Genomic DNA, 61626 nt, shown 5'->3' on the forward strand with positions numbered 1-61626 from the left:
TTTGTGTTCGAACTGCAGCTCTCGACTCGCTCAATTCCCTCGAGCAAGAAAATCAATGTTACTTCACTTCCATACCTTTCCTAAACAAAACTGCTCCTTTTATAAACTGTCGACGTCTCAGAAGCGCCGACCCACACTGCTGAGCTTGCACCGGTACCCACGCATTAAAACCAGAATTTCAGAGTCAGTCGAGTTGGGCACAGCAGGGTTTAATGTTTTCCCAAATGTAACACACACATCAGCTAATTTGCCGAATCTAGAGCGAATTGAATCAGGTGCGTCTGTGTGAGGAAAACACTCAACTCTGCAGATCTGGGGGTCCTCCAGGAACTGAGGTTGACATTTCGGCCCTTAATTTGCAGAAGGGATGTTTAGGAAACGTAAATACCCTCCCACGTCTCGGCCCTTTCATCTCACTTGTGTATATGCTTTCCTGTGCAATTCCAATAGAGAGGCTTTATTAAAAGACTGAATATTTCAGACTGATGCTGCGCTGTGAGATTTTCTTTGACCCTAGTGACATGATTAAGCAATTAAATTAAATATTAAAAAAAACATCACTTGTGGTTGCAGAAGAGCTACGGCACTCTCAACGTCGGTGGGAAAGATGCGCTATAGGTTACGCCTACACTTTTGGCTGATGCTTTCATCCAGTCAGGCAGAATTCAAGTATCTAGTTCTTCAAAAATCTCAACAGTGATACAAAGGGTACAGAACTAAATACTGACCATCTGTTACAGCCATGACACACAATAATAAGAACAAGAATAATAAGAAAAAAACAGAAAATGGCTGAGTGTATACTCTTCTTGTTGGTGCCCTTCGAATGCTTCCCAATTAGGGTCACCTTAGAGGATCATCTGATCCACATATTGGACCCTTTACACCAGATGACCTTCCTACCTTTCCAACCCTCCCTTTTTATTAGGGCTTGGGATCGGCACTGACAGTTCAATTCAATTTATTTGTATAGCAGCTTTACAAAGGCATAGAAACATAGAAAGAATTATAAAGTTTAAAGTTAAGTTACTAATTACCCCTAACATTTATCCCTAATGAACAAGCCCGAGGTGACAGTGGCAAGGAAAAACTCCTGGAGATGATACACTATATTGCCAGTTTTGGGACACCACTCCAAATCGTTGAAATCATCACAGTCTCCTCTCTAATTCATCCCAAAGGTGTTGAGGTCAGGATTCTGCACAGGACAGTCAAGTTCCTCCACACCGAACTCGCTTATCCATGTCTTTATGGACCTTGCTTTGTACACTGGTGCACAGTCATGTTGGAACAGGAAGGGGTCATCCCCAAACTGTTCCCAAACAATTTGGGAGTATGAAATTGTCCAAAATGTCTTGGTATGTGGAAGAATTAATAGTTCCTTTCACTAGAACTAAAAAACTCTGAAAACCAACACATGAATTTAATGATTTGGAGGGGTGTCCCAAAACTTTTGACAGTGTAGTGTATTTTACCCCTCAGTGGGTGGGTTGGTTCCTTGCTTGGGAGTCGAACCTGAGCCACGGCATTGGGAGTGTGGGATCCTGCACCTGGACCACCAGGGACACCGATATGCCCTAAATATAGATAAATAATATGGACCAAGTCAGTTAGGTCGCGGCTAGGACGTTGACCCGGCATGCTGTGTTAATTAATTTATTTATTAATTAATTTTTTTAAAAACTACTTGAGGGTAAAAATAACTAGATGACTGTTACAAAGAAAATACAAGATCATTTTAATTAGAGTATTACAGTAGAGTTAATCAGGAGAAGAGAAGAGAAGAGAAGAGAAGAGAAGAGAAGAGAAGAGAAGAGAAGAGAAGAGAAGAGAAGAGGAGAGAAGAGAAAAGAAGTGTTTCAACATTCAGTGCAGTAATCAGGATACAACACGAGCCCTGATGATTCCCTCTGTGTAGGTGAGCAACGCTTCATTGGCTACTCTATAGTCAAGCTACAGAGCGCCAGTGGAATGAGATGAAAAGATGCCTGTGGTGTGTGTGAGAGAGAGAGAGAGAGAGAGAGAAGATTGATTGAAAACCAGATACAACCCAGAAGAGAGAAGGAGACAAGCATAAGAGGAGAAGGAGAAGAGGTGAAGTATGTAAAGAAGAAGAAGAAGAAGAAGAAGAAAAAGAGGTCAGAAGGTAAGGGAAGGGAAGAGAAAAAGGACAGTGAAGGAAAAATGGAAAAAAAATGAAGAGGAAAGGAAAATGAGGTGTGGAGAGATGAGAAAAAATGTACAGATGAAAAAAGAGAGAGAAGATAAGACATACACACAAGTGACAAGAAAATAGAAAGAATAAAAAAGAGGGGGGGAAACAGAAGATGATAGAGACGAAAAGAGATTAAAAAGAAGACATAAGTGATCAATAAAAGAAGAGAAAAGAGAAGGATTTGACAGATGAGAAATAGGAAAAGAGAAATCAAGAGACGGTAAGTAAGAAAAGGGAGAAATTTAAATAGATCAAGAAGAGAAATGAAAGGAAGAGAATATGAGAAACGAATGGAGAAAGGAAGAGAAGTGATAAATAGAAGAAGAGAAGAAATATATAGGAAGAGAAGAGAAGAGAAGAGAAGAGAAGAGAAGAGAAGAGAAGAGAAGAGAAGAGAAGAAAGAAGAGAAGAGAAGAGAAGAGAAGAGAAGAGAAGAGAAGAGAAGAGAAGAGAAGAGAAGAGAAGAGGAGAGATAAAAAGAAGAGAAGAGAAGAAAGATAATAATAAGAAGAGACGAGACAAAAAGAGAAGAGACGAGACAAAAAGAGAAAAGAAGAGAAGAGAAGAGAAGAGAAGAGAAGAGAAGAGAAGAGAAGAGAAGAAAGATAAGAAGAGAAGAGAAGAGAAGAGAAGAGAAGAGAAAAGAAGAGAAGAGGAGAGATAAAAAGAAGAGAAGAGAAGAAAGATAATAAGAAGAAGAGAAGAGAAGAGAAGAGAAGAGAAGAGAAGAGAAGAGAAGAGAAGAGAAGAGAAGAGAAGAGAAGAGAAGATGTGTTCTGTCACATAGTTGTGGTAGTGTGACTGGATGGATGCAGGCAGGATGTGGATGGATGATTATTTCTTCTCTACAGCAGATTTCACATTTAATAGAGCACATCAAAGTAGCTCACATATGGTTAGTGCTGCACAGTTAGTAGATAGTGTGAGTAATTAACAGAAAGCACAAGCATTTTCCCACAGCTTGATCCTGGACTGTCTGGGCACTGGGTTTATTCTTGGCTTCTTTACCAGCGTTCATGGCTGCCGATGTCAGAGGAGCGCCATCTGTTGATTTTCAGGAGGGGAGGGTGGAGAAGTCCTGGACGTTTACAGCAGATGTGCTGTTGCTTCCACGAGGGCCGACGCTGCTGATTTTTTTAAAAAGCAGAGCTCTCCCGTGAATCTCATCAAACACGGGTCTGTTTTCAGCTCGCTCGCTCATTCACAGTTCTTGTCCACAGTCTAGGTGGCTGTAACGCCTTCGAAAGATGATCAGAGAGAAGAGATGAGACAGGAGAAGAAAAAAAGCAGGGGAAAAGAAAAGCTTAAGAAAAGAGAAGATAAGCCAATAAGATATATCAGAGATCAGAGATATATACAAAGAGAAGCAGGTTATTATTTATCATTTCATTTAGCCTCTAAACAAATTAGTCTGATAACCAGGGATGGAAGTGTGATTGGTGGAATTGGGATATATATATACACACACTATATTGCCAAAAGTATTCGCTCACCCATCCAAATAATCAGAATCAGGTGTTCCAATCACTTCCATGGCCACAGGTGTATAAAATCAAGCACCTAGGCATGCAGACTGTTTTTACAAACATTTGTGAAAGAATGGGTCGCTCTCAGGAGCTCAGTGAATTCCAGCGTGGAACTGTGATAGGATGCCACCTGTGCAACAAATCCAGTCGTGAAATTTCCTCACTCCTAAATATTCCACAGTCAACTGTCAGCTGTATTATAAGAACATGGAAGTGTTTGGGAATGACAGCAACTCAGCCATGGGTTTCCATGGCCGAGCAGCTGCATCCAAGCCATACATCACCAAGTGCAATGCAAAGTGTCGGATGCAGTGGTGTAAAGCACGCCGCCACTGGACTCTAGAGCAGTGGAGACGCGTTCTCTGGAGTGACGAATCGCGCTTCTCCATCTGGCAATCTGATGGACGAGTCTGGGTTTGGCGGTTGCCAGGAGAACGGTACTTGTCTGACTTCATTGTGCCAAGTGTAAAGTTTGGTGGAGGGGGGATTATGGTGTGGGGTTGTTTTTCAGGATCTGGGCTTGGCCCCTTAGTTCCAGTGAAAGGAACTCTTAATGCTTCAGCATACCAAGACATTTTGGAAAATTCCATGCTCCCAACTTTGTGGGAACAGTTTGGAGCTGGCCCCTTCCTCTTCCAACATGACTGTGCACCAGTGACCAAAGCAAGGTCCATAAAGACATGGATGACAGAGTCTGGTGTGGATGAACTTGACTGGCCTGCACAGAGTCCTGACCTCAACCCGATAGAACACCTTTGGGATGAATTAGAGCGGAGACTGAGAGCCAGACCTTCTCGTCCAACATCAGTGTGTGACCTCACAAATGCGCTTCTGGAAGAATGGTCAAAAATTCCCATAAACACACTCCTAAACCTTGTGGACAGCCTTCCCAGAAGAGTTAAAGCTGTTATAGCTGCAAAGGGTGGACCGACGTCATATTGAACCCTATGGATTAGGAATGGGATGTCACTTAAGTTCATATGCGAGTCAAGGCAGGTGAGCGAATACTTTTGTTTTGGCAATATAGTGTATATATATATATATATATATATATATATATATATATATATATGGAATTAAAGGATGGAATTAAAGTGGCAATGGAAGTGAGAGGGACAAAAGCAGGAGAGGTGGTTGTGAGATACAGAATGGGAGACAGAAGTGGGATGGCTGGATGGAAGTAGGATGGAAGTGGAAAGGGTGGAAGTAGGATGGAACTGGAAAGGATGGAAGTAGAATGGAAATGGAAAGAGTGGAAGCAGAATGGAAGTGGAAAGGATGGAAGTAGGATGGACGTAGGAAGGGTGGAAGTGGAAAGGATGGAATTAGGATGGAAGTGGAAAGGGTGGAAGTAGGGTGAATGTGGAAAGAGTGGAAGTGGAGAAGATGGAAGTAGGATGGAAGTGTAAAGTATGGAAGGAAGAGGGAGGGACAGATGTGGCATAAAGGGTAGAGGGAGGGAAGGAAGTGGAAAAGAGAGAAGTGGGATTAACAGAAGAGGGAGGGACGGATATGGGATGAACAGAAGAGGGAGGGATGAATGGAGGAGGGACAGCACCGTGTGTTTAATAGTGAGTTAATTATAAACTGAGTGTCCGTGCTGAAAAGGTACAAGCTGCAGGGATCCATGGGGACGGGACTTCCACACACACACACACCCACACACACACACACACACAACATCCTGCTCTTCTTTTAGAGAAATAAATGTGCTGTAATCAGCGGTTTGGGGCTTAGTCATGCTTCCCCAGCTCTGCCTGGCACCTTGCTTTATCCTGGCAGCACGGCCTGCATACAAACACACGCAGGCGCAGATGTGTCACAGCCTGCACTGACCTACACACTGTCGGCAAAGACAATGCAGTGTTCAAGAGCCGTGCAACAAAACACTTACACTATTTAATGACATTAATGGACTAGATTGTGCTGGGGATTGCAGTTTCTAGCCTGGCTTTCTTCAGGCACAGAGTGAAAGCTCATGCCACTTCCTACTACCATGGCTTATAAACTCATCGATACCACATCAGATGGGAAATTATTACTAAATTCCTCATTTTTAAACTGGGACTATGGAGAGGAGGCTATGGAGAAGAAAATAAACCATAAAACACTGGTCTCATTGTAATATCCGTGCTTTCCTGTTTTTTGGTTACACATGAACACAGGAAAAAGGCATGCGAAATACCTGTAAAGATTTTGTCACAAGTTCTCAAAACTAAAAGCGTGTTCAAAAAGCAATAATTGTAATAAAACTAGTCCATAATGGTCGTGTTTCACAAACATGAACACCTACACAATGGACTTTTTGTACAGTGTGTATCTTGTGTTATTTAAACCTGTGTATCAGTTGTTAAGGATTAAGTGTAACTGAAGACACACAAGTAATAAAAACAAGCAGGAAGCCGCGGGCAGGTTTGCTAGAAACACACACTAATAATTCCTCAGCCACACATTTAGAGCTGCTTTAATGTCCCAGAATGGTATGAAGTGTAAACATGTAGAATAACAAAAGCAGAAAATGAACAATGTCGAGGGTTTGTGCTCATCCATCACCTCAAAGGCCACGTTTGGGACCGCGGTGTTCCTCCAATCTGTGTGCCGGATCTTGCCCTTTAAACACGATAACCGAGTTTCTTGTTTGGCCGCGACGCCGCCGCCGTGTGCCTCTCCGACTTGATATGCATCAAAGCCAATTACACGGATAGACGCCTCCTTTTAATGAGGGTTGATCAATGTCAGCGAGGAGGATTCGATAATTAAATCAATTTAACAATCAGCCTACTAAAATGAGTGTCGTGACATTAAAATTAATCTCGGATGATTGTGGAGCGGAGCGGGTCTGAATATTCAGCGCTCCACATCCAGGGCCAAATGAGATATTAACACTGTTGAAATTGATTTTTAAAGCGCAATGGTGTTCATCTGTGTAATATCTAATGTAGATGTATCAGTGTTTTATTAATCAGTGACAGGAAATTGTGTGTTAGTATTTGTGCATTGATTTCATGTCCAGTGGGCCGTAAGTTTTAAAAGAAAACACAATAAAAACAAAAACGCAGCACCAGATCAGAAAACACAACCTAAAACATGGCAACAAGTCAGGAAACACAACAGCTAATATTTACATTTACATTATTTACTGTTCAGCGTCACTTAAATGAGGATGAGGTTCCCTTCTGAGTCTGGTTCCTCTCAAGGTTTCTTCCTCAGGGAGTTTTTCCTCATCACCGTCACCTCAGGCTTCTCAATAGCTACTTTAAACTTTATAATTTTTTTTCTCTATGTTTTCTATACTTCTGTAAACCTGCTTAGAGACAATGTCCATTGTTAAAAGCGCTATACAAATAAACTGAATTGAATTGAATTATTAAGTGTAAATACAGAAAGACTACTGCAAAATTGAAAGAAAAAAAATTAAATCTCAAAACCAAAAAAATTTCAGAAAACAAAACATCAAACCCCAAAACACAGGAAAACACAACAAAAAATAAAAACACAAGAGCAAATCAGAAACCACAACTGCAATACCAAACACATGACAGGAAATATAACAGTAAAATCAGAAATAAATAAATAAATAAATAAAAACAAAAGAAAATGCAACAACAAATCCAGAAAGGTGACGGCAAACCTGAACAAAATAGTACAAGATCTGAAACTTCTGAGCAGCAAATCATGTGAACAAACAAACACCAAAACAGAACCAAAAACATGACAGCAAATTCTAAGAACACGACAAAAACTCAGAAACTGAAATGTACAATTAAAAACACAACGTTAAGTTTTAAAAAAAAGCAAATTCTGTGACATGACCACAAAAGTGAAAACACAGAGACAGATGAGGGCAAAATCAACACGCTGAGAACAAATTTGGAAACACAACAGCAAATCAGCAATAAGCAAAACCACCAGCACCACCAGTAGCACCACCAGCACCACTAGCACCAGCAGCACCACTAGCACCAGCAGCACCACCAGCACCACTAGCACCACCAGCACCACCAGCGCCATTAGCACCACCAACACCACCAGCACTACCAGCACCACCAGCGCCATTAGCACCACCAGCACCACTAGCACCAACAGCACCACTAGCACCACTAACACCAGCACCACTAACACCAGCACCACCAGCACCAGCACCACTAGCACCAGCACCACTAGCACCAGCACCACCAGCACCAGCACCACTAACACCAGCACCACCAGCACCAGCACCACCAGCACCAGCACCACTAACACCAGCACCACTAGCACCAGCACCACCAGCACCACTAGCACCAGCACCACCAGCACCAGCAGCATCACTAGCACCACCAGCACCAGCACCACTAGCACCAGCACCACCAGCACCACTAGCACCAGCACCACCAGCACCAGCAGCATCACTAGCACCACCAGCACCAGCACCACCACCATCATGTACTTGTTGCTGATGTCCAACCATCACGAGTAAGAGACATGAATCAGACTTTGTCCACCAAAACTTCATGTCATTTGGGGTCTGGAAACTGGAGGTCAGATATATCTGGGGTTTTATAGAGTCAGGGTTTATATGTTTATTCTTATTAAATACTTTACAAAACATCTAATTCTCAGAAGTTCATTTTGCATCTTAATGTAAATGACAGAGCTGGTACATTTATTATTTTGTGTGTATTATATTCACATATCCATCTATCCATCCATTCATCCATTCATCTTCTGTAGCATTTATCCTACACAGGGTCACAGGAAACTGGAGACTCTGGGAACAAGGCAGATGACACCCTGGAAGACGTACCGATCTATCACAGGGCACACACACACACACACTACACACACTGTTACACAACTCCAACTGACTGTATATGAATGTAGAAAGGACATTATTTATAATCACACTTTCTGGTGTTTATGGTAATTCACACTCTTCAGTGTCACCCAGATGAGGATGAGGTTCCTTTTTGAGTCTGGTTTCTGTTTTTTTGTTCTATATTTCTTATATTCTGTAAAGCTGCTTTGAGACAATGTCCCTTGTTAAAAGCGTTATATAAATAAAATTGAATTGAATTGAACAAGTCAGAGATTCCAATCAACCTCCAACATTGATGGAAGGAGGTTGGAGTACATGCAAACTCCACACACAGGGCTGCGAGGCTACAACTAAGCCACCATGACACCTATTTTCACATATAAAAGACAAAATTGTTCATTTTCTGCATTTTCTGATTAGCCGTTATGGTATATTTGTTTTCTTTCTACTGTCATTGTAAATGAAATATTTCCTCACGATGAGTTCCTGTGTCTAAATTGTGTCCTTAAGCATGAAGAATTGAGTGCAAACGACAAAAAATAGTGCAAGAACTTTTGTCTAGCACCACACACACTGATTTAGCATTAAAGATTGTTTCTCTAAGGTGTGCTTGGGCTTGTGTGTGTGTGTGAGTGTGTGAGAGAGAGAGAGAGAGAGAGAGAGAGAGACGGATGAGTCCAGGTGAGGAATGTGGCTGTGGTGCAGAGGCTAATTGCAAAGCCAAGCAATGTGCTGCCGTAGCTATAGCTCAGATCCTGTGGGACGAGAACATCGCCGGCTTATCTCATCTTTCCCCTCTGTCCTTTTCCTTTCTTTCTTTTTTTTTACCCTCTCCTCCAGCGAGCAATGAACTGATGACTACCTCTTCTACCTTTTCACAGCACACACACACACACACATAGAGGTGACTCACTTCTAAACGTGCGGCGGTGAGTCAATAGAAAAATCACACTCGCCTAGTAAACGTGTCACTAAACAACAGCAACGTGTGAAAATCTTTACAGACGAGCAGAGGGAGAGATCACCAGCAAGAACTCGGGGATCGGAAAGATTTAAGGCCGTCTCGGCTGCAAACCGTCCCTTCGCTCCCGTTTCAAAAGAGCATCCACAAATACCGTGCTTGTTGACTATTGACAAACGACGAGGCTTCAAAGCCGCCCTTCTCCAGAGAGATGGAGATTAGCTGCCATATTGATGGCTACACATTAAACTTTTATGATTTTTTTTTGCAGCAGTTGCCTGTACTGAAAGATGCCCTGCTTTTGTGTCAATAACAGTGGTTTGTGTGTTGGTTTATTTACTAAAATATTCACTGATTCTCTCTATACACACAAATAATTTATATCAGCGGTGCAACTAGCATTTAAAAAAAGGTCAGTTATATAAAATTCCTTATTTCCGATAAATTAGCTAAATATGACTGAATGAGTAACAGCTACCTTCTAATTAAACGTTAAAGGTTTAAATGAAACGTTCATGTTTCATTTATAATGCTTACGTTTCATGTTTCCGGCCTCGCGCGGTGACTTAGTGGTTAGCACTGTTGCCTCACAGCAAGACGGTCCTGGGTTTGAATCCTGGGTTCGAACAGGTAGGGGTGGAGTTTGCGTGTTTTCCCCGTGCTGTGTGGGTTTACTCCGGGTACTCCGGTTTCCTCCCACAGTCCAAAAACATGTTCATTAGGTTGATTTGGTAATTCTAAATTGCCCATAGGAGTGAGTGTGAGTGTGTGTGGTTGTCTGTCTGTATGATGAACTGGTGACCTTTCACCCAGTGTGTACTGGAATAAGGCTCCAGCAGATCCCCGTGACCCTAATTAGGAATAAAGTGGGTATAGACAATGGATGGATGTTTAATTCGTTATCATTTTGTAAAGCAGAGACAATATACTAGGGTTTTGACGCAGCATCACTTTGTGTATCAGTATAAAGCAGCAATTCCTATCTGTATCGAGAAGTGGGTGTGGCCTAAATAGTAGGAGGGTTTTTTGTTTTGTTTTATTTTTGTGAATTAAACATAAACCCGTGCCCTAAAAACACCCAGAAATGCCAGCACTGTCAACATTTCCAGTGAATTATGGCAGAAAAAAAAAAATATCACTTTGTTCAATTTTTTTTTAACACTGCGTACTTTCTAATTTTGTTTGCACTTGCCTGTGACATTCTCTAACGAATAAAAAATAATAAAAAAGTGATCTAATTTAGCCCCCAGAACCCTAACAAAGTAGTTACTAAGGAGCATGGTACGGTCATACTGAACTAGGACACTGTATACTCTGCATAGTCTGCATTTTCCTTACACACACACACACACACACACACACAGTCTGCAGTACAGAGGGGAAAAAATTCACACACTGTACACATTATATAATATATATAAATCATACACTGTAAATCATGATAGAATTTAAGTTTTGTTAACTTTATTTTTTCTCCAATTTCTTGTCATGGCAAATTTTCAATATTGGACTCAACTCGATAAAATAAAGTTTTAAAAAGAAAGTTGAAAAAGTAATCCACTGTCTTGGCTACTTGTCTCAGTTTATCTTGAAATATGCCTTACAGTGTGAACATTCTATAACATTTTTATTACATCACTCTGTATACTTTATTACACATTTTCACACAGATTATACTGTGCTGTAATGTATATGTGACAAATAAAAAGCCTTTTCTTCTTCTTTCCACTTTTGTATCTATCTATCTATCTATCTATCTATCTATCTATCTATCTATCTATCTATCTATCTATCTATCTATCTATCTATCTATCTATCTATCTATCTATCTATCTATCTATCTATCTATCTATCTATCTATCTATCTCATTTTTATTATGCCTGATAAAAATGTAGGTATGTTCGTTGTTGCACTGTAGGATGAGTAACTATAGAAAACCATTCCACTACATTACATCACATGTATGTAATATTTACACTACTGCTCAAAGGTTTGGGATCGCTCAGAAATTGTATTGTTTTCCAAGGAAACACACAAACAAAATGAGTCTGAATAGAAACTATAGCAAAAGAACAGGACATGCTGACATGTCAGAGTTAGAAATAATGATTTTGATGGAAATGAATGTTTTCTTCAAAAAAAATACAAAACTTTTGCAGCAATTACAGCCTGGACGTTCTAGCGGTCAATTTTTCAAGATAATTTGATGAGATTTCACCCCATGCTTCCTGGAGCATCTCCTACAAGATGATGGAGTCTTCCTCCGTAGCTGAAATCAAGCTGAATCACAAAGTTTGTGATCCCAAACTTTTGAGCGGTAGTGTATGTATCTGGTAAATAAACAACCTGAAACCTTAAATCTACTACTGAACATGAGCTTTCCTATCCTTCATTAGTTAAAAAAAAAAACTAACAGTGCACTTCTTTTATGTGTGTGTGTGTTTATATCCGTTCATAATGTGTTGTGTGTGATGTACAGTAATATCTCACACATCCGCGAGGTTATGTTCCAGGATTGCGAATGACGAGGTTCGATGGAGTCACTAAAAATGGTAATACTGTACTCTAAATGCTTATTTTTGAAGTTTAAACCCTAAATATGACCCCAGTCATGCTCCCAAAACACTTTAATTTCATTTAAAAGTTAGCTTAATACATCACCCTTAAAAAAGAAATAAATGTTTGATGTAAAAATAGAGTACAGTATCGCCTGTATAAAAACCAACGAAAAATCACTGAGATGAATTATTCACAGAATATACACGCGTGTTGAACCGAGCACAAGGGGCGGGGAGACAAATCGCGACATCACGCATACAAAGCATCGTAGCTACCATCTAATCAGCAGCTAGGTAAAACTGTTAATGCTCTGTGATTGGCTACTTCCAACCCTCCCAGCCAGTAGCGTGTCGTAATGTACATATGTGATATCGGCGACGTTCGATATCATTAAAATAACATTTATATTTTATTTATATTGATATTTTGTTGATTTTACTTTTATAATTATATTACTTAATTAATAAACTAAACTTTTCTTAATTATTTAAAAAAAAAACATGAAAATGTATAAATTGCCACGGAATTAGCCGTAAACAGTTTTGCAGGATTTCGTGGGTCTGCGAAAAATTCGCAGATGCAAATTAGTTAGTTTCCAAAGAAAATTTCACGGATCAGTGAAGCCGCGAATCGTGAGACACGGATCTGCAAGGTCTTACTGTATTTGTATTCGGTTACAAGCCAAGAAAACCAAAAATCTACGGTGACTGAGAAGTGCAAAACAAAATAATAAACCTGAAAACACAACAACAATTCAGGCAAACCAGAAAAAGGTACAGATAGCGTGTCATGGAATAAAGATTAGTTTGCGATGTCTAAAAACACACCTGAAGGACGCAGGTATGCTTCGAAGACAAAACTATTCTAGATTAAAGGACGTGCTATAAAAGCAGAGCTGTGTTCATACACACACCAATCCACTTTCTATTCCTGAATGACAGATGTCTCGTCCAGTCAGAGAACAGAATTCCATTCGCAAACTATACCTAGCTTTTCCGGTTTGTCTGAAAATCTGTATTAATTCACTAAACATTCTTTAAGCATTCTGTTTCTGTCATTTTTTTTAACCTTTCTTTTGCAATTACGCTGCCATTCAAATCTGCCAGCGGAATGAAAATCGTCTTATGGGACTTTTTCAATCAGTATAAACAAATGAATTGTTTTATCGCTGTAAGTCTGATATAAAATGAGTCGGGACTGAGAGTGTGAGACGTGTGTTTCTCCCTCTGTTGGATAAGCTTACACAGAGTTTTAGTGGTTGAGGATAAACACCTTCAAATTTTAGATTCTTATGAACAAAAACGTGGGGCATCTCAGAGAGCAGAAATGGGTTTTATATCAACATTTACTTTGGAGACAGAAACATTTGTGTAGAAAAAAAGTGACCATTTTTTGTGCTGGGGAATGCATATATATATATATATATGTACACTATATTGCCAAAAGTATTCGCTCACCTGCCTTGACTCGCATATGAACTTAAGTGACATCCCATTCCTAATCCATAGGGTTCAATATGACGTCGGTCCACCCTTTGCAGCTATAACAGCTTCAACTCTTCTGAGAAGGCTGTCCACAAGGTTTAGGAGTGTGTTTATGGGAATTTTTGACCATTCTTCCAGAAGCGCATTTGTGAGGTCACACACTGATGTTGGACGAGAAGGCCTGGCTCTCAGTCTCCGCTCTAATTCATCCCAAAGGTGTTCTATCGGGTTGAGGTCAGGACTCTGTGCAGGCCAGTCAAGTTCATCCACACCAGACTCTGTCATCCATGTCTTTATGGACCTTGCTTTGGTCACTGGTGCACAGTCATGTTGGAAGAGGAAGGGGCCAGCTCCAAACTGTTCCCACAAAGTTGGGAGCATGGAATTGTCCAAAATGTCTTGGTATGCTGAAGCATTCAGAGTTCCTTTCACTGGAGCTAAGGGGCCAAGCCCAGCTCCTGAAAAACAACCCCACACCATAATCCCCCCTCCACCAAACTTTACACTTGGCACAATGCAGTCAGACAAGTACCGTTCTCCTGGCAACCGCCAAACCCAGACTCGTCCATCAGATTGCCAGATGGAGAAGCGCGATTCGTCACTCCAGAGAACACGTCTCCACTGCTCTAGAGTCCAGTGGCGGCGTGCTTTACACCACTGCATCCGATGCTTTGCATTGCACTTGGTGATGTATGGCTTGGATGCAGCTGCTCGGCCATGGAAACCCCTTCCATGAAGCTCTCTGCGCACTGTTCTTGAGTTAATCTGAAGGCCACATGAAGTTTGGAGGTCTGTAGCGATTGACTCTGCAGAAAGTTGGCGACCTCTTCGCACTATGCGCCTCAGCATCCGCTGACCCCGCTCCATCAGTTTACGTGGCCTACCACTTCATGGCTGAGTTGCTGTCATTCCCAAACACTTCCACGTTCTTATAATACAGCTGACAGTTGACTGTGGAATATTTAGGAGCGAGGAAATTTCACGACTGGATTTGTTGCACAGGTGGCATCCTATCACAGTTCCACGCTGGAATTCACTGAGCTCCTGAGAGCGACCCATTCTTTCACAAATGTTTGTAAAAACAGTCTGCATGCCTAGGTGCTTGATTTTATACACCTGTGACCATGGAAGTGATTGGAACACCTGATTCTGATTATTTGGATGGGTGAGCGAATACTTTTGGCAATATAGTGTATATATATATATATATAAACAAAAAGCTTCATATTAAGCACCACTGTGGAGTGAGACATGACAAAGACATTCAATGCTGGACACATGGACATGACCAAAGCATGAGCAAATTCCTTTAAATAAGCATAAGCAATGTTGTTTATGAATGCATCTCCCTGTTTAGTTAGTCATATATAAATTTACATAAATGTATGGACTGGCAACCTGTCCAGGGTGTACCCCTGCCTTTTGCCCTATGTGCACTGGGATAGGCTCCAGCAGACCCCCGTGACCCTAATTAGGAGTAAGTGGGTATAGACAATGAATGGATGGATGGATGGATGCGATAATGCATTTTAATTAACCACATCTGCTACAGATTTAGAAAACCAGTGTCACTGAACTACAGAGACCCCAAATTCTGAGTAAACCTGATGTTTGAAAGCTAAAATTCAGTCTTCTTAGCACAGATCACAGCAAGAGTGCATAAAAGTGAAGGTTCTCTTGTACTGGAACTGTTGACTAATCAGGCAGGAATGAGCCGATTGTTCTCCTGCCCACAATTCAGGAGAGTTGGATTTACGAGATGTAATCCTAGCCTACGTTTGGCCTTTTGCAGTAAGACTCTGGTGCAGTATATTTCAAGAAAAAAATAAATAAATTAATAAATAAATAAAACTGCCTCACATGAAAAAAAGGGCTCTGATTTCAGTCTCATATGGCCCTTTAGACAGGATGACATGTTGGCCTGTCGGTGAGTGCGTGCTTCCATTTTAAAGTGGGCGAGAGTGGATCGAGCGCGCGGTAAACAGCTCGCACCGAGTCATCGCTCACTAACTAAAACCCGCTCGTGACGACGGCTCGGTGAGGGAGCGCTGCTCGGCGGCTCGTGCATCTCAGAAGACGTGCGTGGGCTAACGTTTGCCGACTTCTCATATTTTAACTGAAGGACGTGACAGTCGAGGTCTCACTTTATCTGCAAAAAAAACACACAGCATGTATCTTATACACCATACTAATCAAAAGTTTGGAACACCTGGAGGTGATATCTTATTAGTTTAATGACTATTATTACCGCAGACCAACCAAAATGATACAGGATAGCAATTAAATAAGGAAAGCTTATTAACAGCTCGCTCTCAGATCCTAATGCAAGTCTAAACGAGTGCTTTTATTAAAGGCAGCCACGTTTGGAGAAGAAACCTTTTAAGCCTATAGAAAACAACAACAACAAACCAGAAAAGTGCTAGTGTTTACTAGAAAACATAAATACGGTAGGTGTGCCTGGAGGTTTTATGTAATTTTGGATGAATTTTTTTTCAAGCAAAGGTTGCTGAGAGTTGAGACGCGGTGCAAAAACTTTTTAAGGAGGAGCAATCTGACACAAAGGGGATGAAAAACCCTGGAGTAAAATATAGATGGATGGATGGATGGATGGATGGATGGATGGATGGATGGATGGATGGATGGATGGATGGATGGATGGATAGATAGATAGATAGATAGATAGATAGATAGATAGATAGATAGATAGATAGATAGATAGATAGATAGATAATTGGTTACTCCTGATTATGCTTTTGTGTCTCTGGTGTAAGCTCAAGCCTGGATGTTCTGCCTGTGGTGAGTCTCACGATTGGCACTAGTTGGCCTTTTTCAGTTTAGTAAATAAGCTCAAGCAAAGGAAAGAAAAGTGAGTAAAGCCAGCAAATGACACTCTCAAGAGAGCACACAGAGAGTACCTCATTTTTCAGGCTTCTCCTCATTATTTCTCAGCTTCTGTATAGACCGCAGCCTCTTACTGCTATGGTTAGATATTTCCCTTTCTCTCAGTCCATGCAGGTGTAACAGGTATGGAAAAGTATATTTAGCACATGCAGTTTTATTATATATATATATATATATATACAGTATATAGAATGACACAAATTGTTAATTATATCTGATGTTTTTTTGGTATATGTCATTATGTGTTTCCCCTTTAGTTCTGTAGTCAGTGTGCTTTCTGCTTGGGCCCGCGTTATGTTCTGGCAGAGAAGTGATTCATTTGCTTTAAAATTATTTTTATGTATTTTTTTTATTAGAATCATCTTCATATCAGGTTATTATTTGCATATATCAGTCTGACCTGATTTAAGTATTTTGGTTTCTGTCAGTTGGATAAACTGCTAAAACAGCCCTGAAAAACAGCCACATCGAGGCATGGACTCCACTAGATCCCTGAAGGTGTGCTGTGCCACCAAGATGTTAGCAGCAGATCCTTTAAGTTCTGTAAGTTGCGAGGTGGGGCCTCCATGGATCAGACTTGTTTGTCCGGCACATCCCACAGGTACTCGATTGGATTGAGATCTGGGGAATTTGGAGGCCAAGTTAACACCTCAAACTCGTTGTTGTGTTCATCAAACCATTCCTGAACCGTTTTTGCTTTGTGGCACGGTGCATTATCCTGCTGAAAGAGGCCACAGCCATCAGGGAATACTGTTTCTATGAAAGGGTCTACATGGACTGCAACAATGCTTAAGTAGGTGGTATGTGTCATCCGCATGTATGGCAGGACCCTAGGTTTCCCAGCAGAACATTGCCCAAAACATGACACTGCCTCTGGCGGCCCACCATCTTCCCATAGTGCATCCTGGTGCCATGTCTTCCCCTGGCAAGTGACGCACACGCACCCGGCCATTCACATGATGTAAGGAAAACGCAATTCATCAGACCAGGCCACCTTCTTCCATTGCTCCGTGGTCCAGTTCTGATGCTCATGTGCCCATTGCTGTCACATTCGGTGGTGCACAGGGGTCAGCATGGGCACCCTGACTGGTCTGTGGCTATGCAGCCCCATACGCAACAGACTATGATGCACTGTGTATTCTGACACCTTTCTATCAAAACCAGCATTAACTTCTTCAGCAATTTGAGCAACAGTAGCTCGTCCGTTGGATCGGACTGCACGTGCCAGCCTTTACCATTGTTCCTTGGACCACTTTTGATAGATACTGACCACTGCAGACTGGGAAGACCCCACAAGAGCAGCAGTTTTGGAGATGCTCTGATCCAGTCGTCTAGCCATCACAATTTGGCCCTTCATCAATCTCACTCAAATCCTTACGCTTGCCCATTTTTCCTGCTTCTAACACATCAACTTTGAGGACAAAATGTTCACTTCCTGCATCTAATATATCCCACCCACTAACAGGTGCCATGATGAGGAGATAATCAGTCTTATTCACTTCACCTCTCACTGCTCATAATGTTATGTGTGATCGGTGTATAGGCAAACAGTTTCAAAGACACTTCCTCTTATTTTCATTTCGTATGTTTCTTTGTTTTTGTTGTTACATCTTGGTTAAATTTGCCTTTTCCTGACGTGGATCTGTATAGGAAAAACATCACAAGGGCAAAATCAGAATAAATGGCAAGTCGACCCAATTACAGAGGTTGAGACTCTCACTATTAAATTGCACAAAATACACAACACAGAGATGAAACCGGTTACACGTGTGTCAAATATCAGCTGGTGTCTTTGTGGCACGGGTATAACTAATCTTGGATTCGTTTGGAAGGTGTCTTCACTGCTGCTTGATAAACCCAAGACCATAATAATTTATAATAAAGTGCCACATGTTGCTCCAGATGTTTTCCAAAAAATATCACTTTATCTTTCATCAGTTAGTTTCCCAGTGGTTTCATCAGTAGTTCTCTACAATTAAACATAATGTAAGTACATTGTTTAATATCTCAATAATAATAAATGTATTTAAACTAATAAAGAATGACGTTCATAAAAAGTAATTGTATGAATGACAGGATGTGTGTTTATAATGAATTCTTTGAACAAGTCAACACTTCAACTGTAGTGAAGTGCACTTAAACCTCTGCCAGTGATTAAGACCATTGTATTTAATGATCTGTTATTTAATTAAGTCTAATTAAGCAGGTACTACTGTATAGACATATTATTAATATTAGTAGAATTTTTCATCAGCAGATAAATGAATTAGGAGACTAGCAGTGAGTTGCATCAATAATTTCTCCACAGCAGAGACAGGATGTGATGTTTAGGATGTTACCACTTGCAACAATGATGGATCCAGTCAGCGACACTGTCTACAGTTCCTCACATTCTCTGCACTGCCACTGACATCAATCTGGATGTTGCAACATCACAGCCCATGAAGAGTGTTTCTCTATTTATGCTGCTTAATTACCATTCCAGCGCTCATCTGTGCTGGGTCTGAAGTGCTATAATGAGATGAGTCTGTTTGTTTTTTTGTTTTTTTCCCCCCATCTCTCTCTCACACTACAAAGTGTGCACTGAATTTGGCACTCGACTTCAAATCAGCTGCTCCCCGTCTCTGCCTGTTCAGGCTGTCAACAGAGAACGCTGAATCTAATTCTGTTTGTGAGCGAGATTTCTTTTGTGGTATCTGTCTTGTTGGGCAGCATTTTATTAAGGAATCTTGACAAGTACCGCATTCGTCTGCTATCAGGGAGTACACTGTAGGCCTGTTTACTCAGATTTGCTCACTAATAGCTTAGTTCGAACTCCAGCTAACTAGCAATAAAACTAAGATAATGTAAGGTTTTCTCTCAAGGTTTCTTCCTCATATCGTCTCAGGGAGTTTTTCCTTGCCGTCATTGCTCACTGGGGATAAATATAAATTTAATTTTAAACATTGTCAATTTTACGCTGCATTTTTATATTTCTGTAAAGCTGCTTTGAGACAATGTACATTGTTAAAAGCACTATACAAATAAAGTTGAATTGAAACACACACACACAATAAAAAAACACACACACACAGTACTTAAGGGCATTTTAGCAATACTTAGCATGTTTTTGTTAAGTGGGAGGAAACATGGGTTCTTCCCATAGGAGAACCCAGAAGAATCCCATGTATACATAATAATGGAAATAATGGAAATAATGGAAATGCAAATCCGTTCCAGCCCCTCAAAATAGTAGCAATATGACCAATAGGAAGCCTATGTAAACTGTATGGCTGCTTACAATGAACTGACCCAAGCCAAGCATTCCATGTCAAGGCTCCTCACAGGAAGTCGTGCCACCAAGCTTGGGCTAAAAATAGAACAGACCACCCACGCCACCAATCTGTCAATAGAAAAACACCCAAAAAATCACGTATATGAACGCCACAAACAGCGTTGGCATCGTGGGTTGACTCTTTCGCTGACTGAAAAAACAATTGGTAAAATTCATAAACTTGATTCAGTTGGCTTCGCTTGGCTTTCCACTTTGTAAAGTTTCACTAAACTTTTGAACAGCTCCTGAACGTACACACAACTGAGCTGACATTCAGTTCGGTTTGTTCATATGCCAAAAATACTTTGTATGCCAATGCAAATTTCTTGAAAAATTTCAATTCTTAAGGCAAAAATTCGTAAGGGAGGGCATTCGCATGCCGAAGTTCCACTGAATATCTATGGATCAGTTTATCAGTTTATCCCTTTTCCCGGCATCACAAAATACAGAAACTTCAAGTAAGCCTCCACAACCCTGCCACAGTTTAACCAAACACAAAACCAGGGATCAATCTCTGGACCAGGCACAAGAACCTACTTCTAGATCACTCGTTAGCTGGAGTTCTAACCTTTTGACTTTAAAAGACTTTAGTAAGCAAATCTGAGTAAACACTCCACACTGTACCACACTCTTGCCAATCATCTAGTACTGCTCAACTGATCCTACCATCTCTCAGAGTACAGTACACATCAAGACTCTTCTGTTTTGGCCCTTGGGTGGTAGAATGAACTTCCACTAGAGTGACTGGCTGTCTTTTTTTAAATTGTCCATACATTTCTTGCTATATTTCCTCCCACTAGACTGCTGGTATTCTTAGTCCTTGACCTCATGAACCAGCATCGATGTATTCATTGATAGAAACTTCAAAGCACTTCTGTAAGTCACTCTGGATAAGCGCATCTGCCAAATGCTGTAAAATGTAAATGTAGAACAGCTTTCACACTTTACCAGTCATGCTAAACCTGAGGCTCAAACACCTCGAGTCTGGAAAAAAAACCTGCAAGTGTGATAACAACCTAAAAAGAAGCATGCTTTATAATGAAATGGGAGTGACCTGAGACGCCTGCCCGAGACGTCTGTCACAGTCCAGGAGGTAAACAGTTATTTTCAAATCACCGGTAGACTCCTGACATAACACAATGTTGTGAAGACAAAACATAAATGACAAACAAAATCAAGAGTTAGTCCGTTAGACACAACAACCTTTAGAACAGGACTTTAATGGCAACTGATGTCTGGAAACCTCAATCATGATCAGTAAAGTCATGCAGAGAATGTTTTAGGATTGTAAAAGAATTCTCAAGGCATGGAAGTAGCTAGCGTTTGTTCCTGTGTTGGCCATTTCATCAGACATGTATGGGACTCTTTTCAGCTAAACAGAAGGATTGTGTGCTTTCAAATCTGGGGAACAAAAAAGGCTTTTACCAGACAGATGTCTGTTTTCTGCTTTCATAATAGAACAGCCTTTATATTTTTTTAGTGTCCAAAACATGTATTACCTCACAGCTATCCAGGTAGCGTTGTTTCTGTTCAAGAGGCTGCATGGCTTTTTCATGTCTCCTGTGCTTTGGACTTCCAGAATGGATGAAGGAAAGAAATCGGATGTGGAACATTCAAGAGTAAGGATGCTACACACTATTTTGTGGGTTTTGGTTTTTTTCTGGAGCTGTTTTATGCTGATATATCACAATGTTTCCACTGTAACCATGACAACACCAGTCCTGTTCCCAGTTACCAGTCTTATTATAGCAAATGTTTGGTCAATTAATAATAATAAGAAGAAGAAGAAGAAGAAGAAGAGGAAGAAGAAGAAGAAGAGTAGGAGGAGGAGAAGAAGATTTATTATTATCAGTAATAAGGATGAAATAAAGCGTGATTTAACTCTAGTGATGAGGAAATTGCCATGAGCTGTGCAACATCACATGATGAATAAAAAGTTCAGAAATAAGTTTACATACGAGTTCCAAACATAGGCGTGTTGTTTATCGTTACATTGCTAGCTGGGAATTTTCATGTTTTTTATTTCACGTTTCCATGAATTCACTCACTAAGAAGTGTTTGTTATTCTCATTATGTCCCCATCTTTAGAGGTAAAAAAAAGCACTTGACATCACTTGGTGGCTTTCTAAAAAAGCTTAATTATTTGACTAGAAAAATGCCAGCAGCAGCACTTAAAAAGCAGACTATAAAAGCGGCCACTTGGGCGTAAAATGTAAAATGTGGTGGTCATTAAGAGGGGAAAAGTGTGAAAACACCGTTACTGTGAAAATATTACTTTCATGAACCTTCTTGGACAATCCTCACATTACATGTTTATTTAAAGACGCTTGGTTTATAGTGGAGATTTGCATATGAAAGGTGGTGTCTTGTGGATTTTTTTTAAAAACTATAAGGCCTAATGAGTGCAGTAAGGAATTTCATCACACATTATGGTGGAATTCGTCATACATATTCACAATATTAACATTTCACATCAAATACATTCCCTGCATAAATATCCAATCTGCATGAGTAATTATTTAGCATGCTGGGAAGGAGAGGAAGTCGGCCAGATTCCAACCCAAACCCAACTGTATTTACCCTACAGCTCCAAACAGCTCTTGATTTTGCATGAGACATTTAACACGTCCACGGTAAGCATACTGATCTAATGAGAGCAGGAAAAGTGTCTGTAGAACGTGAAAGGAGATAAAGTCGAGCTGTTTCACGGCACCCGTGTAGGTCCTCAGCAGGTTTATGAGAGTTGGCTAATTAACATGACAGAGTCTTCCTTCTTCCTCATTGATTTCTCCTTCTTCTCCTCTTCATTGCAGGGGATTACAGCTCTCTTTCACAAAGCCATTATTCAGCCTGTGCTAGATAATCATTTTCCAGCACAACTATTTCTCCTACTGGATTCTTGCTTCGTAAGAAAAGTCAAGAGAGTAAAATTGGAAAGTCAAGAACATGACATGGTCAATAAAGATCAAATAAACTATGATTATATATCATATATCATCTTATGGTCATCCATATTTCCAGCTATAGACAAAGGGAATCCAGAGGAGGAAATACACACTGAATGAGACACCAGTCAGTATTTTCTACCCCATTTTTACAATGTTTAAAGATGGTGGTATAAATTCTGTTGAAAAACCATTGGAAAGTTCTACTTTAGTAAAATCTGCCAGCCTTAAAAGCATGGTCTACATTACTGTCTTAGTGATTTTTTTTTATTTACAAACAAGTATATAAAGTTTCAGACATTTCAACCTGAGGTTAAAATGCAACCTGCATGCATGTTTCAAACAAATAAATCTCGAAACACACTCTTCCCTTCATCCTCTGCTTAAAACTGATGAAAGGTTATAAAAGATTTACACCAGTCTCACAACATTTACTGATCTCTGTTACCTGTGAAATATTTAGAAATATTCGGAGTCACATATTTAACAGGAAGCTGCATCATCCGAATTTCCTGAAGATCATGAGAAGTTCATTTTCTTCTACATGCAGATTATTAAAATTATCGGTGTATACTGGATATCCCTGACAATCCAGTTAAGAAAGGGCTTAACCAATCTCTGAATACGTATAACTTTCTCATGAGTAATTATTGACATACCTCTGGACTCTGAATACACTCCAGCGTGTGCTTGTGTGTGCACTCATGCACGTCTGTCTTCCTTTAGAAGCGAGCCACAAGCACCTGACATCTATTCCTACAAACTCCTGACATGATGTGACAAGGCTAGTAAGGGTCGGTCATTCCGGTGGCTGAAACTCTGCTGAGACAGGCAGTTTAAACCCCAGAAATCTCATCTAATCCTTGCAATTACGGTGTTTATGCCTACGCAGACTTCTTATGCTGAAAACAATATCCTCTACATCCACTTTTTTTTTTTTTTTTCCTGCAAAAGGAACTCTTACCAGCTCAGCAAGGGAATACACAGAGGTCCACAAACCCCAGCAAGCTGTTTTCACTGAGACAGATTGAACATAGGGCTTGGACTGAAAAAGGATTCAGAATCGGAGGAAGGTCATCAGTCACACTGTAATTTAGTTCAAGGTAGTCCTCGTCTATAAGCCCAGCCCCAAATATTTTCCATATGTCAGGGAAAGATAAAAATATATGCTGTTCATGATGTTATGCAAGTCTTTCTAGAACATTCTGTCCAGTGAAAACAGGTGCAACTTACTGATTTCTCTGCATTTTTTTTTTTTTTTTTGGAGCCTTGAAGATGCTTTGAGGAGGGAATCTGTGATAAATACGGCTCATTTGAGAGGCTCGGTAATGATGACGTCCTGCAGTTCGCAGCAAGTTTCAAACACCTTCTACACATATGGACATAATCAGCATGAACAACACATGACACATCAGTCTCTCTTTTGTTACCTATTCAGTTCCCTCCATCACACTGAAAATATATATGTTACTGAAGGATGACTTTTAATGAGAGGTGTGGTGACTTTTACATCAACCTACATGCATGTTTCAAACAAACATGAATAGAAATAGCTGGTTTTAGCCTGTCCACACCCACTATAAACACACTGTACCTGGGATTATAATAATTGAAATACTTTTCCCGTCATTTTATGCTTGAAAAATCCTTTTTTAACGGGTCATCATATAAAGGCTATGAAAAATCAGTCCCACAACATAAGTCCAAAAAAGGGGGTAGAGCGTTTTCGTATTTAGCTCCAAAACTTTGGAATAGTCTTCCTGACAGTGTTCGGGGTTCAGACACAGTCTCCCAGTTTAAATGTAGACTAAAGACTTATCTTTTCAGCCTGGCATACATTTAACACATCCCATAATCTTGTGCTCCAGTACATCTGATTAAATGCACATTCATCTAGTACTGCTAATATTATGAACAGCAGCTACGCTAATGCTGTTCCATTGTTTCCCTTCTTCTACCCATCCCGAGGCATACAGAGACTGTGCCGGCTCCAGTGGCATCCGGAGATGGACCAGCTCCAGCCGGGTTCTGCTTGTGAGGATTGGGATATTCAAGCAGCGCCATGGACAACAACCTCCTTATTGATTTACATAACACTATACACATGCTGTATCTACATCACACAATTGTCACCCAAATGAGGATGGGTTCCCTCTTGAGTCTGGTTCCTCTCAAGGTTTCTTAATACATACAACCTATGGAATATTTGAAATTTAACAGGAAACTTCCTGAAGATCATGAGAAAAAGAAACATATTCTTTTTTCCTATATTATGATACTGCTTGACAGGCACAGCCTTGTTACTCAAATTATAGACAAAAGAAAATTATGAAAATTATTAAAAATAAACATTAAAAATGTCTACATGCCATTAAAATGGAGGCCAGTCAAACACAGTTTGTGTATTTGCTAATCATTGCTTAAAAACATAGATTTTAAAATAATAATAATAAAAGAGTGAAATGCATCTTAAAGTAAAAATTAGAGGGATATTGAAGGTCAGGATGTTTTAGCACAGTTATATGCATGTTGTCAAAGGTTTTAAGTTTTAGATTTTTTTACTTTAAAACACCAGAGCTGTACAGCACAGAACCACTGTTTACACTTAAATAGAGCAAGAAATAAATAAATAAAAGTAAATAAACCTTTGCGCACCAATACACAAATACATCTGAGGCATTATTACTGACCAGTTCTGCTAGAATGTTTGGTGGTTGCAGAGCCAGATATTGTCAATCACGCATGTAATTGAGGTCTTCTCGCTAGGCCGTGAGGTTAATAGGGGTGGGAATCACGACCTAAAACTATTACATTCATTTATCAGGGCATGGGCTGCTGCATGGAGAAGCAACACAGTGAAGGGTTCAAGTTCTGTTCACATTCAACACAAAAGTGGGAAACTATTTGTGCTACCAACCTTTACTCTGATCCCACTGCTTAGTTTCACCATCTGAGGAAGTTACAAAAAAAACAAGCATAATCCCTGAAGTGCAAAACTAGCAGTTGCTAGCATCATCACTAGAAGAAAACACAGACTAGTTACTGCCAATATATTTACCATAAACTTCTATATATCTACTGAATTAATAATATGTAATATCTAAAATTACCTTGACACACTTTGGGCTGAATCTGAAATGTTGAGAATTAAGCAAGAGGGCACTAGATAGTGCCAGTGTTGCCAGATTGGGCGGGTTCCCACCCAATTGGGCTCCTTTTGGTCATATCTAACTGGGAAAAATGCATTGGGCAGGTTGATATAATTTTTTTGATGCAACTGACAGGTTTTTATTTTTGACGAACATGATATTTTATTAATTTCCCATTCAAACGAACTTTACAATAAAGTATAATATGTAATGTTGACGTTTTAATAATATGGTTCGGTTCAGTTCAGCCAATAAGGATCAGGAGAGTCCTGTCCAATCAGATTTCAATCTTGATTGGCGGGTTGTTGTAATCGTTGTACTCGTTATACCAATATCACAAAGTTATAAGCAAAGCTGTAAGTGTTTTTATCTTCATCATCATGCCAAAGTGGGGTAAATCTAGAAAGTCCTCCTGAAAAGAATGGGAGAGCGACCCATTCTATAATATTTCAAGAGATGTTCTCATCAGTTCTGCGAAGATTCTCTGCATTAAGTCCCTATAAAAAGGGATTATTCTGCTATAAAATTCTGATGTCGTGTTTGATAATTAAATAAAAGGTATACAGGTAGCTAACAGTGTGTGTGTGTTTCTAAATACTGCCCTTTGCACTAACCCATTTGTTTTGGGTTTGTTATTGTATTAGTTATCACAGTATGCATTTTGGGCTGTTTTTTTTTTTTTTAGGCAGGTTTTCTAGTTGTAGTTGGGCTAGAAATCTTCAGTCCAATCTGGCAACACTGGATAGTGCTATTCAGCTTTATTCTGTTGTACACTATGTAGGGTGCAAAGCAAAATTTAAAGATTTCCCCTTACCAAAAGACATTACTCAAATCATGTGGAAGAAAGTCCAAGTTTGTCCAGTGAGATAAGAAAACATTAATGTGGGCAAACAAATTCAAATAAAATTCAGCATGGGGACTTGATTATGTACAGATTGCTTGGTGGCGGAAAACAGCAACAACCCGATGGAGAACCATGGGTAAATTCCCAAATTATCTGATGGAAAAGTACTAGTATATTACTATTTCATGTTGTAGCCAGATATCAGATTATTAAACCTCTTTTGCTAATTCTAAGCTTTCACTGGTAGAACTTTAAGCATTAATGATGTCTAAAAAGAAGCAAATTTATCTGCCAACAGGATCAGACCATTTTAAAGCTTGAAAGTAGGTTACAAAAGTGTATAAATAGTTTTAACACTCATATATTTGGTTTCTTGTCTAATCTAATAATAGGAAATACTAGATTCATTTAACTACATTCAAGATGTTTTCACTCCAAGGTTTTTTTTTTTTAATGAATCTTAAAAACACAGATGTAAAACCTGATGCATCACAGCAGTACAGCAGTGTCAAGCCTGATGTTCAGGCAGTGAGAACGTTCCATGTGTATATTTTAAAATGCAAGTCATAATACCGCACACACTCGTGCACAGAAAGAAAGTCTAAATGTGTTTAGTCTCTCACTCGCTTTCAGTGTCAGAACATGGAAACATACAGCACCTGTAACGAAGCACACCATCATAAATTCTGATCTACTTAGGCATAAAGTAATCTCCAGCATTAGCTGTGGTGTGCGGCAGTCTGACTGTTTTCACGAACGTGTCCAGGCAGGAAACCTTCAGCTCATCATTCACTGTCTGATTTTTGGGTCGTGACTGAGCTAGAATTTGTTTTAATGTGTTTCTTTTCTGCGCATCCAAAGAGAAGGACACCATGTTTGGCCATTGCTACAAGTCCAGGCAGCAAAAAGGCCTTGGTGTTCCTTAGTGCAATTTCCAGAAAAGTATTTTACTGAGACAGTCAGTGAGTTAGTCAAATAAAGTCAAATAAAAAGTCTTCACAATCAGGGAAAGTTGTTGTTTTTTTTTCCAAGATATATTGCATTTTGCGGAGACACACAACTCACCACTGACGTCCACTGAGCAGCTATATCTGATCCAGATGTCAATATAGAATGACGTCTGGACTTGTCAGGTGTTTAAAACAAACTCATCTGAAACACTAGGAAGAGTTTACAATTCTCACCCAGCAACCTTCAGAATGTCAATGTTGACTGTTCCAGCTTACTGTAACACAGAGAAAGTGTAATAAACTACACAGGTATCTGTGGACTCGTCTTCTGTTGAAGGTCAGTGCATTAGACCTCTCAGTGTGTCTCAGAGACGCTGTTGTTAACTCATTACAGAGGATGTCTGTCTGTGTCTGCTTCGGGGGCCAGACTGGAAGAAAATAATGTGATTATTACTTCGACATAAACGCGTTAGTGTCACATCAAACTGGGCGGCGAGCTTCCAGGAAGCTGCCGCAGAGTCAGTTATTGGAATGCGCGTGAGGGATTAGATGTGGTAGGGGTTTCTGACAGGCCGCTTTCATGAGGCTGACTTACAGTTCGAGCACCATTTTTAGATGAAGTGAGAAGGGAGAGTGAGTGAACGAGAGAGAGAGGGGAGGGAAAGGGGGTGTGTTTTCCGACGAGAAGAGAGACAAACAGACGCTGATCTGAGTCATCCTCACAACTCCACTGTTTGGCACCCTTTTCTCCTTCTCTCCTCTATTTCTCTCTCTTTTTATCTGCCTCTCACCCACTTGTCAAAGGAAGCATCTGCCACCGATCTGTCTTACAAAATAAGGAAAGAAACACAGAAGAGTAGTCAGAGTATTGCAAGTAAACATTCACCTAAGGGGGCAGACATCCTAGTAATAAGAGTCATCAACTGGAAGGTTGTTATTTGAAATCTTAAAACTATTACTAGTTGGTTATGTTTTTTGCAGCAAAGGAGGAAAGAAACCAATGGTACTTGACGACAAAGTCTTCTGGTACGTTTTGTCAGTGAACATGTTCAAGAAGAAAGGTCTTTTCTGGAGCCTTAGCAAACACATGAGAATATCTCATTTGGTGGTAGCTCAGTAGTTAGGCATGTGGGCTACAGAGCAGAAAGTTGGGTGTTCACATACCAACACCGCCAAGATGTTACCCCTTGGTCCTTGAGCAAGGCCCTCAACTGCTCAGTAGGATATGGGCATCTGATGAATGCTCTAAATGTAAACATAGATAGGATTCCTTCCTCTTTGGTAAACATTTTATTCTGGTCAAGGGCAGAGCCCATTCCAGCAACACTGGCAGAGCCCATTCCAGCAACACATTCCACAACTCAGGTGAGGGTATACCCTCAATGGGAAGTGTATTCCAGGGCACCAATTCACCTACTGCCAGTAAAGTAGTGTTCATTTGAGGTTCCATTGGCACCTCTGAATACCTCAATAATGACGCAGAAAATAAACAACCATCCCAAGGATTACTGGCTCAAAAGGCCAGTGGTCACTCTGCTTATAGTTCCAGCACACTGTGTACCCAAGCCTTAGACATCACAAATGCTCATCTTTCAAGATGATGTCTCAGAAGGAGCAGCTGTTCATGCAATGCTGTCTACAGCTGGACATTTCAGAATAGAGAAAGAAAAAAGTCATGGAAACTGAGATAAAGATAGTTAGAGCAAGGGGTGAAGGTGTGATTTCTCTAAGCTAATTCCAGTGGCATGGTTCAGTGATGCATAATGCATTGTAAATTCACCAGACAGAGCCTATTACAGTCAAAGCTAATGAAACCATGCTGATTAGTGATCTCTTGATGCTGATCCACCATATGGCAGTTGAGTCTCATTCCCTGCTACTAAGACACACACACACACACACAGAAACACCTCACTTGCACAGAAGTAAGGCAGCATGCTTGTAAAGAATGGCATGTTTGTTAAATGAAATGGGGGCAGAAAGGACTGTAGTAAGTGGGCATCCTGATACTACTTTACCAGCAACCTTACAACTTACTCCCCCTGTTGCAATGATCCATCTAGACCAGGATAGAAACCTTAATTCTCACCACTCAAACCATCATATTCTTTTACAACAATATCCTTTTTACCAAAATCTGGTCAAGTGACTTTCCTAAAAGTGCCTTCTTGCTCTCTGTAGGGGTGTAGGCTCCAAGCTGCCAGCTGCTTGTCAGTGATCTGGCAGGCTCAGATCCTTCTAAATACCCCATCCATTCATCTCTCTCTCTTTCTTCATGATACAGAGTGAGAGTGACAGTCTCCTGGCCATCCTTCCTTGGACCTTGGTGCACAATTTAGCGCTGTCCGCATCATTGGACTGCCTCCCTGCTCTCTTGTTCACCTCTGATCTCCCCAACTCTCTCACCCCCATCACCCTGCCAGCTGTGAACACATGTCCAGCAGTACCACTTGCCCTTTGGTGCCTATGTCCCTACATCATTTCCACCTGGTGATTCAGTGTGACCCAGCTAGAAACATCCTGCCCACGCTTGCTGGAATGCCAGAGAGAGATTTGACTTCTGCCCAGATATCACGTAGCAGGCAGCACCCTGGAACTCAGCAGAGAGGAAAGATTTAGCACAAGGAGAGATAATGATGGGGCCTGATTATTAGTCAATTACGGCCACTCTATGGGGCACTGCTTCAGGAACGAGAGGGCGGGGGATAATCCCATTATCTGAGATGTCTGGATAATGGATTTTGTGTATGAGGCTTTTTTTAACACATTGCATCGAGTGTTGAGAATATCATCTTCGCAAAACCTGTAATGATATCCGTGAGCCGTGCGAGAGGGAAACTCATTTCGAAGCTACCGACTCTGAACAAGCACTATCATTTCCTCCTCTAGAATTCAGTACATGCTGTCTTCTGCCACGCTCAGCTTCTTTCTCCCCCCACCTCACTCTCTTGTTCTTTGTCCCTTGCTCTCACTCTCTCATCCCAGGCCTCTCCATCTGCTGATGGCTCCGTCACAATCGTTGTTATTGTCGCTTCTGCACACTTTTTGCCCATGTGAATTGCATGGTTTGGCTTGGCGGTGCAAATTACCAAATTATTACCTACAGTACAGGTGACCTTTATTTAAGATACGATGTCTTTTCCTTACACAGATTCCACGAACGGAGGTTTAAGGAGGTGTTATTTCTGTGCACACCTAAGCCTGTTAAATGAGTATTCCATTTCCATTGCTTTTAGGTCAATCTATTAAGGCCATATTGCACAATATATTGACCGAAGCCATTACAGAAAACGATCTGTAAACAAAAACGCTTTCCTCTCTGACTTGCTGGGGTTTGCTCTTTTAGTCGCTCCTCCCAAACTTAAAGATTCAGTCTGGCTTATAATTGATGAGATCTTTAATGATCAAGTACAGCAACGAGCAACAGTGTGCAGTGAAAGCTAATCAAAGTACTAGCAGAACTAGTCAGCCTCTTTTTCTGGAACTTTACAAAAAAAAAAAGGAACAGTAAAAAGAATAAAAATCTTGTAATGTGGTACAGTGGTTTGGGGTCTTCTAAAGAGGATTTCTAAGGAGGTTGATCTTTGTAAGCCTCTCTAATAAAGAAATCCTCCAGAGTACAGTCCTACATAGAACCTTTAAGCATTTTCCAGGAGGGATAATCCAAAGAATGGAATGTATGGAAAGTATGCACTTGGCTAGGTTATGGTCTTAAAATACAAAATCATTATCTGGCAGGATAATTTTCATCTAAACCTTCCAACGTTATCAAGGTCCCAAGGGGTGTTTGCCCAAGCACAGGGTGATCACAAGTATGAGTCCTGTGAATGTTACAGCCATAACTGGTAGTCCAAGCAAAATCGGTCCAGCTCTCTGGGTATCACTGTGAACAAGGGATGGTATTACGCTCCTTCATCGTTTAGAGCAACAATGGGTTTGTCTGAGCTCATCTATAAGTAAGATGGCAGTTAGCATCCCCACTGACTGCTTCCACTGCCCGGTATCATAGCATGAGTAGCAAAAATATGCCTTGGATGTATTATCCCTTGCTCTGTTGGTAGCTCTTGTGCAATAGAGAACTAGATAATAGGTGGGTATTGGCTGCATGCCACAGTAATAACCAAATTGGAGGTAAACAAGGTAAAGAAACCAGGAGAAGCAAATCCTGGCACAACTCAGACAAAGGACCTGTAGTGCATGCTCAACTTTAATGGCCTCCTCCTTCCTTGGAGGTCATGGTCTCAGTAAGAAGCGTCGTTACATGTCTGCTCTTCCATGTCACTGCATCTGTGCAGCAGTTTATGACTTGTTTTATGGCTCTTTCATACATAAATGCATGTAGAAGAAAATGGGACACCTTCAAATCATTTGCCTCCTGGTCTCAGATGCCTGTATGTACTGCTATGTTCCAGGGGTATTACTTAGATTACAAATGACTTGCATCATATCATGAACTTATGTGCCATGCACATACATAAAAGATATGGTTATCGCTGTCAAAACAAACGTGTGGCATAAGTGTTATGAAATTAGAATATCCTTGTGTTGATTTGCCTAAGAAATTAATATTGTAATAATAACAACATGTAATATTCATTAGTGTCTAGTGTTTTACAATCCAAGACAAAAGATCAGTCCAAGCTATAGATACATTTCAGAGACCTGCATTATTCCAGCATCACAATGCCCCGTCCACACCCCCTTCGCAGACATGCATTCACCCCTATATTTGTCTTAAGATTGTTTTTGTTTTCTGCAGAAATTTATTTTTCCTAATAAAATCTTTTATTTAAGGAAAATTAAGATTTTTAATATTAGTTAAACAGAGTGACCTGTGCTCTCACTAACCAGTCATATAATGGCAACAGGAAAAAAAAATCTACCACATTTGAACCAGTTAGCTAGATATCTACACCTTTTAATAGCTATGACAGTCATCTTACCTGATAACTAAAAAGCTTGCAGATCTTGAGCTTTTAGAACTTTCCCCTCAGTATGCCCTGGGTGTGCCAAGTTTCAATCTGGCTACACAATACAACTTGGTTACCTTTGTTAACCTCCAATTCTTACATGGATACTTCACTGGTTTTCCCACAGGAAGGACTGGGGTCAACGATAAACAAGGTACACCTTGTGCAAGGGAACCAGCATGGTAGACAAGTGGCTTCACATGTATATAAAAATGACGTGTTAAGCTTTCTAGGCCTCTAATTATTTATACCTATTAGTACTAAGAGGCCTAACGGTGGTGTATAGCCTGAATAAATCCAGAAGTCTAACTGAGCCGGATTATTTATGTTTCCTAAGAAAGTTTTCTGAAAATCTTGTTAAAGCTTCTACTCATCCACCTTGAGTAGTGTGTGAAAGTGCATCACCAGCCAAAGAGAGGATTGGCCATATGACAGCGCGAGCCGAAAGCTCATTACAGACACTACAGAGCTCAGGGGCCTAATTAACAGCAGCTCATTTTCTACCTGCACAAGGAAACACTCTCCCATCATTTTTCATTATTAATACTTTAACAGCTGCTGACCAAAGCGTGGGCCTAGATGAGGAACTTTCAGATCCATCAATTAACCCGGCCACAGGCAGCTTGGAGGACTGAAGGCCTGTGAGGACCTGCTGATACGGCTACAGATCGCATGCATGAATATTAAGCTTTCACCTTTGTCATTCTGGGACAGTTTCATGGCCCCATGCGGAACAGAGCAACAGGACCTCGACTCTGGGGGTGAACAGGAGGGCTCCCTTCAGAAATGATCTTTCACCTCTGACCCCTGAATTACACTTCTAGCAATGATTCGCAAGACTTCTTTTTTTTTGGAAGATCTCCAAGATCCAGGCTTGGTGTATTTATAAAGCATTTTTTAAAGAATTTCTTATTTCAGATCTGCTTTAAGGCTTGAAATGTACCTGAGCTCAGAACAGTCCTCTGCCTTTATGAACCCCAGCCAAGTTTTTCAGACATTAGCGATGCAGCTGTCCAGACGTCTTTGAATACAAAGGAGTCATTTCTCAGGTCCATTAGCTCTCTGGAATGTTCTGTCCTTTGAAAAGTTTCTCTCTGAGCACTGAATACAAATGAACGACCGGAGAGTTTGCCATCCAAGACTGCGATGATGGACCGTTCAGCTCACTTCAGGGGTCATGCTAAAAGGTGTGCCACAGTGCATGTCTTTCTCGCAGAAGTAAGGAACCTTGCTATGGCTATGCTTAACTAGGCCACCATGCATAAAACATGTCATAGTCAGAGGTAGGGATGATGGGACACAGTTTGCTGCATGTGTTCTGCTCAGTGTTCTGCATCATGTGGTTTTCATGAGCCATACATCTTCCCGCTGACCCGAGTGGCCCGTCTCTTGTTCGATCACTCTTTTTCTTCTTGGTGGGTTCACAGACTTTCCTTTCACCAAGCCAGTCTTGGGTTAGCAAGACTTTCTCGCTACTATCTCTATCCCTGTATCTTTGCGGTTTCTTGCCGACTCACTGACTTTCTCTGACCTTGCGGTATAGATGAAGGTGTAAAAAAGGCTTCTGGGAAACAAGATACAGGCCCTGCAACGCATCTGCTGTCACCAGTGTCATGACCTCATCTTCTTCAAATTCACACTTACACATGGCAACATTTCCTAGTTCCCAAGAGCTACAGTCATTGTTGCTTTTGCTCTACTGTGCCGCGAGCTGGAACGGAGCATGTTTCATTTCACAGCAAGAGAACAGCACTTTGCTACCGGCCTCTCGATTCTCTTGTGCCTGTGAACCTGTTGGGAATCAGCAACGACATTGGACTCTCGGAGAACTACTCATCACCACCCATCACGCTCACAAACGATCCACATTACAGGCTTTAAAAATGGAAGACTGTTAGGATGTTCAGCACACAGTATGAGCACTTGGGCTCAATTAACAGGCTACATCAATAAAACAGGCACACTGCGAAAAAACATGGAAATTATACATCTCTTGAATATGATTAATAGCCAATGTAAAAATGTTTTCTGGGCATTGTAAAATACGCTCCATTCCGCGTATTGCTACAACAGGCGACTTAAAGGACGCGATAAAATAAACCCCCTAGTGAGGCTTTAACAGTGAGGATTCTCCAGACCTGAGGCTAATGCATGAGGAGTGTACATAAAAAATAAATATATATGTGTAGGCTTTGAAATTCATGAGCTTTTATTTATTTGCAAGGCTTTAAATGACCCATGCTCTTCCAAAAATATTGTTATAGTTTAACAGTACAAGCAGCTCGGATTGAATCTGAGCAAGTTGATGAAATGCCCTCTAGGAAACATCCATAAACAAACAAAAACATTTTTGCTCATATGGTTTGAATTTCGTACATAATGTTTAAAACCTACAATGAATTGATCCAAAGATTAAAATCAGAGTGGTAAGAAACGGCGTCCATATACAGTGAAAAAGCTCGACATGTATCCAAAACCTCACAAGTACAGGAAATACTATATATAGTTATGAAAATGTCAGGATTTTCTGTACTGATCTGTGCGACTCTTTTACATGTATCTCAAGCAAGTGTTTTAAAAAAAAAAATATCTAGTGATAAGGAAGAAAAGTGTTTTTTAAAAAAGACTGCATTCTGACTGCAGTGGAGGTGCCTTGTGGACATTTTGACAGTCGGTATATCTGACTTTAAACTGAATCCTACAAACTCGATCAAAGCGTGATATTCGCCGTGTGAGGAAATCAGACATAGCTGGCGAGGTTTTAGACATCTTTAGACAGACTGACATTTTACCGCTGTGTTTGTTCATCTGGCTCTTTACTCAGCATGATCACTGCAGGAAGCCTAGGATTAGAACATATATTTTTTAACATTTCCATGGTCAAATATATTTAGGATTGCTCCATGTTTCCAGTCAAAACCTGAGTTTTCGTCTTCTGTTGACGCGTTCCAGGATTCGGCTGCTCTGATATCTGACAGATTTCTGGTCCAGATGAGCAGCCTGCACCTCTTACCAGAGTATGTAAAAAAAGAAGTACTACATCCACCATTAGGCTACCAATTAAGAAGATAGTAAACAGTAATAACAGGCTCTGCACAAAAAAATTTCAACACGCTATAAATTACGAGCTGCGTGTTTTCTCAGTCTGCTCATTACACCTGCAATAATCATAAAATTGATTGCATTTCCGTTGCTTGATTACCGTTCGTAACGCACCCAAACGCTCAGTGCGTTTCCCCTCGTTTTCTGTGCGGTTCTACAGGTGCACACGCACATCCTGCTATTCATATTTCATCCACATTTTGTTGACACTTTTGGCAAAAAGAGGATCACAAAAAAAGGCCAAAAACTTGCCAACAGCCATGAGGGCTGAATTAAATTCACATTAAAAGCAGACGATTTGGGCATTTCTAGCTGGGCATATAATTAACTCAATCTGAAGAAAGTGGAAAACTAAGACCGACGCGTTTCCAGGAGTGAAAACTTTTCCACTTTTTTGGCAGTGGAATTTACAGGATGAGCTTCTCATAGAGCTGTCTTGTAGATAAACAGCTGCTCCACAGCTCTCTCTCTCCCTCTCTTTCTCTCTCTCTATGGCACTAATAGAGAAGAGCATCCGGCGCTTCAGGCTGCGTTCGACGCTGTAATTCAGGCTCGGCTCGTCAGGCTCTTCGCCTCTGTGTTTATGACAGAGACAATAAAGTGCGCGTACGGGGCCGCGGAAAAGGCAAGACGCTTAATCTCTTTGGACGGATTTATATTCTCCTGTAAGTAAGTGTGCGTTGGAAACGTCTCGTTAAAATCTCAGAAGGGCCGCAGGGGAAGTGAAGGCAGGTAATCGTCTGAGAAAAAGAGTGAGGAGCTCAAGATTTGAGAGATGGTGCTGCTAAGGCTCGACTCATCCATTTGCTTTGCCCGGGATTCAAGGAGCTGGAGTTTTACATGAAGAAGACAGCAGTAATTCCGATACGGAAGTTCCGGAGCCTTTCCCGAGGTTGTGGGGCTTTTATTTATTTTTTTCCAGACTTTGAAGCCTCTCTCCTCCAAGTGGTTCTTGCTTGAGAATGATTGATGACTGGCTCAATTTGTAAATGTAGCAGATGGATGTGTGTGTGTGTGTTTTCTCTATACGTGTGTAGTGTGTGTGTGTGTGTGTGTGTGTGTGTGTGTGTGTGTGCGCGTGTGTGTTTTTGCGCTCAAGTGCTGCGTTCACTGCAGGCCGAGCTCTTTATTCTCCACAGACCAAAGAAACCCACCTGCTCGCACTCGTCTCTTCTCATCTCAATGAGCTGTTTCTTTCACTCCACCGCAAAGTCCTTCAGCGGTGGAGAGAGGAAGGAGGGAAAAGAGGAGGGGAAAAAAAAAAACGGTTTAATAATCTGTACGTCTGCTGCTGTTTGGAATCCGCTATCGGCGCACTTTTTCCCCCCCGACATTCTGCTGATGGAAAGGCGTTGAGAAATGCTTATCATTACAAAAACCCATCCGCCACCTTTCATACTCCTAATATTAGCTTGGCAGAATGTAGAACTGCGAAGGAGCAAAATGCTAAATAAATTTTTTTTTTTTGTGCACCTATCGTATATCTTTAGGACGTTTTTTTGGTACTTGATAGCAGAAGACGGGTTTACTAGTAAATCGCTCTGAATTTGGTGCATGAGACGCGCACACACACACACACACACACATATATACACACATTCTCTCGAGGTCAGAACAGCTGCAGAAGAAAGTCTGGTGCCCAGTCCATGGCAGTCTGTGCGACAGCCAGAGCAGCCGCCCCAAGTGTAGCTGAAATGCCCCACACGGCCATCCTGATGAGCTGCTGTGTGCCGCTGGGCTGAGCGATCTGGGGGTGTGCCAGGGCGAGGCGGTCATCTCGATGCTGGTGGAGATGCTGACGTTGCTGTCGAAGGATGGAGTCGGGACGCTGCTGTTGAGTGGACGTCTGGAAGTCCTGAAAGGTGCTGATGGCAATGCTGAGAAGAAAGAGAGAGAGAGAGAGAGAGAGAGAGAGATGTCTACCACTTCCTCAATTCTATACACCATTGCTGTTAAATTGCTCTCTTCTGATTGGTCAGAAGGTGTTGAGTAAACTTCAATACAACAGCACAAGAAAATCACAAGTTTGTATTAAAGCAATTGTTTATATTATATTATTGTGTTATTGTTTCCATAGTAACAGCTTATTTATAGGGAAGTATATGGTACAAACTCGGCATAATCTCAGAGTAATAATAAACATGATTCGTTTAATTCGTTTAATGAGCTCAGTGGATAAGGTGTTAGGATACTGATGGGAAGGTTGAAAGTTTAAAACCCAGGACCTCCAAGCTGTTTCTGCTGGGCCCCTGAGAAGGTCATTAACCCTCAACTAAAACAAAGAAAAACAAGCAATAACAGTGTAGTTTTCTTTAAAGAGAACTTTTTTGGAAGGAGTCTCCAGTGTCAAGCAGATGTAAAGCTGTGGCTTTAAAGTTTTCCTCCCTAGGAGAGAACAGAGGTCTTTCTTAGTAACATGGCAAGCTTCCCAATTTTTCTAAAAAGACGGGAAAAAAGAGGCTAATAAGGGAACAACTGTTTATAGATGCTACAACATAACTGATATCATCATCATCATCGGGAGTTTTAACTCACCACAGTCACCTCTGGTTTGCTAAAGTGATAAATGAATAAAAATAAATAAAGTGATTAAAATAAATTTTAATTTATCCCTAATGTCCCGACCTCATAGATTTCTGTAAAAGCCAATTTGTTATAATTAATTAAAAAAATACAATAAATAAATAAAAAGGCCAATGAGGGCTGAATTCACTTTAAAAGACAACGATTTGGGAATTTCTAGCTCTTAACTAAGACAAAGAAAAACAAGCAATAATCTGTTGAAGAATGTGAAGATGGTGAATAACTTTGGAAGGAGTCTCCAGTTTCAGTGAGATGTAAAGCTGTATCCCGAACTTTTAGATTTCTGTAAAAGCTGCTTTGTGACAAATTTCCACAACAAAGATTGAACTAAACGACAAACAGGAGCTAAAACGCTCTTTAGACCTTTGGCATCATTACACAACTAAAATTAGTTAAAAGTACAATGTGATGCTCTTTAATAATCACATCACACTTCCAGCACAACACAGACGTTACATCCGATACTGATCCCATACTAAGATTCACATAAACACGTAAGACAAGACACGTGCGCTCTCCTCATTAGAATCACGGAGTAGATGATGAAGTCCATTAGATTTAACGATTTGACGGAGCAGTTCCTATTTAATTGTTGATGGATGTTAAACTGTAATAACAAATAAATAAATTAAAAATTGAATTGCTGCTTGTTTAGGATATTTAATATAGGTTTCCTTCATTTACAAACATAAAGAATGCAACATTACCTCCTCCTCTAGGTCTACAGTAAGAACCGAGTAACCCCTGTGTTCTATTAAAATGACTGAATTCAATATTTATACTGGTACAGTATTAACTGGAAGACTGACTGACTGATTGATTTCTACGTAAATACACCCGACGGGAGACGAGAGAGAGAGACAGAGAGAGAGAGAGAGAGAGAGAGAGAGAGAGAGAGAGAGAGGAAAACAGTAGACAGGCATAAGGGGGGGAAAAAGAAAGAAAGGAGGGGAGGGGACAGGAATATGCCCTCTAGTCTGCTCACAGAGACAGCACTTTTAATTTCAGCAGTAATGTTCTCCAATTACAGCAGAGAGGCAGCGCAACAGCGCTTGTGCTAAGGGCTAAAGCACACACAGTTCCTTTAACAGTTTGGAGAAAAACATCATTAAAAAAAAATCATAAAATATTCAATTCCATTTCATTATTGTCCCTCTGGTCGAACGGGGAATGCTAATGCCGTCCTCTCAAGACTATAAACCACCAAGAAAAAATAAAAGACCCCCGTGCTCAAGTGCACTCCGGGAAAGTGACTGTTGTGAGGCTTCGCGTCTTTAAGACGCGTCTCTTTTTTCCTTCTTTCTTTCTTTTTTTTTTCCTCCCCTTTTTTTGTAGTTCTCATTAAGATCTGCTGCTAATACCGTGCAGCTGAAAATAGCTGACAGGTAAGAGCAGAGCAATTAACTTTTAAACTCTCGCTTTAAGAGAGGAAGACCCGAGAGAGGCGAGGCGAGGCGAGGCGGGCGCTGACGAAACCTCTGCGAATCTGTAACGCAGGCTCGCCCGAGTGCTGTCACTCAATCACACTGCTACAGGCGCAAGAAGGAATTTTTATTTTAGCGTGTGGCTTGTACGAAGGCACATTACTGGCATGCTCGTTAGCCTCTTCGATGGTCACATGATTGATTTGATTGATGTTTTTTAATGCCATGTTAGCTTCGATGGCTATATTATGGCAAAAGTTTGGATATAGTTAAACCATAGTGTGATATTCGATAGGTAAGGTCGATGGTCACATGACTTCCTGCGGAGAAAGGCTGCTGTCCTATATCAAGTCTGGGGTCTTGGTTTGTTTTGCGGTCAAAAGTGCTAACTTTTGACCGCAAATAAAACAATACACAACGTGTCAGTAAAACCACAGCAGTTTGGTAACAAACACTTAGGGACGCGCTAACTGGCTTAGACGTCGTCACACAGCAGATTTCAAATGAACTAATGTTTGGAAAAACTGTCCAGAATCATGCCTGACCGAAGTGAAACCCAACATGCTTTTCTGCTGTTGTAGCACTGGAGGATCAGCATGTGTGTTCTGAGATGCTTTTCTGCTACACCACAGCTGTAAAGAGTAGTTAATTGAGCCTGCATGTTAACTCAAATTAGTGGCCCCACTCATGGGATGTTTCCACAACACACTCCCTACCTGTTCCATAACACAGCTAGCTAGCTAACAGATACGAATTAGCATGACTGGCAGCATCGAGGCTCAACATGGTGCATGTTTTGAGATGCTTTTCTGCTCACCACGATTGTAAAACAGTGGTTATTTGAGTTACTCTAGCCTTCATGTTAGCTCAATACGGTCTGACGCCATAATCGACAAGGCGTTTCTGCCCACATATCTGCCACTCACTGGATGTTTTTTGTATTTCGTTCCAGTCTGTGCAACTCTACACAAGTATAAGTTTCTGAAATATTCCAAACGACGATGAAGCCAAGAAAGGAAGGGTGCAGTGAATAATTTCATAAGTAGATAAGTCCGTATTAAAATGACAGGTGAGTTTAGACAAATCGATCTCATGAAGCAGCGCCCCCTGTCTGCTCATCATCAAATCACTGAAGCCCAGTAGATCTTCACATCCAGGTGATGGCGATTCTAAAGGAGTTTCATGTAAAGGAAGAAAACCCCTGTCACTATAGAGCAAAGTAGCGATGTTAATGTTGCAAAACTTGCTGCTGAGATACAGGACACTCCCTAGTTCTTCTTTAACATAGCTAGCTAGCTAGAACAGATATGAAGTAGCATGACAGGCAGCGCACTGCTGCTGGTTGAAAATGTACTGTATGTTTTGAAGGGTCAGTGCAGGGTCCATAATGAAGCACGGACTCCAATATCATCATGTTTAGCTTTAATGATTGGTCCAGGTTTCAGTTCTGGAAATAAACTGATGAGATACTTGCATTGGACATTGGCTATGCTCCGATTGATTAGAACTTCCTGCTCTGGCCAATCATCTGTTTTTGATGCACATGATAAATCTGTTATTCGATACTCACTAGAGAAATTCGCAGTGTTTTCCTCTACCCTGTGTGTGTGTGTGTGTGTGTGTGTGTGTGTGTTGCTGAAAAGCTGGTATGAATCAGCAGCCCTGCTGTGCTGTTGTCCCTGTGACCCATAAAGCTCAGTGCGCTCTCGAGTGAGTCATGACGCAGCGACACCTCACAAGACCCTGCTTACAGAAGCGACACTCGGCCGACTGCGAAACATCAAACGGATAACCGAAGACGCACCGCTTCGACACGACAAACAAACCTACGCACTTCATCACAGAGCTCTCGCTGAACACAATAACGCCGCCGCTGCCGCTTTGTTCGTGTAAAGCTTAATTAAATCTCTGCGTTTACAAGATTAACGCTAGTGTATGTGATAAGCCCCCGGCGCTCTCTTCTCTTTCTTCTGTCCGTGTGTGTATGTGTGAAGTGTCTGACGCAAAAAATAAAAAATCGGCCCTTTCATTTGTAACGGAAGCCGATCGGCAAACGCCACCGTCTACACGTCCCTATTGGGAGATTTGTTTTTAACTCTAGAGGTTGTGAGAAATGAGCTGGCAGAGGAAAAAAAAAAACAGCATAGTCATACCAGTGAGGAGGAGGAGGAGGAGGAGGGGAAAATAAACCTTTTACATGATCCGGCATATTGTAAATGCATGAGAGCACACTGCTGAGCGTTCTAAATGGTGAACACTTCAACGATGCCATGTGGCAAGCTTTAAAAAACACAGAGTTCTGAGAAGGAGAGAGGGAGAGATACGGCTGCTCCTGCTGTTGGATTAAAGATGTGCCTGAGGTGATACTATAGTCAGTCACTGTAGCATCTACAGGAGTGGCATGTTGATACACACACACACACGCACACACACACACACACGCATCCTATGCCAAAGGGTTAGGTGTGCACCAAAGCTCTCTTACATCTTGTATTTCACTTTCTCATTTTTCCCCCATCCTGATTCAATCTTTGCCAAAGCATGACTACACACACACACACACACACACACACACACACACACACACACACACACTTCGACATGCACATGCTGCTGCTTATTTTCATAACCATTAAAAGATGATATTTATCTGGGGTTAGGGTATATACAGTACATGTTTATTTGATGGAGTGGTTTCTTCGTATTTGGGAAGGGAATGCTGGTTTGTGCAATATCGACTTTTTCCCTGGTTTGCGATTGATCGTTTTAAAAATTGTGATTATGGAGTTGAAAAAGAAGAGGTGAATGAACATTTCCTCTTTAAGGAGAGAAGGACAGGGTGTAGTGATATCAGCTGTGCGGTCAGGAACTGCTTGTTAGCAGCAGAACCTGGCGAAAAACACAGCTTTCATGGTGGATTTCATGGGTGTTGGGGGGGGGGCAATAGGACATTTCTGACAGAATCCTTTAGCAGGAAGTTGTCAGGTATCCAGGAAAGCTGGACTCACGACTGGTCACTGAGTGAAGGCCAAGTTGAAGTGATTTATCCAGGTGAAGTCAGGTGTGAATGGAACAAAAGCCAGCAGCTTCACCGGACTGGTGAAGGAAGGAGAGAAAACGAGAAAGTAACAAAGCAAGGAAGAACAGAAAGAAGTCAAGGAATGAATGAAACCAAGAAATGAATACATTAAGAAATGAATGAAAAAAACCCAGAAGAGGAGAGGAGAGGAGAGGAGAGGAGAGGAAGTGATAAGGAAGGAAGGAATGAAAGTGATAAGGAAGGAAGTAAGGAGAGAGAGAGATAAGGAAGAAAATTTTAAAAAATGCAAGACACAAAACTGAACACTAAAAGAACAGAAGGGCATTGTGTATTCATCTTTTCTTCTCGATAACTGAAAGCATCAGTAATGAGTCAGAAACACAGCTAGCAAAACTGTTTCCCATTTAATTACACGATTACGACTTGAAGCGATGTTCAGGTGCAACCTGGAGGTCAGGAACTCGATCGCTTTATTTACGATAATTCCAGTATCACGTGAGGGCAGGATGGAGAAAGTGGGCAAGGTCCGCATTACATCTTGTTTTAATACCTGAGGAAATCAGAGAGGAATACAAATCACAGAGCCAAACAAAGGGCTGTCGGTTACACAGAGAGAGAGAGAGAGAGAAAAGATGGAGGCACAAATGAAGAACATTTGGGGGTCAATGTCATTAGAAGCGATGGACTACACAACTCATTACTACACACTGCAGGGTCAAGCGACACAATGCAGAGTGGAGCTACAGGTCACAGCCCGGGAGAGTGCTCATTTCAACACCTCCACAAAACAATACTGCTACACACACACACACACACACACACACACACACACACACACACACACACACACACACACACACAGTCCTCCTCTTCCCAAAGAAATCACAGATGCTCGAGGGGGTGGGGCTTATGGAAACAAGGCAGGCATGTAATTACCCAGAGAGAGGAGCACGTGTGTGTGTGTGTGTGTGTGTGTGTGTGTTGGAGTGCCACCCTAAACCCAGACCTTGTGTACACATCTACTACCAAAACGAAATGATCACGCTCACACTCTCAGAGACGGAGTTCTGCTCTGAAGCCTTTTACTCAGTGAGGGCTTGCTGGAGGGGAAATTCCTCTTCCCTGTGAACAAAAGGTTTGTGTTTCCTTCTCCAAAAAGCACAAGTATGACAGAGCGTCTGGAGAGAAGCGACAGAAGCTGCGTCTACACACTCCGACTCAGAGAGAAGTGTGACAGGAAAGGCTGAGGGGCATGCGGTGTGGCCCAAACGTGACGGTGAGCAGAGCAAGCCACAGCTCCACCTGCTGGACACACTGCTTCTCACAGAACAATAAAACATGAGCCATGGGAACATGGGAGGAAAGAAACAAAGAAGTTGTATGAGGAAAGAAGAGAGGAAAATCTAAAAGGGAGACAGGAAGCAATGAAGGAACGAAGGTCTGGAGGAAAAGGAAGAACACACTCAAGGTCGGAAAAGGAAAGGAAAGGAAGAACACACTCAAGGATGGAAAAGGAAAGGAAGAACATACTCAAGGAAAGGAAAAGGAAGGGAGGGAGGAAGGTAGGAAGAAAGGAAGAAAAGAGAAAAAAGTAAAGAAGGAAGGACAAAAAGAACATGTTTTTGGAAGGAATAAAAAACTAAGACTGGATGGATGGATGGAAGGGGATAAAAGTAAAGAAGGAAGGACAAAAGGAACATGTTTTAGGAAGGAATAAAAAACTAAGACAAGATAGAAAAAGCAAACACAAGAATGCATGTCTGGACAGGTAGAAGGATCAAAATCGGTGAAAATGTAGAAAATGGAGTGAGAGAATAAACTCAGCTCCACATAATATTTTGGCCTGGATGAAGAGAAACAACAAGAACTGAACTGTTTGTGTGCAAGTGTGTGTGTGTGTGTGTTACCTGTTGCGGGACTGCAGTGTGGCGGAGCAGGCCAGCTGGGTGGGGGGGTAGCGGGTGAAGAGTGTGTGTGTGTGAGAGATGAGCTGCTCGTATGGAAGATCCTGAGGAATCTGAGACAGCAGGTGATGAACACTGGCCATGTCACACTCACTGTTCTTCACCTCCCGCTCACGATACAACACTATCTGAAACCCAGGAGAGCCAGAGCAAGAGTGAGAACATACCACAGGAGGAGAAATAAAGGAAGGAAAAATGGAAGGGAGGGGAAGGGAAGATGGAATGAAAGGAAAAAGGGAAGGGAAGGAAAAATGGAAGGAAAGGAAAAAGGGAAGGGAAGGGAAGGGAAGAAGGAAGGGAGGAAAGAAAAACTTTTCCATTAAAAAGAAAAAAAGATACAAAGTGATGCATAAGAACAAAAGCAAAAAATAAAACCAGAAAAAAAGAAAAGAAAGGAGCTCCCTGTTTTACACATTCAGGAAAGAAAAATTCAGAAAGTAAGAAGCACCAAGTCTCTCTCTCTCTCACACACACACACTCCTGTTACTTGTATCCCAGGTGAAGTTTTTGATAAATGAGGAAATAAAGTTTTTGGTTAATTGGCTCAGACTTTGCATTTTACCTGCTGCCCAGTCAGTGCTGGCTACAGCAAACCTGGCCTTCAGGAGGGAGCCCCACACACACACACACACACACACACACACACACACACACAAAACCTGTACATGTAAAAACAGGTGCATTATCTGTTACCATCACACACATGCATATCCATTAGCGATAGGTTTACATTCTCGTCTATCAGCTTGCTGGCTCAGTGGTGTAAATAGCCGTCTCCTGTCCACACTGGAGGTCAGCGGAGAGTGCACTTAGTCTGCGTGGTCTAGTCAGAGCGGCTCCTGCTGAAGCCTTGCTGGTTTACCGCCAGCCCTCAGGGACTTAAAGCGCCCTAAAGAGGCAGGATGAACTACATTTCCTGCACGCTTTGTTATCCGCACTTCAAACGGCCCTGGCCCCCTTTCAGCTCGCGCGCTGCTCTTTGGCAAGGCAGAGTCTTACGGCGAGACGTGAAAGAGGGCCAGCTAAAGCGAGCGAGCACAAATACCGCCAGCCGCTTCCCTCAAACCTCCGCGGAGTTCATTAGAGATGTTTAATTAACTCGTCTCGCTACAACAAAGTGCCCTGGATTCATACAAGACAGAAAAACGAACATAGACCTAGTGCACACACACACACACTCTTACATCTACTGCTCATCTTTTACACGGTGTGTGTGTGTGTGTGTGTGTGGGTGAGTGAAAGAAAGAAACAATGAAAAAGCAAGTAAAAATGTTTATTGTTTAATGAACTTGTCTTGCCCTGGATTTGTGAAAACACACACACACTTTCCTCTCATCTTTTGCACTCACCAAAATCAGTACACAATACTCACTGTCAGTTATTAGTGCAGATCCTAACAGAGTAACAAACCTCTGAACTCTGTTCATTATGCCAAAAAAAACATTTCAGCAGCTTTATCATCAGGGGAAAACAATCAATGACTCACTAACACACACTCACACTTATCACCAGTCTGGTTTCTCAGGCAAGTTCACACACACAGAGAGAGAGAGAGAGAGAGAGAGAGAGAGAGAGAGAGAGAGAGAGAGAGAGAGAGAGAGAAAGATACAGGGAGATACAGAGAGAGAGAGAGAGAGAGAGATAGGGAGATACAGAGAGAGAGAGAGAGAGAGAGAGAGAAAGAAAGATACAGGGAGATACAGAGAGAGAGAGAGAGAGAGAGAGAGAGATAGGGAGATACAGAGAGAGAGAGAGAGAGAGAGAGAGAAAGAAAGATACAGGGAGATACAGAGAGAGAGAGAGAAAGAAAGATACAGGGAGATACAGAGAGAGAGAGAGAGAGAGAGAGAGAGAGAAAGAAAGATACAGGGAGATACAGAGAGAGAGAGAGAGAGAGCGAGAGAGAAAGAAAGATACAGAGAGAGAGAGAGAAAGAAAGATACAGAGAGAGAGAGAGAGAAAGAAAGATACAGAGAGAGAGAGAGAGAGAGAGAGAGAGAGAGAGAGAAAGATACAGGGAGATACAGAGAGAGAAAAAGATAGAGAGAGAGAGATACAGGGAGAGTGAGAGTGAGAGAGTGGTACAGAGAAAGAGATAGAGGGAGAGAGAGGGAGAAAGAGAGAGATACAGAGACAGAGAGGTACAGAAAGAGAACGGGAGAGAGAGAGAGAGAGAGAGAGGTACAGAGAGACACAGAGAGAGATTTCAGAATACAGGAAATCTTCTCACCACAGCAGCAAAGTAAATGGCCATGAGTGGATGGGAGGCCAGGAAGAAATCGTAGAGCCGCAGAACATGCCGGAAGTCCGAGAGGACATGGCCGTACCACGTTATCAGCCAACTGAGGGCGAAGATGGTGCCAACCTCAGCTCTGTAACACACACACACACACACAGTCAGTTAGATCTTACAAAATGTAATCAACAAATATAATCAATCCTTCTATCCATCTACTGCAATCCATCAGTGTGAAAAGACATTGTAAATGCTATAAATCTTCATATTTAACACAGAGTCTGGTCTGCTATGGTGCATCTAGTAACTGTATAAAGCTGCTGGGCGTTTTTTGTTTTTTTGCTGTGTATGTGTGTGTGTGTGTGAGTACATTTAGCTGTTTTGTCAGGGTGACACTAGTTGAGCTGCAGTGCCCGTGGCTACAGAGGCATGTAAACATTGTCAATGTGCAAGAAAATCGTTCTGCACATTGCTCTCTACATGGATGACGTAACAGCGGACCCAGGCATCTCAGTCATGCGCATGCTCTCCTCCTTAATCACGGTTCAGCGCTTCCGGCCTGCGGCTGCTCCGTCTCCTCTCCGTCTCTACAGTAAGCGAAAGCAGAACCTACTGCTACACACACACTTCTACACTCTACACAAACTGTTCCACTCATACACCAAATTACTAACGTGAATCATCTTTCACTGCTTCATATCTCTCAAGGAAAGTTATTGCCTTCAAACTTCAAAACTTGAACTAATTACGCTGGGGACAAGCTGATGGAAGGAGTCTCCAGTGTCAGCGCTTCGCAACAGTTTGACATAGCAGACATAAAAGATTGAAGACTAGAAAGTGCTCAGTTGTATAAAAATAAAAAGTAATCTGGATAAGGGAATCTGCTGAATGCTGTAAACATAGGTAGGACTCAAGTTGAGGTTCAGCGTTTAAGGTGATGGGCTACTGATCAGGAGGTTGCAAGTTCAAATCCCAAAACCACCAAGCTGCCACCACTGGGCCCCTGAGCAAGGCCCTTAACCCTGAATTGCTCAACTGTATAAATGAGAAGAAGTCGCTCTAGATAACAGTGTCCACCAAATGTCTTTAAGACAGAGGGCTACAGGAACAGGACCATGATTTGACATACTTGTGGAAAAAATATACACTTAATTCGGTTGAGTGTGAATGTAGATGATGATACAAAAGGTCCTTGACTTGGAGCAAAAGAGATTTGTTCATTTAAAAGAACCAATCAGGCATAACATTATGACCACCTGCCTAATATTGTGTTGGTCCCCCTGTCCTGCACTGTGTATTCTGATACCTTTCTATCAGAACCAGCATTAACTTCTTCAGCAGTTTGAGTAACAGTAGCTGGTCTGTTGGATCGGATCACACGGGCCAGCCTTCACTCCCCACGTGCATCAATGAGCCTTGGTCGCCCATGACCCTGTCTCCGGTTCACCACGGATCCTTCCTTGGACCACTTTTGATAGATACTGACCACTGCAGACCGGGAACACCCCACAAGAGCTGCAGTTTTGGAGATGCTCTGATCCAGTCGTCTAGCCATCACAAATTCTTACACTTGTCCATTTTTCCTGCTTCTAACATCAACTTTGAGGACAAAATGTATATATATATATATATATATAAAAGAATTCTATAATATTAATCGCTATAGAGTTAAGGCGGAATAAAGCACCTGTAAGTGTGTTGTTTTTGGAAAATAAACACCATGTCCTACAACAGCATGCTCCGTCTCGTATCATCTTCCTTTCTTTCTAATCCCTGCATAGCATTTAGCTACAGTAAGATACCACCAGAGTCCCAAGATCAGCTTTTTTGTCCATATGGTGCATATTTAGTGCCTGTCAGCGCTGGAAGCCTGTTTCTTGTCCTGAAAGTAAATGAAAAATCGGGAAACTTGACGCACATCTCAAATTCTTATAAAAAAAAATAAATAAATAAATCAACTTAAATGCACCAAAGTGCTGTAAAGTTTTTAAACTTCCTGAGTTGGACTACACTGAGACTGAGCTTGTTAGCTTGGAAAGTGCCCTGAGCAACAGCACCTGAACACGCTCAACCATTAAACCTGAAGCGCTGCACTGCACTAGAAGGAAATCCCAGGACACACACACGCATGCAATATTTATCCACAGTCTCTTATTCGCTCTATTTTAAATGACAAGCCATTAAAAATAACTTCCCGTTACATCCAGGGCTAGGGAACAAGGCGAGAGAGAGTCCTTTCACGCACGCATTCGACAGCACACCCTGCATCTCTTATGCATGAGGAATCAAATGGTAAAAGAGCACCAGGGTTTAAAAGCAAACAAAACATCAATGATAAAAACAAACCCACGTTTTCGCTCTATTTTATACGCTTTTATGCTGACTCTCATGCTTTAAAATAATGTCAGATAACACAGATAAGAAAAAAAATAAATCAGGGAAAAATCATGTTAAAAAAAAATAAATAAATAAAAAACCTTGTTGTTAGTTAAACTTCCCCGAATGATTTTTGTCATTTATTCTGAAGGATGAGTGAAGAATTTAAAGAGTGTGTGTCCTTGCAAGCAAGTGAGCTGGACACTACAGAAAACTAATCACAACTCAGAGTTGCAGCAGTTGTGTGACGCTAAAGTTACCCTCTGCTGCCTCCTAATGGAGAAAATCCGCACTGCACTCTTCTAAACTGGAGCCTTCACTTTTTAAGGCGCCCCAAAACTCAATCAGACTGATTTCCGGTAATCCCGGAAGTCTGATTTCTGCACCTGTGTCACAATTCAATTAAAGAAATAATTGGTATAAATAAACTCTGTGTACACAGTGCCTTGGTTTTTAGCACTGTTGCCTCACAGCAAGAAGGTCCTGGGTTCGAATCCCAGGTTCTAACAGGCAGGGGCCTATCTGTGTGGAGTTTGCATGTTCTCCCGGTACCTGCATGGGTTTACTCCGGTTTCCTCCCACAGTCCAAAAACATGTACATTAGGTTGATTGGCAATTCTAAATTGCCCATAGGAGTGAGTGTGTGTGGTTGTGTGGTCCTGTGATGGACCGCTGACCTGTCCAATGTGTGCTGGGATAGGCTCCAGCAGATCCCCGTGACCCTAATCAGGAATAAAGCGGGTATAGAAGATGAATGAATGAAAGAAACTTAAATATTAAATTGAAAAATTCCATCCAATTTACGGCGCTTTACACAACCGTACATCGGTCCCTCTGTCGCATGGTAACAATGAGAAATGGCTAATAAAACAAAACTAAACAAAATTTTTCATAAAATAAGAAAATACATATATTCAATACAACAATAGAACAGATACCACACAGAAATAGTGTCATTATAGGGAATATATAAAGCACTTTTCCGACTTAACAGCGAAAATCGTCTTACGTTACGTGTCTTGGAACCGATTAGCGACGCAAGGCGGGGTATGACTGTATAATGTGGCTGCGAATCACGTCATAGAGAAACCTTTTTAAAGTCACGCTTCTTCACTGAGCTCTGGTAAATAAGTTTATTTTCATTTCCTCCCGTCTTCGTTTCTTTTCCTCGCATACTTCTTCTCGGGTTCCTCAGAGCAATAAGAACGTGAAACAAACAAAAAAAGAAACGTGTTTATAAAATGTTTGGGATTGGGTTTATGCATGCCCGTCAATCGGCATTTACTCAACTTTTCTTTCCAGGATGGTTCTTAATCAAATAATTTCACATCATGTCCTGATTCCTAAAGCGATCGACAAGACAATGGGCTGCAGTCTGACCTTCAGGCTTTTGACTTGTTTTTAGTAAACTCTAAACATCTTAAAGAGTACATGTTTATTCTGCTGCGGTTTGAGGTAAAGATTTCCCGTCAGGCGGAGATTACTGAAAGAGATAAACACCAAGTTTGTATTTCAGAATTCATCAATCTTGTTCAGATAAGCAGTGGCCTTATTAAACCCGTACGCCTCGTGCGCGTGAACTCTCCCGAACATTGCGTTCAGTTTCACCGTTAACGTCGGAATGGCGAATAGTTTGATTTTTATCTTTTTATAGCTTAACTCTGACGCTAATGGGCTGCTAATGGGTTTTAAAGATTTGATCGTGTGTAGGTTTCAGCATGCAGGCCTCCTGGATAAAAAGCCAAACTAAATATAAACCACTCTCATGCTCTCTTTATAAAGAGAGAGATTTCTTTTGTTGATGCTCCATGATGTTAATTGTAAAGGGGGGGGTGTTATTTTTAATAAATAAATATTTGCAATTGTGAGTAGTGTGTTGTGTCAGGGGAATAAGAATAGAGGAAAATAATGAACCTAATAGTTTGAAAGGAATTGATGATTTCTCTATAACATGTCCTGTTTTATTCCTTACTTAAAGCACTCCTAATCCTTCTCCATAGAGTCTTTATAGAACAACACGCTGTTTATCGAGTTTTATGGAGTAAATGCATCTCTATACCTTTACCCTCAGATCTATACATATGCATGATATGCAAATTATTCACCCCGAGTAATGATAAAACGCATTAGCCTGACTCAGCTAGCTGATTAGCTATGCGAGTGTTCAAATCCTAGGTTCTGCATCATCCTCGAATTATTTGCATTTTTTGAAGACTGCAAACTGAGACTCATGCTGCAAGTCGCTCTGGATGTTTTCTTTTACAGTAGCACTGAGAAAATCCAATTAATTAGTCTAATTAAGAAGAAAAAAAAAATCTTGATGCAAGATTTTTATGCAGCCCCCAACGTAACCCACCCAACTTAACCCACAGCAGTCGTACCTCAGCATGAAGTCGTGTAGCTCGGGGTCGACCTGCTCCAGAATGGGCATCAGGTAATTCAGGATGTGTTTGGTGCTGTCCATGGTGGGGTCCATAAAGTCCCTGTGAACGTGTGAACACACACACACACACACACACACACACACACACACACACACACACACACGTACGCACAGGCAGAGAGACACAGAGACATACAGACAGATGCACACAGACACACCCACACACAGACAGACACACAGATACCCACAGGCAGAGACACACACAGACAGACAGACGCACAGAAAGACAGACAGATACCCACAGGCAGAGAGACACACACAGACAGACACCCACCCACACAGAGACATATACAGATACAGACAGACACACAGACAGACAGAGAGACACACAGATACCCACAGGCAGAGAGACAGACAGATACCCACAGGCAGACACACAGATACCCACAGGCAGAGAGACACACACAGACAGACACACACCCACCCACCCACACAGACAGACAGACAGACAGACAGACAGACACACACACACACACCCACACAGACAGACACACAGACAGACACACAGACAGACACACAGACAGACACACAGACACACACACCCACACAGACAGACAGACACACAGACAGACAGATACCCACACAGAGACATATACAGATACAGACAGACAGACAGATACCCACAGGCAGAGAGAGACACACAGACAGACACACACCCACATAGAGACATATACAGATACAGACAGACACACAGACAGAGAGACAGACAGACCCACACACACACACACCCCAACAAAGCAAAGTGTTAATCCTGATATTTAGGGGTGAAATCACCAGAAACTGATTACAGTCGCAGCTGCATCTAACCTTATAAATATTTATATCAAATGACGGCTGTGCAGAAACAAAAACACCACATTCTGCCATCACTTTCTCACCACAGTAACTGTTATGTTTTTTAATCAATATGGTAATAAATACCCCAGCATCCATATAACAGAGTACAGCTATGATAGACAGTCTAAAAGAGTTTAAAAGAAGAATCCTGTGCTTGTGATTTCGCCAATTTAAGCAATTAACAAAAAAAACAAAACAAAAGCAGAACAAAATCTCCCTGCAAACTGCATCACAAATTTTGAAGAAAGGCGATTTGATTTCACCAAACATTTAAATGATCTCCGATCACGATCGTTCAAGATTTTTTTTTTCTTCATTCTGAAAGATGATGGTCCACCATGATCCATCCAGGTTTTAATAATGCCTTGGACAATTTGATTTGTTTCAGCTCTTCACCTACTTAGCTGTTTTCTTTGCTTGGTGCAGGCTGATAATTTCACCCTTCTGAAACAGAGAAACATTTTCACGTCCACAGGATGCATCTTCAGACCTGGTGGTTTATGAAATGAGAAGCTACTCACCGCATCAGTTAGGGTTAAACAACTTTTGTAGCAGCTGAAACATTAATCTGAAACCTTTTTTTATTTTTTATCATAGCGTTAGTCCCGGTGCAATGGCAGGGTCCGGATCATTCGATCATGATTTGGCACAGGTTTTATGCTGGATGCCCTTCCTGTCGAAACTCTCCCATTTTTATCCGGGCTTGGGACCGGCACTGAGAGCTAACTCTTCAGTGGCTGGGTTGGCGCCCTGCCCGGGAATCAGACCCGGGCCACGGCAATGAGAGCATGGGAACCTGCCGCTGGACCACCAGGAGGCCATTAATCTGAAACTAATAATTATCCAGTGGAAGGCTATTTGCTTAAGCAACCTACTTGATTAGTTAAATCCAGGTGGTCGCTTTGTGTGTGGCAGTGAGTGTGTGTGTGTGTGTGTGTGTCTGGGGTTCAGTCATTGCTGTGCTCCACTGTCTATGCTTTTCTCACTTTATCAGATCATTGATTTGACAAACATTCTCCGACATGAAACTAACGCGTCTCTCTGTGCAGCAAGCCAGACAGAAAATCCATTGTGGAAAAAAATTCAATCATGTTTTCCAAACTGCTAAGAAATTCTTGACACTTTTGGAAATACTTGATACTTTTAGAGTTTATTGTGCATTTAATTCTGTTATGTGAACTTTTCCATGACAGATTTTAAAATATTAAATCATTGTATACTTATATAATGAACCTAGTAATATTTAATATATTTATAATATATTCTATTAGCACTGATCGACTGATCCCACCGTCTCTCAGGGTGAGAGGTAGATCCAGAGTCTTCTCTCTTCCGGCACCGAGGTGGTGGGATGAACTTCCCCTAGATGTCCGTACAGCCGAGTCGCTGACCGTCTTCAAACACAGATGAAGACCTACTTCTTCCTGAAGCACTTAAACTAGCTGTTTGTTTTAGGTATTGTTAGGCAACAGTTTGTAGGCTGACGGTATCTCAAGTCTGTGACCTAGTTAACCAGTGTTAATGTATTCATTGACAGAGACTTCACAGTACTCTTGTACGTCGCTCTGGATAAGAGCATCTGCCAAATGCCAGAAATGTAAATCTAATAACTTTTTTACAGTAAGGATTTTTTTGGTAGATTCATTTCCATTTGGAAAAAACATTCAGTCTAACCTCGTGTACACCAGATTCCCCACATTTACATTGTACGGTTTACATTGTACAGTATTCAGCCGATCCAGAGCGATGCAGAGAAATGTTTTAAAGTCAGTGACAGTGCTAAGGCTGCTTTCACCAGAACGGTTCAGTTAGCCATCAGAAAATGGCCTTTGCTATAGGTATATTTAGGAGAGAAATCTGTGTTTTCTTACAATATACTCACTAGCTCGCATTAAAAGGAGAACTAGGATGATCTGCCACTGTTTTGTTTCCTCCAGAATTATTCTGGCTACGATCCTGCAATGGTGAAATCTGATTGGCTGTCTTAGAAACTGTCTGTCACATATACATTACAGCACAGAGAAATTCTTTCTTCACATATCCCAGCCTTGGAGATTGGGCTCAGAGCGCAGGGTCAGTCATGATACAGCGCCCCTGGAGCAGAGAGGGTTAAGGGCCTTGCTCAAGGGCCCAGTAGTGGAAACTTGGCGGTGCTGGGGCTTGAACCCCCGATCTTCCGGTCAATGACCCACCGCCCTGGACTCCAGGTGTGAGTAAACACCAAGGTTTCAACATAATTCATTCATCGGACTATAAAAGGTTTGCTGAAGTAACTTAACTGTATGGTGGTTTATGGTTGGTAGAATGTCTTTGGTTCTCAAGAGGCGCAATTGAGTACAAATCCTGACCATTCTACAGCCATCTGTGCCCAGGGCTAAACTGGTTGTGATGTATGCTTGGGAGGGACGTGGGCATTAATATCGCTCCTGTGTGAACCAGAGGGACAAGAGTCAATCACAAGCATCTGTAGGACTTGTGTATGCGTAAGAGGCAGACTGTGCATTCTTCTGAGTGTGTTACACTGCCCTGTGTCACAACATGAGCATGTGTTTGTCCCACAAATCAACTCTTACACTCTGAGGGAAGGAAAAAAAAACAAAAAAAAAAAAAACATTAAAAGACACAAACCTGAGATGATGATTGGACAGCTTCTCCACCATCGCTATGGCCATGCGCTCCCCTACTACCAGCAGGAAGGTGACCACGATATCATGGTAGCCCTGATAGTAGTGCAGCTGAGGGTTTCTCCTCAGAACGTCCAGGATGATGTCAATCAGCTGCTCCTGAAGCACCGCCCTCTCATCGGCCCGCATCCCTGACACACCGACACCCAAGGGGAGAGAGAGAGAGAGACAGACCTTGTACTGACCTTGCTTCTCTAATTCCAGACAACTTTTATCCTCAGAGAAAAAGACTAATTCTGAAATATAGATATAACTGGACAGCTGATTGCTGTTAGTTTTAAATGTTTAAGTCTTAAAACTATGAACTAACTCCGGATTTGCAGTTTGTCCATCCTCACACAAGATATGGAAATTTCTAGAGCATAGAAACATTTGATTTTCTTAACAAATAAATAAATAAGTAATTAAGTACATTAAAAATTAATTAATTAATTAATTAATTAATTAATTAATTAATTAATTACAAAAAATAAATGAATAAATAAATAAAATCACGCTCCTGACTTAAGATAATTCTAATATTAACATTAATAATAATTTATTAAATCTATTAATTATATTTAATAGTTAACTAACTGTAATCCTATAATAACTAACCCTAACCCATTGATAATAACTTAGATTTAATATTATATTTAATAGTTCTAAAAACGTTCTCACTAATACCTCAGTGATATAATTATATCTTCACAGTCAGTCATTTAGCAAACATTTTAATTCAAAATGACTTAAAAACCATGGAAATACAATTAAGAGAGGCAGCATATAGTCAAGAAGTAATTCTGGAGTATTTTTTCAGACCTCAGAATGACCTGATGGCTTGATAATCCCCAAGAGTCTCAGCCATTTACACAACAACCCAGTTACACAACAACTCCGAGACATTCCATCAAACACGATCGTGAGACAAGGGATGAGTCACATTGTCTAATCCAAAAGCAGGTAAACGCTACCTCTCGGGAATCGGCGCATGGAGCGCCTGACATCGAGAAGCACCTGGTTGTAGTCTTTGTGGTTCTCGCGGATATTTTTAGCTGTTAAAAGAACAGAATGACAAGAAGCGGTAGGTGAGTTATAGGAGACGAGGCGAAACAGATTCTTGTGTCTGATGTGCTTCTGTGACTCTGTGATGTGACTCTTCTGTACGACACATAACTACACACGCTCACCAGGCTTGGCAGGAAGGTCAAACACATTGACATTCAGGAGCTTGGGCCAAACTTTTCTACGCACGTCGTCCGTCAACAAGCCTCCCTCGCTGACAGCTGCACTGCGCAGGGTCTCGATGTCCACAGGGTCGCTGTTCAGGGCCCGCTGGATGTCTGCAAGCTTCTGCTTTTTCCAGGACATGTGATCTGCCAAGGGGAAAGGAAAAGCTTAGTTATTTCTTTTGCACAAGCAATCAGAAATCTTGTAACGTGGCTTGACTTACGAGCCAAAAGTATGTCAAAGTATGTTGTGAAACTTACTAGACATTCAGGAATTAGGGACAAGTGCAATTTTGTGTCAGTAAGGAATAACTGGAGCACGGACTCCATTTTACCAATACTAAGATCTCAATATCTGTTAGGACGACATGCTTCAAGAGTCAGATGTGCGAGTTGTCCGTCTACATCACATACATGCTAGCATTCAATCTCTCACCGATTCATAACAGACCAAACGTGAGTTGAGGTTAATAACGGCCCTGATACTGATGCTCATTATCCAGGTAGTGCATCTCAGGCACATATAATTCATCTTAATCCTGACTAAAAAAAAAAATGGAGAAAATAGATTTTCATCTGAATGCTTGATTCTGATTGGTCAGAAGGTGTGGTAGAATTTCCTATAGGCACAGCTCTGAAAGTAGTTCTGGTTGTAAGGCTTTCTCTTAATAGACTTGTTGTAGTACATCATTTCTATAATATCATAAGGTAGACGATCCACGTGTATAGATTTTTGGTCATTAAAACTTTAATCTTTTTTTTTCCTTTTTTAATTCTTTAATCATCGTCTCCTTACAGAAGGAGTCTCCAGTTCCAGTGCTTAGTAACAGTCAGGTGTAACTTTAAGTGGAAGAGAAGAGAAGAGAGAGAGTGAAAAGAGACGCTGGTGAAGGAACGACTTGTAGCTGCTGTAACATAAGCGATATCAGGAACTAGCCTTGTTCACTGGTGTTCCACAATATCAAGTGTATCTAGAAACAGATGAAATTGTAACCAATAGGCAAATTTCTATAGTATAAGGGGAATTCAACTCTCCGATTCATGCCGTTAGGAAAACAAGTGGTAGCAGTAACTAATGTGTTTTCTCACACCACACAGCTGTTGATCATTTTCCTACAACAGGACTACCTCAAGTGTACTGCAATTCATTATGTAACTCTCTCCTGCACAATTATTTTGAGAGTCAGGCGTCCCGGCGCATCTTTTTTTATGTCTTCAAGGCACAACATGCAGCAGGTTTAGAGATTTTGGGCTCAAAGCCAAATCTTTAAATATTGAAAAATCTGAGATCTGTGCAAATGATAATCTTTGAGATTGTAAATGGTGTCTGATCATGGACAAAAGATTTGGAGCTCTCTCTCCCTCTCTCTCACTGTGTGTGTCCACGTAGCTATGTTGGACACGTCAAAACTCACTGCCTTGTAATGCTGTCTGATCATGGACAAAAGATTTGAAGATCTCTCTCTCTCTCTCTCTCTCTCTCTGTGTGTGTGTGTGCGCGAGTGTCCACGTAGCTTTGTTGGACACGTGAATACTCACTACCTTGTAATGGTGTCTGATCATGGACAAAAGATTTAAAGACATCTCTCCCCCTCTGTGTGTGTGTGTGTGTGTGTGTGTGTGTGTGTGTGTGTGTGTGTGTGTCCACGTAGCTTTGTCGGACACGTCAAAACTCACTGCCTTATTAGATCACTCCATAAACAGCCTGAACTCATCACCTCATCTTAATCCAATATTTAATTGAATCCCATTAAACCCTCGAACCCTGCTCACCTTCCTGTCTCCCAGGTGTTGCTCTGTTCCCATTCAGCTGCTGGCGTTTTTTCACCTTTTTCATCTCTTTTACGTCTTCAGCACGTTCACATATGATCAATACTTAGATCATTAAAACCCTTCAACTCTCTGATTAAAACAAAATGCCATTTTTGGCCGAAGTTTCCACTCCCTCTGTCCCTGGGTGTGAAACAGTTCCGTTTCAAAGACCGGCGACTCAACCATACATGATGACGGGAATTTATTCCCCAGGTTTGATCCTATTGGTTGACGCGCATTAAAAGCTCGAATCTGATTGGTCAGATGTCTGCGCGTTAGTCCAGCGGTGAGCGCTATAAACACAGGAGCATGGTCATGTTGCCAGGTATGTAATAAACCTTATTTTAAGTCATATAAATGAGCACGTTGTGTTTATGATTAAAAGGTAGTAGAAACAAAATCAGCATAAATATGTAACACTGATATCAAATCAATTCATATGAAATCTAAAATGAATTAATCTCTTATACACATGTCCTATTTATTTAACATAATACCAGCGATACAGGGAAAGTGCCTAAAATGTTAAAGTTTTTTTTTTTTGAGCTGATTTTGTTGAATAAATTTTTACAACACAGCAGTAATCGCTGCAAGGTTTATATAAATAAAAGTAAAAGTAAAGTAGTAGTAATAGTAATTAGTTAGTTGGGTAGTTAGTTAATAAGGTTAATAAGGGATTTTCTCAACCTGGCAACTCAAAGCATGCTCTTATTTTCACTGGTTTTCTGAACAATATTAGCAAATTAAAAAAATCTGAAATAAAATAGAAAAGACTGGAATAAAGTATAAAAAATTATAAGAAAAAAATTAATAAGAAAGAAAAAAGCTAATGATCTCAGGAACGAATCATTTCTGCTAGATATTTGTGTCCAGATATATTCACTACAGTATAGACTGAAGCTTGAATTATTATTAAATTATTAAAAGAAGGCAAGAAAATGTTTATTTATCCTATTTACCCCTTTCACACACGATGTAGTGTAGACTGAATATCAGATAGGTGTGTTCACGCATATCAGCTGCTGTCTATCTGCGGACATGTGTGCGTGTCGTGCGTAAAGGTGGACACTAGGGGGCGGTGTTACATAGTAAAGAGTAAACAAAAATGGAAAACTCTTTTGTTTCGCTGTGGCATGGAAAATAAATAAAAAAGTAGCACACAAAAAGTCAAGCCTAGAGAGTGTACTCGTCTCTAGTTCCACCTAACGAGGTACTCAGGATACACTATGCGGCTAAAAGTTTGCAGAATCACACCCATATGTGGTTCTTCCCTAAACTGTTGTCACAAAGGTGGAAGAACATAATTGTATAGTTTGTATGTCGTAGTGTTGCAATTTCCCTTCACTAGACCTAAGACACCCAAACCTCTTTCAGGTTACCTCTGTGCACAAGGCGAGCTCCATGAAGACATAGTTTGCAATGGTTGATGTGTAAGAACTTGAATGTTCTGAATTCCCAAGACTTCCTAAAAGAATGGAGTTTATTATAACACCAAAAAGGGGATAAATCTGGAACGGGGTTTTCAAAAAATTTGATGAGGGTTATGATCATACCTTCGGTGATATAGTGTAAGGGTGTGGTACGACAAAACTGGCACTTTGTATAGTCTTATAGTTACTGCAATACACAATCACTGGACAGTAAATGAATAACACTATATAAAGTTGCAGGGCTCAAACATCAAACTCCTTCCATGAGCTCTAAACTCCTCTTTTGCTACTTAAAGCCTGTTTTCTCTAAGCATAACTGTACAGGAAATAATTTCTACTATACAGGAAAGTGTAAACATAGTTTTGTGTTTATGTAATAATAAATAAATTCAGTGAACAGACCTTTTTCTATTTCTTTCCATGTCACATCCCTTTTTGGCCAGTCGAGATGTGAATGATTCTGTCTCTTGCCGCAGTTCAACAAACTGCTCTTCTTTTAAATCCAGTATGTTTTGTTTTTACATTTCATTGCCACTACTGTGTTTGTATTCAATTTTATTTATCTAATGCTTTAGGCATGGATATTGTTATAAAGCAGCTTAACAGGAAAATTATAAATTTATTCCAAATGAGCAAACCAGAGGTGGTAAGAAAAACTCTCCAAAACATGATATGCGAAAGAAAACTTGCGAGAAAGCATTTTTAAAAGGGAACTCATCCTTGTCTGGGTGTGATTATATTTCACTTCCTTAACTGTCTGCTATCGAGTTGTGTAAACAGGACCTTGAAAATGAGCATCGGAGTTATTTCTGGACTTGTAGATTTAACTGAAAGTCTGTTTTACCAAACTGAACTCTTCAATGATGGAGTCTTGAATGCAAATCTGTTTTTAGTAATCAATTACAGTCCTAAGGCTATCAAGTGAAGAAGTATAGTAATGCTTATGGTTTCAAATCCACAGTAATCTCATTCTGCTCATCTTTACACTGTTCATTTGGGGCCATCAGCAGCAGTGAGCAATTTTCAGGTGATACAGAAGCAGGGCATTAAATCATTATGATCCTATTAGTGGAGTTTAGATGGGTATCATAGCAGCACAAACAGCTGTTGAGATGTTAAGCAAAATTCTCTGATACTTTCAGAACTTTCTGAGCACTGAATTCCTCCTAGGAAGCTTATGTTTACGAGTTAGGAAGTGGTAATTACAAGATCATGTGCGTCACTTAGGTCATAGGAAGGTGGAGGTGTACCTTATCTTAATTAACAACAAAAAGGCTTTTAATTCTGCCTCTAGAAAATGAAGAACATACACTGATCAGGCATAACATTATGAGCACTGAGAGGTGAAGTGAATAACACTGATGATCTCCTCATCATGGTACCTGTTAGTGGGTGGGATATATTAGGTAGCAAGTGAACATTTTGTCCTCAATGTTGATGTTAGAAGCAGGAAAAATGGGCAAGTGTAAGGATTTGAGCGCCAAATTGTGATGGCTAGACGACTGGATCAGAGCATCTCCAAAACTGCAGCTCTTGTGGGGTGTTCCCGGTCTGCAGTGGTAAAGTATCCTTTAAGTCCTGTAAGCGTCCTTTAAGAGGCTAAAAAATTGTAAAATTGTAACCATGGAGGCCCCACCTCACAACCTACAGGACTTAAAGGATCTGCTGCTATCATCTTGGTGCCAGATTCCACAGCACACCTTCAGGGACCTAGTGGAGTCCATGGCTTGACAGGTCAGGGCTGTTTTGGCAGAAAAAGGCACAATCTTAGGCAGGTGGTCATAATGGTATGCTTGATCGGTGTATAATGCACATCAGGTGTATTTGTGTAATGCAAACCAAACAATTTCTCTCCTATCACTGCTTAAATGAT

The 61626-nt window shown here is 41.1% G+C and overlaps 1 protein-coding gene across 2 annotated transcripts; it reads right to left on the minus strand.

The window, feature by feature from the left end:
* Positions 1–34809: 34809 nt before the first annotated feature.
* zgc:63863 (uncharacterized protein LOC393372 homolog) lies at positions 34810–60394 on the minus strand. 2 transcript variants are annotated; one of them, XM_058378044.1, is made up of 8 exons: positions 60156–60394; positions 56473–56658; positions 56257–56337; positions 55248–55434; positions 51721–51822; positions 46958–47099; positions 44671–44855; positions 34810–37593 (listed from the first exon to the last, which is right to left on the minus strand). In XM_058378044.1, the coding sequence occupies exons 2-8, from the start codon at positions 56651–56653 to the stop codon at positions 37326–37328; spliced, it is 1146 nt and encodes a 381-aa protein (XP_058234027.1). In that variant the 5' UTR covers positions 56654–56658; positions 60156–60394; the 3' UTR covers positions 34810–37325. The 2 variants fall into 2 exon arrangements, with proteins under 2 accessions (XP_058234027.1, XP_058234025.1); XM_058378042.1 differs by lacking the exon at positions 60156–60394 and adding an exon at positions 58285–58521 and having other exon boundaries at positions 34811–37593.
* Between the last annotated feature and the right edge of the window lie 1232 nt (positions 60395–61626).

The sequence above is a fragment of the Hemibagrus wyckioides genome, linkage group LG24 (genome assembly GCF_019097595.1).
Source record: "Hemibagrus wyckioides isolate EC202008001 linkage group LG24, SWU_Hwy_1.0, whole genome shotgun sequence".
Lineage (NCBI taxonomy): Eukaryota > Metazoa > Chordata > Actinopteri > Siluriformes > Bagridae > Hemibagrus > Hemibagrus wyckioides.

Bases quoted from the DNA above. Each gene is read 5' to 3' on its own strand.
- zgc:63863 (XM_058378042.1), bottom strand. From the start codon at position 58,348: ATGAAAAAGGTGAAAAAACGCCAGCAGCTGAATGGGAACAGAGCAACA. The intron at 56,338-56,472 runs GTGAGCGTGTGT...TTCTTTTAACAG, and splicing joins TGACCTTCCTGCCAAGCCTG to CTAAAAATATCCGCGAGAAC. The intron at 37,594-44,670 runs GTAACACACACA...CTTTCTTCTCAG, and splicing joins ACACTGCAGTCCCGCAACAG to CATTGCCATCAGCACCTTTC.